The 66,884-nt window shown below is 36.1% G+C and overlaps 8 protein-coding genes across 14 annotated transcripts in view; 2 read left to right on the forward strand and 6 right to left on the reverse strand.

Moving 5' to 3' along the window:
- The first annotated feature begins 2,091 nt into the window (after positions 1 to 2,091).
- LOC109860356 (armadillo repeat-containing protein 8-like) lies at positions 2,092 to 6,633 on the forward strand. The gene is made up of 8 exons (XM_020439371.1): positions 2,092 to 2,659; positions 2,800 to 2,873; positions 3,007 to 3,457; positions 3,536 to 4,030; positions 4,569 to 4,860; positions 5,536 to 6,059; positions 6,254 to 6,423; positions 6,528 to 6,633. The coding sequence occupies exons 1-8, from the start codon at positions 2,633 to 2,635 to the stop codon at positions 6,562 to 6,564; spliced, it is 2,070 nt and encodes a 689-aa protein (XP_020294960.1). The 5' UTR covers positions 2,092 to 2,632; the 3' UTR covers positions 6,565 to 6,633.
- Positions 6,115 to 10,756, reverse strand: LOC109860357 (islet cell autoantigen 1-like protein). Of its 4 annotated transcripts, XM_020439374.1 has the most exons (7): positions 10,391 to 10,756; positions 9,797 to 10,065; positions 9,297 to 9,639; positions 8,893 to 9,168; positions 8,215 to 8,830; positions 7,870 to 7,997; positions 6,115 to 6,412 (listed from the first exon to the last, which is right to left on the reverse strand). In XM_020439374.1, the coding sequence occupies exons 1-6, from the start codon at positions 10,399 to 10,401 to the stop codon at positions 7,878 to 7,880; spliced, it is 1,635 nt and encodes a 544-aa protein (XP_020294963.1). In that variant the 5' UTR covers positions 10,402 to 10,756; the 3' UTR covers positions 6,115 to 6,412; positions 7,870 to 7,877. The 4 variants fall into 4 exon arrangements, with proteins under 4 accessions (XP_020294963.1, XP_020294962.1, XP_020294964.1 ...); XM_020439373.1 differs by lacking the exon at positions 6,115 to 6,412 and having other exon boundaries at positions 6,612 to 7,997; XM_020439375.1 differs by lacking the exon at positions 6,115 to 6,412 and having other exon boundaries at positions 6,612 to 7,997; positions 10,387 to 10,755.
- A 1,627-nt stretch (positions 10,757 to 12,383) lies between these two features.
- Positions 12,384 to 15,424, forward strand: LOC109860360 (heat shock 70 kDa protein cognate 4-like). The gene is made up of 3 exons (XM_020439380.1): positions 12,384 to 12,484; positions 12,804 to 13,044; positions 13,628 to 15,424. The coding sequence occupies exons 2-3, from the start codon at positions 12,840 to 12,842 to the stop codon at positions 15,355 to 15,357; spliced, it is 1,935 nt and encodes a 644-aa protein (XP_020294969.1). The 5' UTR covers positions 12,384 to 12,484; positions 12,804 to 12,839; the 3' UTR covers positions 15,358 to 15,424.
- A 240-nt stretch (positions 15,425 to 15,664) lies between these two features.
- On the reverse strand, positions 15,665 to 17,222 carry LOC109860349. Its single transcript, XM_020439361.1, has 3 exons — positions 16,535 to 17,222; positions 15,844 to 16,367; positions 15,665 to 15,736 (listed from the first exon to the last, which is right to left on the reverse strand). Exons 1-3 carry the CDS (start codon positions 17,220 to 17,222, stop codon positions 15,665 to 15,667), a joined length of 1,284 nt encoding a protein of 427 aa, XP_020294950.1.
- A 991-nt stretch (positions 17,223 to 18,213) lies between these two features.
- LOC109860358 lies at positions 18,214 to 31,979 on the reverse strand. Of its 2 annotated transcripts, none has more exons than XM_020439378.1 (7): positions 31,667 to 31,979; positions 27,158 to 27,301; positions 26,411 to 26,572; positions 25,968 to 26,144; positions 24,562 to 24,702; positions 21,503 to 21,753; positions 18,214 to 21,317 (listed from the first exon to the last, which is right to left on the reverse strand). In XM_020439378.1, exons 1-7 carry the CDS (start codon positions 31,950 to 31,952, stop codon positions 21,105 to 21,107), a joined length of 1,374 nt encoding a protein of 457 aa, XP_020294967.1. In that variant the 5' UTR covers positions 31,953 to 31,979; the 3' UTR covers positions 18,214 to 21,104. The 2 variants fall into 2 exon arrangements, with proteins under 2 accessions (XP_020294967.1, XP_020294966.1); XM_020439377.1 differs by having other exon boundaries at positions 18,214 to 21,320.
- Positions 31,980 to 32,967: 988 nt separating this feature from the next.
- On the reverse strand, positions 32,968 to 40,614 carry LOC109860350 (multiple epidermal growth factor-like domains protein 10). Its single transcript, XM_020439362.1, has 12 exons — positions 40,397 to 40,614; positions 40,146 to 40,224; positions 39,536 to 39,972; positions 38,241 to 39,175; positions 37,169 to 37,361; positions 36,936 to 37,035; positions 36,244 to 36,636; positions 35,431 to 35,985; positions 34,208 to 35,307; positions 33,733 to 33,899; positions 33,439 to 33,579; positions 32,968 to 33,257 (listed from the first exon to the last, which is right to left on the reverse strand). Exons 1-12 carry the CDS (start codon positions 40,558 to 40,560, stop codon positions 33,184 to 33,186), a joined length of 4,338 nt encoding a protein of 1,445 aa, XP_020294951.1. The 5' UTR covers positions 40,561 to 40,614; the 3' UTR covers positions 32,968 to 33,183.
- A 1,154-nt stretch (positions 40,615 to 41,768) lies between these two features.
- LOC109860355 lies at positions 41,769 to 55,515 on the reverse strand. 3 transcript variants are annotated; one of them, XM_020439369.1, is made up of 10 exons: positions 54,945 to 55,515; positions 54,142 to 54,268; positions 53,710 to 53,836; positions 46,808 to 46,988; positions 45,165 to 45,282; positions 44,753 to 45,006; positions 44,211 to 44,480; positions 43,863 to 44,093; positions 43,444 to 43,581; positions 41,769 to 43,276 (listed from the first exon to the last, which is right to left on the reverse strand). In XM_020439369.1, exons 2-10 carry the CDS (start codon positions 54,246 to 54,248, stop codon positions 43,140 to 43,142), a joined length of 1,563 nt encoding a protein of 520 aa, XP_020294958.1. In that variant the 5' UTR covers positions 54,249 to 54,268; positions 54,945 to 55,515; the 3' UTR covers positions 41,769 to 43,139. The 3 variants fall into 3 exon arrangements, with proteins under 3 accessions (XP_020294958.1, XP_020294957.1, XP_020294959.1); XM_020439368.1 differs by having other exon boundaries at positions 43,863 to 44,114; XM_020439370.1 differs by lacking the exon at positions 43,444 to 43,581 and having other exon boundaries at positions 43,863 to 44,114.
- Positions 55,516 to 60,955: 5,440 nt separating this feature from the next.
- LOC109860351 (angiotensin-converting enzyme) overlaps positions 60,956 to 66,884 on the reverse strand; it is a 49,259-nt gene continuing 43,330 nt past the window's right edge. Inside the window, exon 14 of the mRNA XM_020439363.1 lies at positions 60,956 to 62,950. Coding sequence (XP_020294952.1) covers positions 62,796 to 62,950 — 155 coding nt within the window. The 3' untranslated portion in view covers positions 60,956 to 62,795. The remainder of the gene's footprint in view (positions 62,951 to 66,884) is intronic.

Raw genomic sequence — 66,884 nt, forward strand, 5'->3', positions numbered from 1 at the left:
GGCTAATAGTTGTTGCGGATTCGAACGTTCGTCGCGTTTATTCATCAATAAATATCCATTGTCGTAAACTGTGAACTACAATCGCAGAAAATTTGTTCTCAGCTTACCGATTTAAGATTCTCTTCCTCTTAAAAGATCCACAGTATCACTTGAAATCAGATCATTGCACTTGTTGCACTTTTCTTCTTTCAGCCAGCTAATAGAAAAATCTACATAAATATAAACAAATAAAAACTTGATTATCAAAATAAATAAATGTAAACGTACCTTCTTCCCGGAATCAAGCTCCAATTGGAAGAAATAAGTCAGGTAAAAGCCATGGTTCACACTTTTTCAATTGCAAGTAATTCTACATTTATAATGCATTTTCTTGTTTACAAATTGTACACACTGTTTGATATGTCCTGACACTGCCTTCTAATTCTGGACTCTGTAAAATATGTAAACATATTTATTACGATTAATTCATTATGTATACATTGATATGTACATGTAACTTTTTGTTTCTCTACTATATAAAAATTATAATATACAAAACATTTACAAAAAAAGTATGAATTTTCAATATGTGAATTGAATTCATAGTCAAGACGTAATACGAATTCGTAATATTACTGACAAAAAAAATGGCCGCGCCATAATTGATTGTAATGCTTCACTATCACTTGCGATTAGGGTAGCCATCAAATGTCCGGGAAAAAAAGAGGACGGATAGCTATCCAACCTCGGAGTAACGCGAGAGAAATAAAGTAAAATATTTACCAACAAGATTCCCTAAAACACCGGACGAGCATAAATCACCGCGGACGTCTTTGGAAAATCCACCCGTCTTCGGCATTTCCAAGAAAAAGACGGTGTTCAGGGAAAAAAGAGGACGGACGGCAAGCTCTACTTGCGATACAACTTATCAATGCGTACACCCGTCACTTCGCGACATGTATTAATTTTCGCCAACTACCGATATTCGCGCGCTGGATAGCAACAAACGCGAAGAAATGACAAAACAATTAGAAAAGAAACGTACTTGAGCTGACCATTCTTGGAAATGCTCTACCGTGTTCTTGGAAGTGCTCTACCGGGTTCTTGGAAATGCTACTGCCGCAAAACACTTTGACAGCCTTGCATCGTTTTCGACGCGTGTGCGGTACTAAATAATTGTTGTTTCGAACGTCCGACACTTTGTGGTACATGCATATCACGAATAGTTATGTGAAAAATGACAAAAATAGTGAAAACTACCTGATTTGAATGCTAGAAGCTCCGTCTCGAGTTGCGCGTCGATTACAGAGAAAGCTTCGGCGTTTCTTGTCGCTCGTACCAATTGCAAGCGTAGGTCGCGTCCACATTGTCCAATCGCATTGGTTATGTTTGGTAAAGTGACCAATGCAACAGAATATTGTAAACTCGACCTAAGCTCGCGATTGTTGCGCCAAGTGGAACTTACTCGTGATTGCTCGAGTTTGAACATATTGAAATGCGCGGTAAAGCACAACATGCGATTCTCCTTTGTTCTACATGGACGAGTCCAACCCCCTGTTCCGTTATTACTGGCAGTACTGAAAATTTATAAGTTCACGTGACGTATCCTATAGATTGTTCAATACCGCCAGTAATAACGGAACAGGACCCAAGTTTCGTGGAAGATCAAAGCAACTGAGGCTAGAACTGAGAGCATATATTTTTAAGTCATCAAATTTTTATCATGTCTTGACGTAATAAAACTTAACAATTATTATTATATCTTGACAATTTTAATTCACCAAAATTTATTATGTTATTCAGCGCTGAGTTTCATTTCATGTCGTTGGACGTCACCGCACACGAACACGGTTTCGTTTGTGTGCGTGCCTCCGTCTCACCGATGCTCTCGATGGTTGGCAGTTCTACTTATTGACAGTACAGTGGACGTAGCACGGACTCTAACCGAGATACAATTGTATCGTATGCGCCTGAAAGTGGAACTCGTTTCGTAGTTCATGAGTTTCCACGCAAAGTGGAACCCGGCGCTGAAAGTAGCGGCTGGAAACCGTCGTAAAAAAAAACAACAATGGCATGGCCGCTCTCATGGTCTTCTCTCCGCTAACGTGAACATGTTCACCAACAAACCACTCGCGGGGACATGAGTGAAAAAATTGCGGGGAACTTTGCTTGTATTGGCAACACTGCTCGCTGCTGTACTTCGTGTTGTATTTGTCCGTCGCATAAACGTTTTTACTTTTACCTTGCTCTTGCAGATGTTCGCTCGTCATTGTGACTGATCACTAGATAGAGTGAATGTGATCAAACATTACAGAACAAAATTGTTTGGGAAAACACACAGTTTTCTTGTATTTCTTCTTCCGCAAAACTTTGACAACGAGAGCGCAAAAGCATTAGGAAACTTGCCGCAATATTTCAGTGCGGTTGTCCGTGACATTGGCATCATTGGCAAATCGAGCTTCTTTTAGAAGCGAGAACGCGGAGTTGCAGTTTTCCTGGCACGGTTGGGTGCGTTCATCAAATCCGAATCTCATGATTCACATGTTATAAACGTTCTATATAATTCGCGAACACGGTACTTTTTGCAATTGGAACATTTTGCGACAGTTATTGAATAATTCAATCAATTTACGAGAACACAACGAACACAACAATGGTCTCAGTGATGCAGCCGTACATGGTGAGTTCGAAGTCGGATCAAATAAAAAAAAAATTTTTGTTTTCAAGTATTGATTATCTGATGATTTTTCTTTGATTCTGTCGTGAGCATTACTTTTTACTCTGTGAAGCAAGAATTAAATGTACTTTGTGATTTTTTAGGATATTGAGAGTTCCAGGAGCTACATTGATGAACTCTATTCATCTGATCCACAGAAATGTCTGGATGCAATTATGTGAGTGAATGATTATATTTAATTATAACTTTTATATTCCAATTCAATTTCTAAAACATTTAAAAAAAAATTGTATTATCTTTTGTTTTCAATTGATAAAAATAATATATTAATATTTAAAATGAATTTCTAGATGCCTGAAGAATTCTGTGATTGGCAGTAACAGACAAAAAGGCTCAGTTATAGCTCAGGGTGTTGTTCCTCGACTGTTGCAATTGCTTGGAGATACATCTGGTGCTGTCAGTGATCATATAAGATTAGAATCAGCTGTGACATTGGGCTCTTTAGCCAAGGGTACAGATCAACATGTATTAGCGCTTATAGATTTGGGTGTAGTCCCATTGCTTCTCCAAGTTCTGCTTTCTTCATCAAATTTGGAAATATCTATGGACGGCAAGACAAAGGTACTAGATCAATTGAATGAGGCCTGTTTGCGATGTCTGCGCACACTATTCCAGCATTCTGCAGCACCAGTTCATTCCATTTACCAAGATCCTGCATTGGTGCCACGGATGTTAGCTTTGGCGAGTAGATCTGTTACCTGTCAAGTTTGTGTTGCAACAATCTTAACTACAGCATGTAAGGTAAAAACAAATTATAATTTATGAAATAAGAGATATCTGGAATGCAAGAAAATTAATATTGCAAATTATATTCATTAGACCGCAGAAGAACAAAATGCTCTATCCAAAGGTGGAGCAGTAGAAACTCTTGCAATGCAGTTGGATTCTCCTCTGGCTGATGTTCAGTTGCCAGCTCTAGCCTGCTTAGCAAATATGTGTTATCAGAATCATATGGTATCCGCCATGGTCGCTTCCGCAAGCACAAGCAATACTGTTCACGGCAGATTAGTACCTGTAGCGCTAGGCCAATTAATGGGACGCGAAAAAAGTTCATTGATACAACTTGAAGCTGCCAGGTGCATTGCGTATATGCACAGGGCTGGCGCATTACCTGCTACTGACCCGCGAGTGGTCTATCGTGCTTTACCTTGTCTTGTTAGACTATGTCATCGAGATCGACCACCACGCGAGAGAGTTGCTGCGGCTGAGACACTCGCATATCTCACTGAAGTCGATACAGATCTTCAGCGTTTAGCGTCTATCAGTAATCATTTGATACCAACACTGGCGGAACTGCTGAGACCACACCCACAAGTGAGTAATTTAACTCTAGAATATACATTCTTTTTTGGATATATATCATCTTCTCGTACTCTTCTATCTAAACAAAAATAAAAGTTGGAAGAATGGAAAGGAAGTTGAAAACGTAAGAAGTTTTAATGTAAAATTTCGCTTTGCGTGGAAACTTAAAAACTTGGGTGGAACTGTAAGCTTCGTTTATAACATTTGTTTACTAAAACAAACATACTTTTACATTGTACTACATTTCAAATGTTTGAATTGTTCAAGTGAACAATTTTTCTCTGAACTTGTCGAAACACTTCTAACTTCTTTTACTTAACTAGTTTTTGCCTAATAAATAAAAATAAATGAAAAAACTTAAAATGAATTTTACATTTAATTAGTTAAAACAAGTGTTAATGAAGGGACTGTGTTATAACTAATTTTGCCTAGTGAAATATGGTTTTGACAGAATTTTCACGGTAACATATATAATACAATAGTGTTGTTTTTAATTTGTATCGGTGTTTGAAATGTTTACAAAAACGTGCGATTTGGTTTTTTTTTACAGATACAAGATGCAACACTAACGCAAGATATGCGACAAGCCGCATTTAGAGCATTTGCATCTCTTGGTGCTAATGACGAAGATATTCGTAAGCGTATCATCGAGACAGAAAGTCTTATGGAACAAGTTGTCTCTGGTCTTCAGGATCCTGGCGGATCTCGTGTTCGTTTAGCCGCAGTTAGATGTCTGCACTCTCTCTCGAGAAGTGTGCAACAACTTCGCACTACGTTTCAAGATCATGCAGTGTGGAGACCGCTCATGCAGTTGCTGCACGGAGCAGATAAAGGGTTGGAGGGTATGATAACACATTTACAAAAATCATTATAGAAATCTTATTACAATAAATGCTAAGACACATGTATGTTGCATGCGTATATATTGCATGTAAAAAAAAAAAGAGAGATACAACATATATATAACATATATATATACATATATATATATATATATATATACATATAAAGCTTTAAATCTTGAAATAATCAATATTTGAAAAAGGAAAAGTGCAATATCCAAGACGTTATTTATTTCTGTGCATTGTGAATTATATTTTTCTTTATATATTATATAAGCCAACTGAACTGTAATTGAGACAATACACGCATTAAAAAAGTCGCTCATTGAGCTTTTGTATATTAAAGTTTGAATTTTTGCATATTAAAGCAGATATTATAATTTTACAGAAGAATAAAGAACTCTATAAAATAGACACAAAAAAGACTGGCATTAACGATATATCAATATAAAGAATGAACTTGGAACGAGACATTTTTTTCATGCGTGTAGATAAAAATATGAAATACATATATTCTTATATATACTTTTTTTCTCTCTACATTGTAAGATTGTTTCCCAAACAGGAAAAAAATAAAGAGATCAATGCTTATAATTAGTTTTTCTTATTAGTATTCAATCATACCGACTTTTATATGAGTTATTTATTAACATTATTGTCATTATTGTACTATAGGTAGAGGCGAAAGTGAAGATGATCTATTAACTGTCGCCTCCGGTACTTTATGTAATTTACTGTTGGAGTTTAGTCCAAGCAAAGAACCGATTCTCGAATCTGGCGGGGTAGAATTATTATGTTCTCTTACTAAACGCCCCGACCCCGCACTTCGACTGAACGGCATTTGGGCCCTAATGAACGTGGCTTTCCAAGCGGAGCAACGTATAAAGTCACAAATACTCTCGTGCTTGGGCACCGATCAAATCTTTCGTCTTTTGGCCGATCCAGAGTTAGGTGTTTTGATGAAAACACTGGGCCTGTTGCGAAATTTGCTCTCTACTAAAGCTCATATAGATCGTATCATGGGCGAGCACGCTGCTCATGTTATGCAAGCCGTCATTCTAGTATTGGAAGATCCAGTACACCCGGCGGACGTCAAAGAGCAAGCACTTTGCATTTTGGCGAATGTGGCGGATGGTGATCGAGCTAGAGATCACATAATGGCTAACGATGATGTGCTTAAGAAACTTAGAGATTACATGGTTTGTATGCACTGTTATAAATATTTCATCTATATTTCGAATTTTTAGATAACAAATAGAACTTTTGTGTGTGGATTTTTAAACCACACATTATCTGTATATACAGTATAGGAAAAAGAAATAGAACAATTTGTTAATTTAATACTTATCTTTTTGAACGTCTATTAATTTTATGTCTCGGTGTACATATTTAGATGCATAGCAATGTGAAGCTGCAAGTTGCGGCTACTTTCTGTATTCAGAACTTAGTATGGAAAGATGATCCTGGCTCCATACAACGGCAGGCGCGTTTGAAAGAATTAGGAGTTTATCATATCTTGCAACAACTATATAATTCGAAAGATGATTCTCAACTGTTAGAGAAGTACGAAAGACAAAGTTATATTATTATAAATTAGATAAGTTGGTTACATCGCATGTTGCAAATTCTTTGTATACGAAATTTATTTTATTTTATTTCTCTTTCAGAGTTAAGACTGCCTTAGCGCAATTTATTGATGCTTGAAAACTTGGAACGTAATGCCGACAAAGGGATTAGGTCATGATTTACAGTGTCGTTTTTTTTTTTTTTTTACATAAATACAAATTTAGCTTTAATACTGCGGTTGCTTTAGTTGACAATGTATAAGTACTCGAAAGTTATAAAAATAACATAAACAAAATGATATTTCTGAGCCTATGCCTGTAACCTGTTGTTCGTAGTATTATTTATTTTATTTAAGTATATATTAAGAAAAAGAGGAAAAGAAAGAAAGATAAAAATTACTAAAAAGCATATTAACAAATGTTTTTTTTTATGTAGACGGACTTGATTGATATGTATCAATTTCTAATATTAGTTTACAAGCAGAGGCGTCAGATATGGATTGTTGTGCAATAAGTGAAGGTATAATAATAAAAACCATAAAATATAAACTTTACAATGAATAGAAACATATAATATGCAATACACTCTTTTACACATTTCAAAATTAGAATATATGAAAGCTCGTATGAGATAATAATAATATAAAGAAAAGATTAGAGAATGATAATGCTACCTACCGCTTTGAACAAAGTCGCCGCACACTTTCGACTTGCTTGTTTTTATCTACCGCGCGCGAATGCGTATTTATTTACAAACTTCTACACTCTTTAAGTACACAGTTGGAAGTATTATCCCATTTTATCTTATTGCACCACATTTAAACTTTATTCATATTGATGATATATTAAGGACTTTTTTGGTTTAACACGAATAGAACGCTGGCAGCAAAAAGCCGATTATTAGGTTTCTGGTAAGGTTTTAAACAAAGATCGAATATGACGATCTAATTAGAAAGAATAAGGTTAAACTGAGATTATCTAATTAAACGATTTTTTAATCTTTAACGTGCACGTCTCAATCGATCAATGTATCTGATACGAGCTTTACAGACATTGGAATGTCCGTCAGAGCTACAAGGAATTCCATAATAAATTTATTTATATTGAAGATCTTGTAATATATTTGAGAGAAAAAACATATAACTAGCACATAAAAAATGTTCAATAAATATTACATTTTATATCTTTGGTATGTGTATTTCTAGCTTATATGGAAAATTATATATATATAATTTATATATATATATATAGAATTCAAATATAGATTTCTTATTCTTATGACACTCCATTAAAAATAAAATGGAATGTTAAAAGCTGAACTGGAAAATACCGATACAAATGTACGAAATGAAAGTACTGAATTACGTTCATTGTACTCGGCGACAGCAAATAAGTTTTTCTCTTGTTATAAACATCAAATAATTAGAGATCAAAGTTAAAATACCTTATGAATTAAGCTGAAGCGTTACTATCACCAGGAAAATTCTCCATTGGATTATTAGCCAATGGATCCAGCTCCGCAAATAAGTCCAACCACGAATTACCTTTTTGCTTGCCCGTTTTATTCTTTTTCTACAAAAAGAATATCGTTACATTAATCAAGCAAGATTATTGTAATGTTATTACTACTCTCTAAAAAAAAAAAAAGGGTAATAATGTTATTTTACTCGTAGCACAAATATGTCTCTTACTATCTTACTTAATCCCAATTGCAAACCTAATAAATTAGGCGTTGCAGAAAATAATACAAAATAGAGAATTACTATTGGATTTAGTTCTAGATATTTACTTTTTCATCTGTGGTTAGCGTTGTAGTCTTCTGTCCCATACCCAATGCTGCATCTCCCAGACTCTGTTTCAAGATACTTGGAGGTAGAAAAGTATCATGCGACATGCCTTCCCAGTCACTGGTCGCGCTTTGTTGCTTATCGTCCAGAATTTCGTCGAAAAGCGCTGCGCTTTCGGAGACCAATAAATTTAATGACTGTTGCTGTTGGGTCTCCAATGGTGAAGAAGGCAAATTAGTCATAAAATCTGTATTGCAATCCCCAAATATATCCATCGCTAACTTCTGTTCCTCAGAAGTTTTATTAAGTTCAGGATCGTTCTCTTTTGTTTTATTAATCGAATGTCCCTTAGTATTGGATATATCTTTTTCCAAAATTAGATTTCCGAAAAATTCTTCGAGACTTTTAGTGTTTTCTGTATCATTAGTATTATGCACAATTCCATTCTTCGAGGAATTTGTAGTGATATCCGAAGTTACTAGTATGTCCTTTGCCTCGCTTTCTATATCCACGAGTTTTTCTGCTTGTTCATTTTTATCCGATGTGTTTTCTGAACTTGCAGCAGCCTCTTGGGCCTCCTCAACGTCATCGTGGTAGTCCATGTCAAAAAATGGCAATCTATAAAAAAGAAACAAAGCAAAAATAATTGATCATTATCTTTCTTTATTCTTTAAACTCACTTGTCTTTATCTTCCGGATCATCGTCACCACCAGTTTCTTGCGCTAATTTGCTAGAGGTTTCAGCTAATTCCCGTACAACTGTGAAGTCATAACGTTGATAGCCTTTGAAGCTATTCGCTATTGTAGAATATGCTTGTGCAGATTTTTTGGTGAAATTTAAGAGTGTGGTTTGATATAAAACTAAGGCATGACTGAACATATTACATCTCGCTGCCGCTAATAAGTCAACTTTTTGAAGACAGTCAAGTGCCAAATTATCAAAAACTATTTTGCCCCTAGAAATAGTGAATATAAATTTGTTGGAATATTTTGTGTATATATATATATGTATATATACATGATTAAAATAAACTTTTATTAATAGAGTTGTTATAAATATATAAATATATAAAATAAAACGTACTGCTTAACACGTGCTTGAACTTTTTTAAATCTTTCCACTTGTTTGGATGTATCTGGATCTAAATCTTGAGAAATGTTTTTCATCCATGACAGAGCTGCTCGATACTCTGTGCGAGCTTTTTCCATAGCTTGTACATTTTGTAGTGTATCCTCAATAGCTCTTTGCCTAAATGTTTCAACCTCCTGATACAACCGACCTAGAGGAGCTCTCAATGCAAGTCTCTGCTGACCAGAATAAGATAAAGATTTTCCCACCGCTGACATCATTTTGCCAGCGCGAGTTTTATCTTGCTTCCCAGCATCTTTTAGGAAACGTCCCATTGCATTTTCTTCCTGAGCCAAATCTATATGCAAAATATTCAAATTACCATATCATAATGGTTAACATTATCTCAGAGAATATCATTACATAGATATATGTTAATAATAGAAAAAAACATATACGTTACTATTAATCATATATATGTTATTTTTATGTTAGAGAACCATGTTAGAACGCACTGCATAATCTTTCTTGATATCTGTCAATAACTCTTTGTAAGTAGGAACAGGACTCTTGGATGCTACGAAACAATTCTAACTTTGCATCCAGTTCCGCATCAGAAGAAAGAATACACTCATCTTCCTTCTTTCCTAATCTCCTAGAGAAAAACTGCTTTGTCACCCAAAATTGATGTTGCATCTTCAAGATAGCAGAATCATCATGCATGTTAGATTTCTGAACCCAGCAATCAAAGGCATTTCCTGATACACCTGATGTATTTCTGTTACTACATGTAGAATAGAAAAAGAAGTTTTGTGAGCTTCTATGTTATTAAAAATATTAGTAAAGAAATATTAGTGGTAGATAATAAATTTACACCCGGCATTTTATTAACAGCACAGAGAAATATCAAAACCATATTATTGATTGACTACACCAAATTTATTTTAGACTCTGAAAACAGTACTTACATGCTATACATACGCTTTTCGAAACCATCGGTTTTTACGTAAATCAACGCTTATCAGTTGGATAAGTGTTACTTTTTTTGTGCCACGTATTGTTTTACGAAGAGACAATAAGACTTAAATAAAAGAGGAAGAGATACTTACTAGGTATTCATTACGGAAGACCTGCTGATATTCGCGATTGTGAGAGTTAATGTTTACAATCGCGAAGAGCATGAGCTCGAAATCTTACGGTTATTTAGTTGTGTATCACATAACGCACGTATATTATTACTTGCACGCTACACGATTACTTTTTCACTGCACAAATGGTAGAGAGTTTAACAGAATGATAACAGTCGAAGTACTTCCTGCATGACAGTTTATCAAACAGACCACAAAGGCTACCTTGTCATGTCTGACAAGCAATCTACCAGCAGCTAGTCTACCAATCGGAATAAAGCCGTACAGGGATAAGCCGCTCGATATTGCACAACGAAAACAATATGTAAAATAAATTTATATATAATTATTAAAAATGTTGTTCTATTAATTATTAATTATATCGTTTCGAAAAAAAATATTTGTATGACTACTCTACTACAAAAAGAAAGAAAAGTAAATTTCCGATTAAGTGAAAAGACGTCTAAATTATTGTAGGTATTTTTTAGACATCTTTACGACGTTTTTTAGACTTTTGTGCCTTTTAAGCCCCTTGCACAATGGACGGAATAGCGATAGCGATAGAAATAACAAAAGTTTTAAAGAGTTTATATTTAAAAATAAAGGTAGGAACAGCGGAATCTAATATACAAAACTACACATGTATCAATGCAGATCAGAAAATCGGAATAAGCAATAGCGATAAAATTTCCGACGAGTTGGAATTCTGTGTTAAAAACTGTGTTATTTCTATCGCTATCGCTATTCCTTCCATTGTGCAAGGGGCTTTAGGTCATATTACAACAAACAGTACGTTTCTGTAATTACAACTGATAGAATAGCGTTCTTCATAACCTTCTGTCAATTAGTCTAAAGTTTTGTTATTTTAAGTTTTGTTATTAATAGCGATGATTATAGATAAAAAAAAAAAAAAAGAAATTCTTGTTTACTCACAACGGTTATTTTTGTCGTATATGTTTGTACGTATATGTATATATACACATGTGTATTCAGTACAAATCAATTGGACTTAAATTAGATTTGCTCGGAATATTTTACATGACAATCCTGAAATAAATATGCTTGCGCAATTCTCGTAGAATATTCGGTAGATTTAACTCGACTCTATAAATAATATACCGAATTCAATACATATACATATTTATTTAGATCAATATATATATATATACATTATTCTTTCTCTCTCTCTCTTGATTATCTGCAATATTATTTTATCAAAGTAAAATACATATAATGCGCTGCACACAACATATTGTTGCAACAATGAAAAAGACAGTTGTGATATATCATTATTTTTTTACTTGTTTAAATATTTTTTTATTGTTGTGATATATCATTACTTTTTTACTCGTTTAAATATTTTTTAATCATTATAGCAAGATAAATCATGAAACATGACCTTATCAAAAGATTGGCAGAACAATATGAACGTTCTCGGGCAAAATAATTCAAAATTTTTATTGAACTGAGCAACAAATTTTTATTGAATTTTCTTGAATGTGCTCGAACATAAGAGACTCTTCGCGTTTCTGCGCAAACGCAACGAGAATGTTGCGCACTCTGTGTCTAGAGTTTTCGCGCCTGGTTTAGAAAGTGCGCGAAAAATTACGTCATACAAGTCTGATAAATTTTTTAACACACAGATCTTTATTGTTTTATCAGCGCGCTAACAGTAACACGTCTAAATGAAACGTGATTCGCGCACAGGCTAATTATAGTCGCAGATCTTTTAGCACGCAGCTCGTTCCAGTACCTTCCTACGCGTGATTTCCTCTCTTTCTCTATCCTCTTGCAAGTGCGCGCACAACGCACATGCACATCTCTCTGTTTCTCATGTACTGGACGCGTTCGCCAATAGAAACGTCTGGATACTCCTAGTAGTTCTCAGGATTGGTCATCGCCAGAAGCTTCTAGAACGAATGATTGGTTATAAAAGCGCTGCGCCTAGAAGCGCATCGTCAGTCTTAGTACAAACGCTATAAGGTGAACAAGTGGTAAACTTGAGCGAAGCGAAAACTCTCAGTGAGCACTTGCGAAGTTTTTAAATTGTCGACGTGATAAGGAAAATTTTACGAGGTAAGTGTTAATTGTATTATATCATTTTTTGTATATATTTAATTTTAGTTTTTTTTTTTTTGGGATATAATCGTGTCTTAGCGCGAATGAAATTTTTGGAAAAGTAATCAAGCGAGTTTATGTAATAATCCATAAATGTCAATATTAAAAAAAAAATAAAATAAATTATCAATGACAAATTGTATAGATTCATGTTATTTTTATATTAGTGTATAAATTTGTGACAATTCCATTCGAGTACAAATTTCGATCGCTCGAAAAATAAATTGATACTTCGTGATAAACATATGTAACTGACGTCGCATGTTGTTTGTTTCAGTGTTTGATTATCTTGAATCAACAAGACAAAGAGACAATGTCGAAAGCACCAGCAATTGGAATTGACTTGGGCACCACGTATTCTTGCGTGGGTGTCTTCCAACATGGAAAGGTTGAGATTATCGCCAATGATCAGGGTAACAGGACAACACCGAGTTACGTTGCCTTCACCGACACCGAGAGGCTCATTGGCGATGCGGCAAAAAATCAGGTCGCTATGAATCCCAGCAACACTATTTTCGGTAAGTTAAAAGTTTTTCCACTACAATTTGCATTTTCTACGCAGTTTGTAAGTTATTGCGCATCATCTTTTTTTTGTTTGCTTTATTATTTATCTTAAACGTTATTGGCTCGTGATTAAAATCTTGCGACGTATATTGCACACGCATGTTGAATTATTTTTAAATTTTTGAGAACAAACTTTTTTGAATCATTACTTTTGAATACTTAGCTCATCTCTCTTGTATATTGCGCATATCTTTATATAGTGCTCATTCAAAGCGCATGCGATCTGTTCTCCTCCTTTTTCCACTCTCGTCTATATTTATCCCTTACATTGTAGCCAAGCGCAATCTGATATTTATACTTCGCGGTTTTATGTAATCCTAATTTGTGTCAGCTCAATGCTGTCGCGCACATTGTTGGATCGAAATCAGAATGACTCACGCGATATATTTTTTTTTTTGTTGAATATAGGAATACTTTTTTAGACTTTTAGGTAGAACATAAAGTATACGAAAACAATTATTTAAATTTTAAAAAATTTTTACGATAATGTGAAGAAAGATAGCTTATATATATTTTTTTTTCAATTTTTACTTACAGATGCAAAACGTCTAATTGGTCGTCGATTTGATGATGCAACGGTGCAAAGTGACATGAAACACTGGCCGTTTACGGTAGTGAATGATGCAGGCAAACCAAAGATCAAAGTATCATACAAGGGTGAAACAAAAACCTTTTTCCCCGAAGAAGTTTCTTCCATGGTTTTAACAAAAATGAAAGAGACAGCCGAAGCATATCTTGGCAAAAATGTAACAAATGCTGTTATTACTGTGCCTGCCTACTTCAACGACTCTCAGAGACAAGCAACAAAGGATGCTGGCGCTATTGCTGGTCTCAATGTTCTCAGGATAATAAACGAACCGACAGCGGCTGCAATAGCATATGGCCTTGATAAGAAGACTTCAGGCGAAAAGAATGTTCTGATCTTTGACTTGGGCGGAGGCACCTTTGATGTATCAATCTTGACAATCGAGGATGGCATCTTTGAAGTGAAATCCACAGCTGGCGACACGCATCTTGGCGGAGAAGACTTTGATAATCGAATGGTGAATCACTTTGTACAAGAATTCAAGAGAAAATACAAAAAGGATTTGAGCACTAACAAGAGAGCTCTGAGACGTCTGAGGACAGCCTGTGAGAGAGCAAAGAGAACATTGAGCTCATCAACGCAAGCGAGCATCGAGATTGATTCGCTGTTTGAGGGCATTGATTTCTACACGTCCATCACCAGGGCCAGATTCGAGGAACTTTGCGCCGATCTGTTCAGAAGCACTCTCGAACCCGTAGAGAAGGCACTCAGAGACGCAAAGATGGACAAGGCTCAGGTGCACAGCATCGTTCTAGTCGGCGGCTCTACCAGGATACCAAAGATTCAGAAGCTTCTTCAAGATTTCTTTAACGGCAAGGAATTGAACAAATCTATCAATCCGGATGAGGCTGTTGCTTACGGCGCAGCTGTTCAGGCGGCGATTCTGCATGGCGACAAGTCCGAAGAAGTTCAAGATCTGCTTCTGCTGGACGTGACCCCACTGTCGTTGGGAATTGAGACCGCTGGCGGTGTCATGACCACTCTGATTAAGAGGAACACCACGATACCTACAAAGCAGACGCAAACATTCACCACATATTCCGACAATCAACCGGGAGTACTTATCCAAGTCTACGAGGGAGAAAGAGCGATGACCAAAGATAACAACATTCTTGGCAAATTCGAATTAACGGGAATACCACCGGCGCCTAGAGGTGTGCCACAAATTGAAGTCACCTTCGATATTGATGCCAACGGTATACTAAACGTCTCTGCGATCGAGAAATCTACGGGTAAAGAAAACAAGATCACAATTACCAACGACAAGGGTCGATTGTCGAAAGAAGATATTGAGAGAATGGTGAACGAAGCCGAGAAATACCGATCGGAAGATGAACAGCAACGAGATAGGGTTGCCGCCAAGAACGCTCTCGAGTCGTACTGCTTTAACATGAAGAGCACGATGGAGGACGAGAAAATCAAAGACAAAGTCAATGCATCCGACAAAGAGAAAGTAATCTCCAAGTGCAACGAAGTTATCTCGTGGTTGGACGCCAATCAATTAGCTGAGAAGGAGGAGTTTGCCGACAAACAGAAGGAGTTGGAAGCCGTTTGCAATCCCATTGTCACGAAACTTTATCAAAGCGGTGGAGCGCCTGGTGGCGGCTTCCCTGGTGCTGGTGGGCCAGGAGCCAATCCTGGAGCCGGTGGCGCAGGACCAACCATTGAGGAAGTTGATTAAATTAATTGATATCCGACCTTTTTCTCTTATACAGTTTTTTTTTCAACAATGCCACACTATTTTATATTATTTATGAAAACATTGTTAAATTCCGCATACACACAAACATCATAGTCATTTTAATTTATTCTTTGCACAAACATTTATTTTTTATTTTTTAAGAGCTGTGAACAAAGTATTGTATAGTGTTAAGTTTGTTACAATATAAACATTTTATTATTAAAAACTAGATGTTTAATATTATTGCCTCCACTTCTCTTTCCTCTAAACTTTAAATGACGGCTTTTGTTAACATTCTCTATTGTATTTAAGCGTTCAGATTTTCCGGTCGATAAAATTGCACGAGAATGATCAAGTAGGTAGTAATTACGCCGACAAACTGAAAAAAAAAGTTGATTAATTATATCTTAATTGCAATCTGTGAAGAGAGAAAAAACAATCTGTGTTCAATCACAAAACGATAGATAAGAAAAGAGACGTACTTACCCCACTAAGCAGAGCATTGTTCATTTCGAAAAGATCACGAGCCGTAAATGCCACGCGATGCTGTTGAAGCTGAATCGAAAAATCATTGACTTCCTTTCTGACGCAATCTCGGTTTAAGTTTTTGCGTAATAAGTTTTCCATAACGACGTAACTTAGATTGTAGCCGCTACTTCGATTAGAATTTTGCTCGCTGTTCAGTGACAATTCTAGATTTTGTTGATACTTGACGCTATTTCGTTTTCCAAGACACGCAGATTTCCAATTTAACACAATTCCGTATATGATTATTCCGGTGTTATCGGATTCGCGACGCGCGAGTGTACAAACCCAACACATCAGGCCGAATTGCGCGGTGTACAGAATCCAAAGAATATTATTTATCAGCATAAACGCGTAGTTTTTCTCAACAACGCTCATGTAAATTCTAAACAGCGTGGCCACAACCATGGTGAAGCAGTTAGCCGAACAAAAGAGAAGATGAAAACCGTAAATATCGTTTACCATTGTGATCACGTCGCAGATTCCTGCGTAATAATTTGCAATTGGATGTTACAAATCACCTTGACAAGAATTATAATATTTTTTTAGCAGTATGTGTAACTATATAATAACACCTAACCGTAATAACAGAATAATCCTTGCTGACACTCGGAGAAGAGATACCTATAATATTACAAATAGTTTCACTCACCGATATGTAACTCCCTGATGCGTCTAAGTTTGTGCGCTATCCACGGGGCGTCGAATCTCTCGTCCAATTGTCCAATCAATTCGTTTATCGTCTCGAATCTGTGATACAACACATAGATGACAACATCAAAGACGAAGCTATTGATCAAGGACTGAGCTATCGTGTAATAAAGCAGCAAATCGGATGCGAAGATATCATCGGGACACGTGAAGTAATAATACAAAGAGTGTATAATTAGAAACAAAGGGCCGCAAGTGAGAGTCGTGAGGACGGCCAGTACTTGAACAATTTTTACGGGTCGATCGTTCAGATCCGTTTCTCTTCTGATCTTCTCATCGAGGCTCTTCAGTCTGCTCATCAACTCCGGCCACGTGTTGTAACGCCCGATGCCGTGAAGAACGTAATAATACGCGGCCACGTAACACACCACCTTGTTCGTATAGTACATGATCTTGAATATGTCGCTCTTGAAGACACTGCCGAAGGTGAAGAAATCTATCGCGCCGTACACCACGATAACGGAACACACCCCGAAGTGAAGCGTCCGTAGAATTACCGTAACGGCTTTGGGACATTTTCGCGGACATGCCACACCAACGCCTAGAAGCCAGGAGAAATACGCTATCGGACGTAAAACTTGTTCTATCGAGTGACGGTCTTGTACTTGTACGCGAATTTCTTCTTCCATTTTTTTTTTTGTCTTATTGATTTGTTTTAATCGATGTTGAGTATAACGAGATCCATTTACGGGCGCGATGTGAAGGATTTGCGGAGCGCTATTTTGTAACAAAGACTCTTTTGAAGAAAAAGCAAAGATGAAGTGTTTCTGAAACGAACGCAACACGCTCTGACAAAACAGGCTGTGTGTGTGTTTTCTAATATTTTACATAGAATAACCGTAATTACTATTGCAACTTTAATGAAGACAGATTGCGTGCTTCGAGGTGCTTGTTCTTCATAAGAGGAACGTAACGCGAGTTTTAGTGGATTAAATCGATTTTCGAGCAAAGAGTAAAACAATGTACACGATCAATAATGCACGAATGTAAGTTTGTTTTTTCGAAAGGTTTTTCTGAGCAATTTCATATTGTACTTTAATTTTTCGCAATTTTAGATATTAAGGTTTCAATTATTTATCTTGATGGTTTTTATCACAAGAGACATGAAAATTGTATTTTCGTTACACGCATGTCTACATGGAAAAAAAAAAAAAAATTAATCAGATCTGCATCGAATATATGCTTATATCGAAAAACGAGAGCTTTATTTTGGCCCAACGACTATATTACAATCTTATGTTACAGTAAACATTTAAAATTTGGATAAAACGATAACGTTGTACATTGACTTTTATAAATCAGGCGGCAAGTCAAATATGGAATATTTCGGAGCAATGCAGGCTGTGTGTGTAGTATAACTTTTCATTTTTTTTATTTTTTATTTTTTATCTTAATGATAATAGATCGATCGACTACGATCGAACCTGATAACAAGGTGCGATCGTTGCCGAACAGATACGTACGAGTATTTTATTTCTCTGTGTCACGTCTATACATGGATCTGCGTGTAAATATATATGCGTATATATGTACATATATATACACACACATATGCAGCGTTTATGCTACGCAGCAAGTGTATAAGAACGTTCTGGAATATAAACGCTCTTCGTTTTCTGGTTTTTTTTTTTTTTTGTTATTATTATTTACTCGGGAAAGGCAGCGTATATAAATTATTCGAACACGACAATGTCGACACGTTTCACTATAATAATAGATTTATAGCTTTCTGACCGGTTCATAAATCTTTGTTACGAACGTATAATCGCATATGATAGCTTCTTTGTGTATGATCGGTATATTGCTACGCTCTTTATGCGAATCTAACGACCGAAACTTATAGTTTGAAGAATCGTGAAACAATCTTGAGAGAGATCGACGAGATCGGATTGTGCTTGATTGTGTTAAATTTCGATGAGAATATGAAAAAAAATATAACAAACACAGAATGAAAAAGAGAGATTTTGTTTTAGCTTTTTTGAGTCACCATATCAAATTTTGTACACGACAAACATTTTTACATGACAAACTATCTTAAAAATAAACATTTGTTTATACGATAATTTAAGTTCATTTTTGTGACAATTTAAAAAAATAGAAAAATTTGTTATTAGATTGTTTATTTGTATAACAATCGATCTCTAGTGCGCGTTAAAAGTTACAAACAAAAAGAATTAATGTATAGCGATTTCATTTCAACAAATATATTCAACAAATGTAATATCATTATACAATATACAGTAATATCTACTAATAGATATAAGAGTTATATATTTTGCATCTGTTACCTAACGATATAAACAGAGCTTGTATGTATCACATCGTGTATGTACAGTTGACAATTAAATAAATAAATCATTGTAGTAATGTCTGAAACCAAATTGACACAGAACTGTTTCACTGACAATGAGAGAAGAAATCTTTGCTTATACTATTTCACATCATCTTATTTAGATAAGTAAAGGAAGAAAACGTCTGTACAATAAAGCAGTGGCTCAATTCATCTTTTACAATCTCATTATTATTACTTGTAAAGAGTCAACAGAAATAGATTGCGTTCCCATTTTTATTTATTCCTTAAGGCTGTAAATATAATATATTTAGCCTCGATCCGCTCGAGATTGTCTCTTCAATAGTCTTCCTCTCAAATCGTGTTTTTTTTTTATTTCGCGAAAAGTTTAACATAACGTATACAATAATTTTACTCGATCAAAATTGATTTTTTATTTTATTCGACAAATAAAACGAAACGGTGCGCTTTACGACTGTTGATATGTGATTGTATATTTTGAAAAATCGAAATGATTACGTGACGATTGATTTTACAATATGTAATCATAAAACAGATATTTTTAACATCAAAATGATTTCTCTAGTTTGAGATCAATCTGTTTAGATAATATAATATATGATTTATCTCGATATATAAATTTGAATCATTGTTATTATTGCACTTCGAAACAAGCACAATTATATTTATATGTCGTGAGAATCATAAAAAGTTTTTTTACGATACGGTTTCTATAGTGATGTTAGTTTTTAAGCGAATCAATGCTTTCATCAAATGTGTAAGTCGATTTCAATATGTAATTACGTAGTGACGAATTTTGCGTGATATGTAAATTATATATAAAATTAATTGTAATCACAAATTAACTTGGCTAAATTCTTCTTATATATAATTTGTTTCTGACAAATATTTGGTTTTTTTAAAAACTCTCTGCAACAGCTTTACAAAAGACTGTAAATATCGTATAATGAAAATTTTCGATACCAAAAGATTCAATTATTCAGACAAAATATATATATCTATGCAGAAGGTGCACACGCAGTAATCGTGGCACAACCGTGATACCACGATAACCAGACAAATCTACATATGAGTTTTACATTATTATAAAAACACTTTTATATTTTTGCAAGATACGTATCTTTCCAATACACCGTATTAGGGTAACATAAACTCTGTTTCAATGATTTCAAAGCATTGAGACGCTAACTCTTCTTTGTTCTCTGATTATATAATTCAGCATATTCCTGTTATATATCAATTTCAAATCTTCGCATAGTATGTTAAATATCTAAGCGTAAATGCACTTTTTTTTTCGCACTCAGACATAGTTATTTAAATATTTTTCAATAACTCTGTCTATGCTTGTCACAACATTCAAAAAGAACTGGCATCTTGCGCGCACATATTGATTGCCTTACGTTAATTACGCCATAAATCCTTGCTCTTTTTTGAATGTTCAGCTGCATTCGTATAAGTACTTATCTGTCTGTGCAAATACCAAGTTAAAAATATGTTTTATTACATCCGTCACCTTCTAATTCGTTTTAAGTACACTTGTGCCCAAGTATGTTCATTCAGAAAGTGCCTTGTATTTGCAATAATATTTGCAATAATATTTTGTCCACATTATGAAAAGTCAGCGATTACGTATTNTTTTTTTTTTTTTTTTTTTTAATGTTATGTGACGCGAAGAAAAAATTAAAACGTGTGTAAATTATAATCAAAGAGTTACTTGAATCAAATATGTGTCAGATATTTCTCTTTTTGTCAATCATTCTGATACCGAACACTGCATTTACATATCACAGAAATGGTACATGTGCGCACGTGTGTGTGTATACGTATATTAAGTAAAAATAATAATATATATAAATTTTTCTTTTCAAAGCACTTTTTTTCGGTAGAAAATTCGAAACAAAAATATAGTTGTAATCGTTAGATTTTGTGGTGTTATTTTTATTCAGAGAACTAATTTGATGTGGACTTTTAATGTGGACAGAATATAGTTTTAACTTATTTTCGATAATTTTGTGCATGCACACCTATATAATAGATATATTAGAGCTTTGTGTTTTATCGTGTGTTTTATCACACTTTTATTTTTTTTTTTTTACGTACGCGACTCTTCTTTGCTCTGTTGTAGTTGGTTCTTGCAAATACGGTAAAAAGTCGTTAATAAACTGCGAGTCCATTGACCATCGTCGTATCTAGACGAAGGCTACACTTGAAAAATATCATCGGAAGCCCGCGGCGCAACGCTCATGCCGAAGATCGACGTTGTTGGCGTTGCTATAGGCGTAGTCTCGCCTATTCGGGTTGTCGTCGCGTTGGAAGTGGTTGTTGCCGTGGTCGCCGTCGTCGTCGTCATCATCGACGACGTTGTCGGAGTCGTTATTGGGATTGTATTTGATATTTCAGATGTCGTCGGCACCTGCTGCAAATTATTTTTGCTTGACAAATAGCATTTGTTCAAAGATGAGATGATAGAATCAAGTAGACATCTCATTTATAATTTTAAAATTTTAAAAAGTTAACATTGAATTATATCACTAACAAAGACAGATGATGATAGATGTTGGCAGACATCTCAACTGAAGTATATATAAGTTACTTTACCTCGTTGTAAAAAACTTCTTTCCCTTCTTCGACTGAAGGTAGCAACTCGTCTGTGGAATGAGGTGTTCTAGGACTAGGCGTTGGCGCCACCTGTTGCTGTTGCATTTGTTCTCGCTGCTTTGCTAGTCGAAGTTCCTGAAGTGCTTGGCGTTGCTCCTTTTCGTTTCTTTCTTTTTCGAGTCGACGTGCGCTATAACTACGGGACGAAGACGTCGAACTATGGACCGACGCTAAACTAGGACGGCGGGAACCTGACAAAGAAAAGAGTCGTTTCATAGAGACATATCCTTTGTAAATGTGCTGTCGTCTACGCTAGAAAAATTATATGATTAACAAGAAGAAGAGAATCTATTGTAATATTGTACGTAAGTTCTAAGTTTTTTCAAGACAGAGTTTTTTTTTTATAAAGACTGTGAGTTTCTAAGTGCGAGATCATAATATGTATTCTTGCGGTACCTTTATCGGCGCGAGAAATGTTCGATGAAGCGGTAGAAGAAGCTTACGAAGAAATCTGCTATAACTTGAGTAAATAGGAACGTGAATGAACATACGAGAAAGAGAGTAAAAATAGCAAAGAATTTTTATTTATATATAAAAAATAAAACTAAAGATAAAAAGATTAATTATTAAATATTTGTTTCTTTTTTATAATATTCTTCAGAAGAAATTCTAGATATCATAGAAACATGCTGATAAGTTGATATAAAATATTTTAAATGTTGGTCATAAAAAACATTTCGGGTACGATAATGTGTACTTTGTAATAAAATTCTATATGTATATAACATTTGTAAAAAACGACTTTTGTATAATAGAAAAATGCATAAACGATTATTGTTAAACAGATAGCAAAAATGTCTAATTATAAAAAAATTATTAAAAATGCAAATAATTATTAAAAAATTTCAATAAGTATATAAAAAATTACATATTATGTAAGAGCATTAAACTTTTCAAAAGTTAACAATGTTAGAAAGCATTAAAATAAAAAAACAAAGTTTTATTACCACATACTTTAACCTTTACAGACCGAAGGTGTCAATATATTAGCGCAACAACAATTTATTAATTATAAGTACAATTTTATTATGTATTATTATTATCTTATGTAATATTATTATCTCTTCCATACAAATTAATAAAAATAATACTTTGTCAATAAGTCTATTATTATTTATTACAAAACTTAGTAGAGTCTTTGAGAACGTAGTTATAAAAAAACTTTAAAAATAAAAAATATAAATATTCTACCGTATATATTTATTTTATATCAAGTTTCAATATTTAAACTTTAAAATTGATGCGGATAATAACAACAATTTATTTTATACTTCGACTATTTTGTATTGTTATGTTATATAAACTTTGCATAATAGAATTTATTATATAAAGAAAAAATGCATGTACAAAAAATTGAAAACTAATTAAAAACTGTAAAAGTGGTCTAAAAATTCATCCGTTCTGTAAAGATTAATATTGGGCCTGCGAGTATGTAACCTGCTCGACGTATTGGCAAGTTTAGTTGGAATGCATATTTTCAGGCGCAATTTATGTTACATATAGATTACTGAAAAGCAAGAATTTGACATAAAAAAATATATAAACCAGCACAAAGCAAGCTCTACTCTCTAAAAGATATTATACACATTAATTATTTTGTCATTTGTGGAGATGTTCGTGTATATTTGTGTGTGCGTAATTGTGTATGTGTGTGCAGCGAGCTAGCTAGTGCGTAAAGATTTCGTGTTTCTCTACGTCTTACCAGAAAACATTCGTTTGTAAACGAGCAACGAAATCGGCCGCTGCCATCTTGCTATCTCGTAACACACTTGTGCTACGTTTTTTTTTTTTTTTTTTACTTTTGCAATTTCACGTTTTTTTCACATATGCAGATCTAGCGTCTATGTAGAGAGTTGTTTATATACAGTATTACACAACTACTCATTCATTAACTGTATTTCAGGAATATTAGACAAGAAAGTGTTTTGATAGCAGAGGAAAAAAGAACGTCATATAACGCGCGTCATAAATTGCACTAATCATGTAAAACTGATAGATAGAAAATCATAAAAATATGACGCGTGAGCAGAAAGTAACAATTGCGATAATGAACTGTGACAAACGACTGGCTCTTCTTGTCAAAAATGTAAAAATAAACGTTTTATAGAGATAATTAATGTAGTTATTACATAATGTATTCTAAAATGACAATTAAATACGTTCATCAGCGAATAAAACGCGTTGGGACGCGGAGAAACGATCAAGAGTCAAAAAATATTTCAAATAAAATGGCTAACGGACATCTAAAACAACTATATATCGATACAACAAGCCAGTTACCACGACCATGTAACAGCAACAGCTTGACAACAACGTGTTCTGGCAATGAAGCATCGTTGCTCTATATATCGCGGATTTCGCCAATCCAATCTCTCTCTCTCTTAACATATCACAATTAAAATCTCCCTCTTTCACAATTACCACCGACCAGCACAAGAAGCAAATTGCGGTGACGAACATATAGGTAATGTAACAGACAAATGTTTATGAAGAAGTATGAAGACAGAGCTATATATAGAGAAAAACAGATAATTACACATAGCCACGACGACGGGACACATGAATCTGTCAAGACAACAAATTTGCGTGAATGAACACAGCGGACAATTATACCCGACGTTTCTCAAACGAAGTTAGGCGTATTCTCTCTGAGTATCCTCGTTTCACACATCTGTGTATTTTTTAAAACGGTGTGAAATAGCCAAACCAAACGCGACATTCGGTGTGTATCGATAAGGTTTATCGTTTAAAAAGCAAGTTGGGAAACGGAGAGCGAGAAACATCAAGAAAGGGAAGAAAGGGTGTTTGATAACGTGTGTACGGAGAAACGTGGGACACACTCAGAGAGCGATAGAGACAGAAAGAGATCGTTGATCGTCTACCGAGGCCGTCGGACGATCCTTCGGCTACGTCACTAAGGGTACGTCGGTGCTTGTTGCCGCCTTTGGTCGCCTGCAGGTGACACGATATAAGCAAGATGGCTGCGGCCCGTGCCGCACCTGCTCTGGACGCCGGTACTAGGGGTCCTCGGCTGCCGCCGCTGCTTGGCCTCCTCGTGAACGCGCAGCTGAGGGGCCCGGCACTGCTGCTTCGCTGGCTCGATCGCGAGGACGGACGTCCGTGCAGCGTCAATGGTATGCCTGCGGAAATATATATTATTCAATAAATTATTATTTCGCGAGTTATTTCATGGAAATGTATATCTGTCCACGTCGTAAATCGCAGCCAACTCGGCTTTCAAACTTTTCGCGCTCGTAAACATAATGGATGCATCGTTTGACCTTTTGCATGTGACGATATCCCGCAAACCGAAGCCGTCTACATCTAACAATGTTCAATTCAACGAGATATTTATGATATTGATTGATTTGTTATGCAAAGTGAATATATGCTTTGGCTTTTACATCTTCGTCAAGCGAAAGAAGAAACGTGTTATACAGAAATTTAATATTCTTTCTCTTTTTTTCTTCGCGCTTATTATCACTTTTTTTTTCTAAAAAAGAAAAAAAATTTCTTTGATCAATATAAAATGTTTTAAAACTTATTTTTGTCAAAAACTTTGCGAGTGCGATGATGTTTTGAGATTTTTTATTTTCTTTCTCGAATTAGTTTCATAAAACATTTATATTTCATGTCTCGTGTGCTTGTTAGACTCTTCCCAATTATTTTTGAAGACTATAATGTTACTACATTCAATGTTTTTAAAGCACAGTTTGATGTATGACGTCGTAAGTGAGACGAAGCAAGTCAAGAATAGATGCGCTCTTCTTCGAAATATACACCTTATCGATATAAAGATATCTTCTTATTGATTTCGAAGAAGCGAAAGTAGGTTTTCCACGAAAAAGGAAGAATCATTGTTGTAAATAAGAACATGCAGGCTTACGTGCGTGCTTGATGCAAGAATACAATACGGCGCGTGCAATGAAATTTAAAAATATTGTAAAACCCAAATTAGAAATTTACTCGAAACTTTTATTAATAAACAATAAATGTGTTACAAGTATAATATAAATTAAAATGTCAATTATATATAAAGCACTTTTTATATAAAAAAAAAAGATTTACTTTTTAGGTGTAAAAAAAAGAGTCGAGTAGTACCGGCGTCCACACATATCAATCACACCACACATAACTACTACAGTTTCTGATTTTTGTTTCTTGAAACAAAGAGTATACTATTTTTTTTTTTACACACACACATCCAATTTTAGCGGAAAAACATTGGCGCGCGCGCGCGCGCGCGATTGCATAAGATAACAAAATCACTGCTCTTAACTGTGTGTCGTTATAACGATTAGAACGGTATAAGAAGATTTTTGAGCAATTATGACAATTTTCTTGAAACTCATGAGAAGAGTTTCTACTGTTTTCAGAATCTCGGAATTAATTGGTCGTTATTTACCCGTATCACTGGAAAACAGCATGGATGGCGCATGATTGGCGTTGGCGTAATGCCGCGGCCTTGAATACCTCGCCCGGCTGAATAGTTTGAGCACGAAGCATATCATCGCCGTGAAGATGGCTATCCCCGATGCTATGCAGACTAGGGTCGGAAGGTCCGTACTTATCAGCACCAGATCTATCAAGAGAGATTACGGCCTATTAAGAAGGACGCGGCTCTCGTCGCGGATCAATATCGCTATACATTTATACAAGATTCCGTATTAACAAGGAGAAATTTATTATGTTTGCTTGATGATTAATTAGAGAAATGTGTTGGATGTTAAAGCAGATGCGCGCTTGATAATTTGTATGTTAAAATTGTTGAAGGAATCTTTGATTAAAATCTGACTCGGTATAATCGAGCAGTTTTGAAGAAATATTTTGGAAATATAAAAGACATACCCTCCGCGCAGAAAACTTTTTTGTTAGGCCTAGATAGGGCAACTTTGTGATATCCCTCCTCGCAATCGCACACTGCATTGTGTTGAATCTGAGTACACGTCGAATGCTGATCCGTAAAAGTGCACGTTGCACGATAGAAGCACTGCTCTCCGAGTCTTTTGGCTAGAAGTAAGAATCGATTACTTGAAACGACTGACTTTACTACCAAGAAACGTATCTTTTATTCAATGACGAATTTATTAAAGTTCTATCCAGATAAATCTAATAAATTCAATCTCTCTTTTTTAACTCTCTCTTTCTTCTCTCTTTATCTTTTTTTTTCTCTCTCTCTCTCTCTCTTTCTCAACAAAACTTCGCTCTTTCGCTTTTCAAATTCTGAAAATTTCACCGTTATATAATTAAATAATACCGGTTTTTACTTATAGTTTTATCAATAATACATCATCAGAAAAAATATATCGATTAAGTGCTTGATGTTAATTTTTAAACATATAGTTCGAGATTATTGATTATGAGTGACGTTTTTCTTCCGATCGATACGTTTACGCGCTTACGGTTTTACGGCGCTTTACATTGAATACGTAAAAGCAATAAATTGCACGGTCTCTTCACATTGCACCGGACTTCATTCAGGCTATTAGGAGAGCGCGAACATTTATTTTCACCGACCGTTACCATGGAAGTTATGATATCGGAACGACCTACTTGTTAGGTGCGAGGGTTACTAGTCGTTTAGCTTTTACGTACGTTTGGCACATCCCTTGGTAACCCCGAGACGAACGGGGTAGAACTTTTCGCATTCACAGAAGCCAGTGATTGAATCACAGAACACGTGCTGTAGTTCGGGATTGCACTCGACGTCACAAGGCGATCCAAGGTACTTTCCTTTTTCTGCAAAAGATCCATATGAATGTTAAAAACTTTGCTCTGAGCGTAATAAGTGCGGTGTTTAATTCTCATTAAAGAATATAAAAAGTATTTGAAATTACTAAGTCTAATCAATTTCGGAGACTTCCATATACATTCATAATTTTCAGATAAGAGATATTCTTTATACAAGTTATTTATATTTTAATATGTAACTAAACTGAAAATGCATTCAATTATTGTATCTAATAGTTAATTGTATTAATAATAAATTAATGATAATATTTCTGTGTACAATAACATTCTCATGTTTCCATTAAAGCATAATTTACAAGTAAAAATTACCGCAAAAAGCTTTATTTATACATATATATATATATATGTAGGTGTGTTATATTTTTAAAACTAAATATTTACAAATATATATATACAACTATGTATATAATATATATACAAATATATTGTGTATTTATGAAATATCTAATATATTGCGTCAGAAGCTTGCTAATGTAGAAGTTAATAAATAATTGGCGATAAATCTGACTATGTGGGTGGCTTCTATTAAACATGATGGCGCTATAATTATAACTTTCTAAATTTATGTATTGTCAATACATATTTTCAATACATGCTTTTTACATATTTTTGCTTGAAATAATGTAAATTCTAAGTTTTACAATTTATAATTCAGTTGGGGAAATTTAAATACAATCAAGTGGCAGAGTGCCAACTTTGCTGCCGTGCAATTTAACACCAGACTGTATTGTAACTGTGTACCGTATATTATACTATATTCTCTACTCGTTTCATTAGTAGGCCAAGCGATAATTGTTAACTCCCTTGGCACGCTTTCAAACAGCAATATATGACAATGCAGCTCTAATATGTGAACAATTAGAAATTTTTTTCATTTTCCGAAAAAAGCAGGTAAATAAAACTTTGATTCGAATAAGTGAATTTCCTCACTGTTGTTCTACAATCGACTTTTATTACAAACGTCTCGATTAAACCACAAAAAAAATCATTACCCGTCTCGTTCTTTAAAATCAAGATTCACAAGTGGATCACATTTTGTGTAACATGTTTGAATAATTCTTTGCATGCGTATCTGTATACTTTTTGTATAATAATATTATATAGTATTTTAAATAAAATATTAATTTTTTTATATTTGTGTGTATCAGTTGCTTGTGCAGTATTTTTCTTCATAAATGTGTTTACCGTATTACGGTATTCATTTAATGATAACACAGTCCACAGCGCATGTGGACGATAAACGTTCCGCGTCATTTAAATGGCGCCATATACGTATATGTAAATGCGATTTCAATATTACAGAACTCATTGTTTTGCGAATAATAGCGTCGACGCGACATAGTTTGTGTCGATTCCTGATGAGCATATATTCCTTGAGAATTTTGCGCTTTGTTGCTTGGAAAAAAAAAAAAAAACATCTCAACTCAGATTTCTTCACGAGACATATTTAATTTCATACTGATTTGAGTTCGTTGCACGTATGCGTTACTGCCACTTTGCGTGCACTTTATCACGTCTTTATCGAGCGAAAATTTAGATTAGCATGATTTACAGAAAGTACAACGCAACTTTTTTTAGCACTTGATGGATTAGTGTGTGCAGCTATATTAATAACAAATATGATCGTTAAACAATTATATTTGAATTAATAAAAGCATTTTGAATCTTACATTTTGACTCATTGTAAGAGCAGTAAAAGATTTAAAAAATTATGTTAAACATGAAAACCTATATAGAATGACAATATACACATATATGTATATAAGAAGTTGCTTAAATTAAATTATATTATATCTTCAATCATTTGTTTCAAACATATTTGTACATATCAGTTTCATAACTTGGAAATGTGTCAGTTCTAAAGTTGTGTGTGCTATTAATCATATGAATGTTCTCACTGTGCAAGAAAAAATTTATTTCTTCGAGTACTGCTACACTAAAGTTAAATCATATGCGAACACGTATTGTAGTTTTCGTACTAATTATGAAACGAAATAAATTTTGTTTGGAAACACTTTTAAGAGAGTTTTGTACATATATACTCACCAATAAAATAACATTGTATATTTTATTTCTATTGTTACAAGTAACGTTTTTCAATATTGTAAAGAGTATAGAGCTATTCTATTTCTCTTTGTAAACTAATTATATAATTTGTGTATTAATTTTTTATTAATTCTTAATTAACGATGTTACGGTTGATTTCTGCTCTTTGTAGTAATCTGTTCCATCCGATTGCTCCTTTCTCGTTGAAAAGATGGACATGAATGAAAGGTCAGAAAGTGTGTATGAATGATACACCTTATCATTTTCATTAAGCTTTTACATAATATTCTCACCCTAAAATTCACTTTTAAAAAAGAGAACGTGCACAGTTGCCACTTTTTACTCACACACGCGGGCCCAGAGAGCGAGACTTGCAGCATCCATTAAAATCAATACCGGACGACATGCTTGGCGCGAAAATCAAGACGAACGCGTTCCTTCACGGTTAAATCGACGCGTGCGCTAAAGGCGTTCTTTAGAAATTTCTTCTGGAATATGAGAATACGAATATAAGAAAATCTAAAGAACACATTTGTATATATATGTATATATATATTTTTATTATAAAACTGAAATAAAAAAGTTCCAAAAGCAAGACGAGAGATTTGTATAACTTATATTACTACGTTAAATAGCAATAAAAAAAAAATTAAACTTCTATATAAAGAAAATTAAACCATATACGTACGATATAAAGTAATGAAAAGGTTAAAAACAAAAGTTAAATTTGAATTGTTTTAATAAAATGTAAACTAAATAATAAGTGACAAGTTTTTGAATTTGTTAAAACAAAATCACAATTCTTATATCTAACAAAAATTTTTTCTTCTTTTAGAGAAAAATATAAAAATTTGTAGAAAATATATATAATAAAAATATATATATATAATCTTGATAATACAGAAAAATTATTTTTATAAAAACAGCTACACTTATTACATATACATTTTAATTATACAATTATATTTTTTCCGTTTTCTTTTTATATATAAACTGCACAAATTAATATTTCTGTTATATATTAAAATAATATTGAATACAATAAATTCAAATAGTCATTGTCTCGAAAATGTATTCCAAAACAAGATGTGTGTACTTTGGCGGATGAACATTCTCGACGAAAGTGTTTGAACATTGTGGAGCAGGCGCGAGCATGAACCTTGAGATATATCGTCTTCGATCGTTGTTGTGAAAATGGAGCATTATATAGCATCTAAATCGAACGTTCTTTGATTGCAAATTAAATGCGGCATCAATAAGCTTTGTGTAAGATTACTTGTATCTCTTATTATTTTACTTGTATTTGTTTCAGATGTGGTTTTTAACTTTGAGAAGAATTTTATCTTCTTTCTCTTTCTTCCTTTAATATATATATATTATTTTATTTGTGTGTCTAAAGATAAATTTTCTTATTTAGAGAGAGTTTTCTTTACTATGTGCAAAAGAACACATTATTTTCTCAGTTCTTTATAAAATAAATTACTCAAGTGTTTTTATAAAGATAAATAACTTGTAATTAATTACGTAATTAATTTATCTTTTAATATATAAAATTGTTCATTTTATTTAATATATAAATGCATTGTTTGTATGTCACTGATATTCTTTGTTTTCACTCAAAATTTGAAAATCACAATTTTTTGATAACTACAATAGATTTTGTTTCAAACAATAATTGATCAAATTTTCACTAAAATTTATATAGTATGTATACACAAAAAGTAAGAAAAATTTATCAATCCTATTTCTTTCTACGTTTATCTTAGACTTTTATTGAAATTATATAATTACAATTTAAAGTTAAAAAATGAATTAAAATGAGAGTATAAAAATCAGAGTTTTTAAACGAACTTTAAACGAATTGTATTACGAAAACGTCGTATTTCGTACAACCAAAGTTTTTGATTTTGTCACTGATAGTGCACTTGTGTCAAAAATTGTCAGAAACCTATTAAAACTACTCGTCGATAATGTTTAATAATTTAAAACGACTCTCTTCACCAAGTAACGGTTTGTCATCACAATAAGTAGACATTGAGCTTTTTTATTCAGGTATTTGACTTCTAAGTTTTCTTTCTTTAGAATATCTCTATTATTATTAATAACTTCTTTTTGACTTTAAAAATATTCACACACTATAATTGTCGAAATTTCGGAAAACAAATTTAATCGACGATCTGATCAGAAAATTTAAATTCGAGTTGATTTCTATACACACTCACAAATCTCTCTCTCTCTCAATTCACATTTAAGAAACCACAAATATACACTCGTTCTGAATGTGATCGCCATCGTGTGAACACTCACCCGCAGTGATGTTTCTCTCGGATTCCTCGTCTTCGAAGTCGTCGCCATTGTCGTCGTTGGATATTCGCTCGTAAGTCTCAACGCCTTCATCGTCGTCAAGGTAGCTGGACCAACCGTGCAACGCCGCCGCATCATCATCACCTCCTGGCCAATCTCGGGCACGGCGTGACACCCGCTGCGGTGTGTCGCTGGTACAGGGCGCGGGTATCAGGAAGACGACGACGAGGCAGGTCAGCAAAAGCCAGCAGCAGCAGGTCAGTCTCAGGGCGGAGGGAAATGCGCTCATCGCCCCCGCGGCGCGAGTCAACCCCCGAAACCGACCACCGACGGCGCATCGACATCCTTCCCCGTCGCCTGCTCCCCCTCCCCCCTCCCGCCCCCCCGGCGCGCCCACACGCCTACGATGCCCCAGAGAAGCTTCCTATGTTGCGTTCGTACGTTCCGTATACGTACGTTCGTATGTATATCTGTATTTCGCGTATACGGTGATGAATAAAACGTCAGAAATGTGTGTTATACTTTGGTTCACACAGAATCAAAAACCGCTTCAACGTATGCGAGCGCTCGATGGCTCGCGGTAGTCTTCGAGACACTCCCGAAATGTCTCGCAGTTTCGAGCACTGTTTTAAATAAAGGAGATGCGAATCAGGATGCCCGCACGAAACCGTGCCGCCTCGTTCACTGAACGTCGCGGGCAGGTCCTTCTCTTGCAGGGAGAACGACGACGCAGCTGCAGCTGCGCGCCGAGGCCGCTACTCCGACGCGCTACTCCGTCTCGTCCTTCGTCTCACCTCCCTCGTCGCGTCGACTCCGAGAGCCACGTCGATCGAGACAGAACAGGGTTAGTTACCGTGAGTCTTTCTCCCCGGAGATCAGAGAATGGCGAATGCATGTAGTTTTTATCGAATTGAGACTGATCGAGACGAGATACACCAATTTCTCACCCGTTCGAGAGAAAAGAGAAAGAAAGAAAAAAGAGACATTGAGGAAAGTTGCCAAAATAGCTTGGCCCTTTGTGTGACCGTATTCGTGTTTAACACGCGATAGCGTGCTTAATCTATCACAAATATCAAAAAGAAGAAGTTTTATTGCGGGTAATTTATTTTTTTCAGAATATATATAGACCTGCGATAATGTTTCAAAACAATTATGTGAAATATTTTGTTTTCTGCTGATATGAGATACAATGAGACAAACAGCATTGTGTAAACAATGCGTGATAAGTACTACACAATATACATCTTTTTTTTATTTAATCTTTTATTATATATAACTTGCAACATACATAGTATAAAATAATTATAAAATATTTTTTTCAGGTACACTAATAAACACTTGCAAGTATCATTTTCTGTCAAACCTTTATTATCTGAAAATTCCTATGACGATGGCAAAATTCAAAAAATACAAGATCAAAAATTTTCCAAACTACGTTTCCACAGTAAAAAGACTTTTGCATTAAAAAATTCTCTTTCATCAGTTTAGTTTTATTAATTTATTACAGTAAATTTTTTCTATTACAAAGTGTTTGTGTTCCCTTCGAGCAGTCCTTGCATTGATGTACTATGTTGATCAGTAATCTGCTCATTACCTAAAACAATATAATGTAGTTACCAGTGTGTATTATTTTGTTAGTGACTTGTTAGTGATTTGTATGTGTCATTGTGTTCAAAATCAAGAGACAATATATGAAACAAAAAGAAAAAGAGTATATTATAAACACAATACAATATATCTACAATTTGTGATACTATAAAAGTCTATAACAATACCCATTTCTCTATTTCGACGTTTTTGTAGTAATATATATGTTGTTATTGCCGTTCCAAGTAGAAGTAATATTCCTACACCTGCGATTCCACTTAGTTTGGCAATTTTCTTGTGATCTGTATATTGACTTAATACAAGACATTCTAAATAATATCAAAAATAAAATAAAATTCGCACATGTACATAGTTTTTTTGTAAATAATGTAAAAAACCTTAATAATACGATTTTTTCAATTGGTAAAATAAGATATGTCTTCTTTTCTATAAATATCGTAAAAAAAATGTGCTTTACAAACCTGCATTTATTAAACAACCAATTCGTGTGTCATCTTCTGTGTCATTGGTATACATTTTAAAACACAGTGTCTCATTATTTATTTTATCACTGCATTGGGAACATGTTGGGTTATTTATAAATATTTGTCCGATCGTGACATTGTATTGTTCCTCGACAATAGTTAATCTGCAAGAAAATAAAAACATAAAAATGATTCGCAGATTATTCATATATTAACAATACTCATTTTCCAAATACGTCACGGTAACAAATTAATCGTTCCTGTGCATATATTTAACATTTTTATTTTTCTAGTTTATTTATTCACTTTGGAGACGTATTCTTACTTAAGTATTGCATTCTAATATTTAAATACGTAATTACAGAAGCTTTGTAATTATTGTTATATATCGTTTTGATTTAAGTATACACAATTACAGTAAAAATATAAAATATAGAAAATATTTTATATTGAATTCATATATTGTACTTACTGATCAGTACGATTTTCTACGTTGTGTAAAATTGATACGCATATGGTCGGTTGATCGCAACGCGCACCGGTCCATCCGTAATCACAATCACAAATCCTGCGTTCGTCGATGCATTTACCATGAGTACCGCAACCACTTCGGCACGCGCGCACGCAAGTGCCTTCGATCTTCACGAAACCGGCGTGACATCGACATTCTCCCGGCGCTACGCATTCGCCGTTATCACAGCTCTCGCAATACGGTATACATTTGCTTCCATTGCCCTGTCTGTCTTTGAATTCAGATAATTCGATGTCAGATACCTCGATGTCAACTTTCGCTTCTTCAAGAACAAACCCGTCGTCGCATTCGCAGATATCAGGTGCGATGCACGTGCCGTTGTTGCACATCGAACAGACGGGCTCGCATCTGCCCGTTTCTGCATTCTGATAACCGTCGAAGCATGCACAAAGATCCGGCGCTGCGCATGTGCCGTTGCCGCAGTTGATATTACAAATCGGTGCGCACACGAACGAAGTGTCGTTCTTGTCGTCGTAGTAAACCATACGATATCCGTTTTCGCAAACACATCGATCAGGCTCTTCACAAATTCCATGTGTTCCACAGGCCGGGTGACAGACAGGTTCGCACTCATTCGTAGAGTGCGTCGATTGATTGTAACCCGGATTGCACTCGCACACATTAGGTCGTATACAAATACCATTTTTGCAACTGGGATCACAAATGGGTTCGCAGAGATTTGTACGATTGCCTTCGGTAGGTCGATAGTTGGCGTTGCAGGTGCAGTTGTTCGGTGCGCTGCAGTATCCATTGATGCAATCGCTTTCGCAGAAAGGTTCGCATATGTTCAAAGAAGTGTTCTTCGAAGGACGATAGCCCTCGTTGCATGTGCAATTTTCAGGTGAGCTGCAGAAGCCGTTAACGCAATTCTGGCTACATGTGGGATCGCAGATATTGGCATTATCGTCTGACGGATGATATCCGTAATAGCAATTGCACGTATTGGGAGCGCTACAGAATCCATTAAGGCATTCTGCGTCGCACACAGGTTTGCATATCGAGTTATCCGGAAGTGCATACCGAGCGAAATATTGTATATCCTGTGAAAAGTATTTTTTCTGAGTAATATTGCATTATTAAAATAATGTGAGGGAAAACATATACAAATTTGGAAACAAAACTTGATCTTGTAATCCAAAAGTTCGAACTTTAAATTTACTTACAGATTCATTAGTTTGCGCTTTATCAGCCAGACGATATCCGTCAAAGCAGGTGCAAACATTCGGCGCAGTACACACGCCAAATGGTTCGCACGAAATCTCACATTGAGGCTGGCAAATATGCTTCTCCAACTCGTCGTCGCTTGATCGGAATCCCTTGTTGCATGTGCATACATCCGGTGCGGTACATTTGCCATTGAGACAAATTTTTTCGCAGATCGGCACGCAAGTGTACTTCGAATTCTCAAGTAGACCATAGCCATTGAAGCAATCGCAACTTTCCGGAGCTATGCAAGTACCCATGACACAAGCCTCGCTGCAAATTGGTTCACACACACTCGGACTTTTTAAAGTGTAGCCGTGATCGCAAGTGCATACATTGGGCGCCGTGCATTTGCCGAAGTTGCAACCGTGGTCGCACTCGGGCATGCACACAAATGAATCAAATAAATCAAATTTGTAATAACCACTATTGCAAGTGCAATTATTAGGCGCGGTGCATTTGCCGTTGACACATTCTTTCTCGCAAACAGGTGTACATAAGCTACGATCAAGTTCCTAAGGAAGAGAAAAAGATTATTATTTTAATTATACTGCTGCCGTATTGTTTTTTTCCACAATCGTATCTTTTGCTATCAACTTTTTGTAATTGAGACAAAACTTAGTTTTGCGTTACATTCAATTAACGTAATTTTTCAACTTTTATCAATATTTTTATTAGAGTCGTAACATCAAGTAAGATTCCCACGTAAAAGATTCAACACAAAATAACGATTCAGAATATTAACCCAGATTATTCTTTCTTCTTATAATTACCTGGGTTACATCAGCATCTGCGCGAACATATCCATCTAAACAATCGCAATAATTTGGTTTCAAACAATACGATCCTTCGGGACATGAACAAACGGGTTCGCAAGTGTGAGTAACAGAGTTCATTGAATATCCGGGATCGCACAAGCAAACTTCAGGTGCTATACATTTGCCGTGAACGCAAGTATGAGTGCACACAGGAACACAGAGAGAATCCATTACTAGATCTCCTGGATAACTATATCCTTCGTTGCAAGTGCATTCGTTTGGTCTGCTGCAGCTGCCATGTTTGCAAGTGCTTGGACAGTCTGGTTCACACAGTATATAATTAAGGAAACGAGTTTTCATCCAGTATCCCTTACAGCATATGAATTCTTTGCGATATTGCGTAGCGTACTAAGAATAAAAACAGAGTTTTTCAAATTAGTGAAATCTTTTACGAAAACTTTTTTTTTATAATTATATCTTCTTTATAAAAATCCACTCTTCAATATTTTTTTCTTACAGAAGAAAAATTGTCTTATATGTTTTGTATTGTTTTATTATATTTCAAAAATTTATATTGTTATGTACACACTAAGCACATTTATTTATTTACATCTGTGCGTTTCAAGACACATATAGTATTTATGTATATTATCTTATTTCATCGCACATGTTGCGCAAAATGCAAAAATTTCACGCTGAAATATTACCTCAATCCTGTAATTCCACCGAGTGTTTGTTTTATAAAATATACCAAGTACTCTTTCTTTAAATGTTTCGAAATACGGAACATTTCGGGACACTCGATAACTGCAAGCAACGCGCAATTGTATCAATATGATTATTTTACTTTTAATTTTTATATCACATCAAATAAAAAGTGTGCGTAACTAATGAGCATTGTCTTATACTGAGATTCACGGGAAACATAATAAAATTTTACCTGACTATTTTGGAACATTTGCCTTCTGGATGTTTCTCTTCTATTTGTTCTGAAAATACAAGCAATATTGCAATGTTTAAAAAAAAAAGAACAAATAAAATATGCAAAAATTTCATTGCTAAGTTTATAAAACTGCGTTCTCGAGCAAACAATTGATGAAAACGTATTAATGCGTGTAGCGCATATCGCGTCGCTCATTAGACTGAGGCGTACTTTCCTCTTTATAGTTCATTATCAAGATCCAACAGGATGTTGTCAAGCTGTTGTCAATCAGCAACAATTAAATTCATATGAGTGAGAATGCTTTACTTTTATAATGATAAATATTTTATTTGAGAAAAAATATATTATTTACATAATATATATTTATTTAATACAAAATTAAATAAAGTTTTACATTTCTTGGTATCAAAGTTATTAAGCAATCTTTTATTACACACACACACATCAAAAATATCATAAATATATTTAAATTGATTTACAAGAATTGTCTGGTTCCTGTTCTGCTTTAAATTTTGTAAAAATTGCATACAGTTTATATTTATATATTGCATACAATGTTTATGTGTGTGTGTGTGTTTGTGTGTGTGTGTGTGTTATGAAATACTTTGCACATATCGTTAGAAAGATGTATCGCAGTTGTACTGTTAAAAATGCATAATTGTTTTATGTCGTAAACAAATTGAATTTGCATGTTTAACGGTGCATAAATGGAATGTTTGCATTTTCTTCAGCAAACCTCGGAAACTTGAATTGACTTACTAGGCCAAGGATGCAAAATTCTTGTTGACAATTTATTATTAATGTGGTTTATTATTAATGTTATTATTAATGTGGTGCGTAGCAACCAGTTTATTTATTCAAAGCAATTTCAATTGCAAAATATTATTAATAAGGGAACCAAAATTATATGCAAATATGCAATGGATGGTTTTTGTTTTATAATTTATTATCAAGTTGTGTAGATACATATATTCTTCAGTGAGAATGTAACAAATCTTATTTATCTGAAACCAGTCATCTTTTTCTGAACTAATCTAAATATCATCGATGTGTTATTATCAGCGTGTTTATTCTTGCGGGACACATCTTTGCCGGCCTTTGACGCCGGCTTCCTTACGGTATCCTGGATTGCATATGCAATAGTTTGGCAAAGTGCACACACCGTTTGGACACCCGCCTACGCACACTGGCACGCATGTGGAACGCGTGACGTCTCGATCTTCGTGCTTGTATCCGCGATTGCAGGTGCACTCATTCGGACCGGTACACTGACCATTTAGACATTGATGCTGGCATAAATTGGGATCCGTATTGTCTCCTCCCGGTAGTTGCGGAACGCATCTACCGGTATCAGGATCGTTACGAAATCCTGGATCGCACATGCATCGGTTTGGCGCAACGCATCGCCCGTTTGCTCCGCAACCGTATCTACATTGCAAGGTCGAGTTGGAGGTCGGCGAGGGGATGCATCTGCCGGTGGCGGAATCGATGGAAAATCCCGACTGACAGGCGCAGAGATTGTGTCCAACGCAGATGCTGTTCGGACCGCAACCGTATCTGCAATCATCGACCTGCGTCGGCACGGTAGAAGTGGGTGCAAGTACGCATCTGCCGGTATCGGGATCGAGTCTGTATCCGTATCCGCATTGCGACGAGCCTGAGGTAGACGGGACGCATCTGCCGCTGTAACGCGTGTAACCGGGTCTGCAGTCGCAGACACCAGGTGCGACGCACTCGCCTCCGTCGCAACCGTCCGGACAATCTGGCGCGCAGTTGCCGGTGTGATCGCGCGTGTAACCGGGACTGCATCTGCAAACGTTCGGCGCGACGCATTCGCCGCCGTTGCAGTTCGGCGAACATACCGGATTACATTTGCCGCTGTGCGGATCACGATTGTAACCGGGTTTGCAGCGACAAACTCCGGGAGAAACGCAGTCGCCACCGTTGCAACCGTCAGGACAGTGAGGAACGCAGGACTCGCGATCACCAGTAGGATTGGTGTATCTTGAAAAAAACAATATAACATAAATTAGTCACGTCTAATACACACATGTTTAACGCCAATCCGCGCAAAAGTTTGCGCAAAAATGAAAGTTACGAAACGGCTAATTTATATGCAAGCAAGGTGTATAATTAATTCTAACGTAACGTAACATCACACATATAACGCAATATTACACGTTTAATAAACATACACTTCAATACTTTATCAATGATATCGTAAGCATCACGCCTTAAAAATACGTTGCAAATATACATTGAGTGTCGGATCGTTTAATTATTACGCGGAATATCGCTGATGCGAGAAATATTGCGAAGTTATGTCGCGATGTTTATTCGAAAGTACGGATAGACGTTAATTACCCCTCGTTACAGGTGCATACACCCGGCCCGCTGCATGTGCCATGTGGACAGCCGCCCTCGCAAGCGGCTACGCACTCCTTGCGTTCGTTCTGAACGAATCCAGGTCTGCATCTGCAGACACGTGGTGCCACGCATTCTCCGTTTCTGCATCCGTCGGGACAGATCGGTCGGCACTGACCGTTTACTTCGTCGTAGCCCAATTTGCAGACGCACACCTCGGGAGAGAAACAGTAGGCGTTCTCTTGACACTGATAATTGCAGACGGGCATACAAACGCCCTCCTCGGGACGCCATCCTGGCTCGCAGCTGCAGACGTTTGGTCCTGTACAGCGACCGCCGAAACAGCCGCGATCGCAGTGCGGCTCGCACAGACCGCTCGTCGTATTACGCTCGTAGCCGTCACAACAGTCCAAGATTGTGATCCAACCATTGTCACGCTGACAAAACAAAATGTATCTATATTTGACACTTCACACACAAAGAAAATTATTCAAGTGACACGAGTTTTTCCAATTTAATTTGTTTGACTGTTTAAAATTAATATTCGACGACAGTTTTGTTACAACGTTTATACAAAGCGTGCTGCGAAAGAGAGAGCTGATATATTTACAGAATGACTGCCTCCGAGTGGGTGAGGAATGGTATTGTAAGGTAATCCACTGGAATTCAGAGCCAAGACATGATTGTATCTAAAATAAACACAGATGTTTTCTCGCTTACTATAGTATATTATATTTTTTATTTAATGTGTGTTTAACAAACTTATATACAAAATAAGCAAACACGCAAAAACATTGCATTAAATTGTAAGACTGTATTTGTTTTTTTTTTTTGTCTTGAATTAAAAAGTTGTTTACTTACGGCAATGTTTTATAGCAAAGTCCGTTTTGTGAGGAATTAGTAGTGGGATAATGAGTTCCATTCGCAGGACGTGGTCGGTGTCCACCCTTTACGCCTTGTTGCGCCCAGATGCTAGCACTCAGGCACGTAAAAACGATCGACAGACAAATCAACGATCTCTGCATGTTGCATGAACGATCACAAATTTCCTACTGGGGACTTATTTTCGGTTTCAGAGAATGGAAATCGCAAAGCGATAAGAATGTCGCAGGGGTCAAACAGCGAGTTTCATCTTCTCTTGATTAAACTACGCAACACTCGTTCACGGAAACGGTTATCGGTTATGCGTATCGATATGTCAAAGAGTCTTAATGAGGCTAAAGCGTACATGCGCGCCAGTTTAATTCTACTTTTACTCTTATCTATAATTACCGATTATGTTATTGCTATTAACTGGGCCATAATTGACACTCATTAGACACAGGTTTAGTCGAGTGAATAGATTATTGATCGCGTATGCATAAAAGTAAAAGCAGATGAGATAATGCAACAAAGTTAAATCTCAAGTTAAAAGTTTTTTTTTTTTTTAGGAAATAATATACAATTTTGATGCAAGATTTGTCTTGATTTTGTCAAACACGAAAACTTGTAGAAAATAGTCTTTTGAAAGTAAGTTACATGTAAATAAATTAGATAAAATACGTACGTACGAAACTATCGTACGCGAGAGAAAGCTATTAATTAAAATGATTTTATTATCTGCTTTATCTGAATGAGGTTATCCATAAGAGAAGAGAAAGAGAGAGAAAAGGTTACCGTAGTAAAAAATATGTACACAATATGATATTAAAATCTCTTTGATTTTTCAAAATAATAATTTTAAGACACATGTGTGAATTTTTGAAAAATCAGTATTATAAAATTAGTATTATTAGTATTAAAATTAGTATTAGTATTTCAGTATTATAAATTATTTTACGAAGATCATATGTATGTATCTTACTTTAATATTGTACATATGTATTGTATATACATTCGCGTGTTTACTGCGAATTGGATATATAACATTCTCGTCTTTTTTTTTTTATTTAATCTGAGCTATCTTTTGCGAGAACGAATGCGAAGAGCGATAATGAGACGGCGCGCGTGAATATGTTAAATGCGATAAATGTGCGGACAACGCGTTTTATTTACTTACTAGCTACGATAAGTTAAAGCTGACTACAAATTTCCTTGAACCGAATTGCACGTACTTACTGCACAAAATATATTTCTCTTTTTTACTTAATTGAACGGATACGCATAAGATTGAGATTGTAATGACGTAAGGATGGAAAGTTTTCTCTTTTTCTCTGTGATCGGAGACGTATGTGTAAAATGTCTTTATTTGTTATTTGAGATTACAACGTAGTTTGATATTAATTATTTCTCTTTTTTGACGATACTTGGGTTACATAAACAAATTGTAGTTCATGAAATTACATTAACTTTCTCACATAAAATAATGTGAATGTAACATCACATTATGTTTTTGGTTTTACAATTAACTTGATTTTTAAATTATTATATAATAGATAACTTATATAGAGTTTCTCACACACACACACACACTGTAATTCCTATCAACATATTTTCTAAATATATTACATGCATTTTAAATAGAGAAAAGTTCTTTGGTTTAATATTTACTGTTTCACTTACATACATACATATCCACGCACAAACATACATACACACACACACACATAAACAATACATGAAAATAATTAAGGTAAGTATACTTTCTCTTTCATGAGAAATTTATGTAATTGAGTAAATTATTACCTACTTCATATTATTGTTGACATACGCGTATGCGTTTGAAAAAAAACATAGTATTATCTCGGATAGGCGCGAATAGAGCGCTATTTCTTCATGACAAAAGTACTGTCTGTTGTAAATTAATTAGAGACATTAAAAATTTCTTTAACATTCAAAATATGTTGTTAGAAAATCTCAATATGTTATTATAAAAGAGACAATGTAAGATTTTCCACAATTACGTGTGTATATGACTTATATGACAAATGGGAATATATGCAAAGTAATTGCTCAAATCGCGAAATGTTAACTGAACACAGAAATGAACAATGAGTTTATACGCGTAACGCAGTTATACCGTAAGTTACACCGACATTAAACGAAACTGACAGATTTGCCAGACAATTTATTTTCACATCTGTTCACTCGCCAAGCAGGTAGCTTACGCGTCGGCGATATAAACGTTTAGTATCATTTGGATAATGACAGTCAGAATGCTCGTATTTTTCCTCGCTCGTTACGCGAGACTCTATTATTTTGCGCTTTCCACCTAATTGCGCATTTGCGCACGATCGTAATCAGATGTATTTTCGCTCTTGACGTCATTCCGTCGAAACTACAATATAGTTGATTCAGAAAGTTTCCACGCTTCACCGGTTAAATTCTGCTGGCGATTATTGACGGTACCATTAAACGAGTTGTACATTTCTTATTTCACTCCCGATTACAGTCTCGTTCAACCTTGCTAGTTTAATAGCTTTGCGTAATGGAAACCAGTTTTCTCGTGTGTTTTTCTCCGGAATTGTGTGACTGACTTTTCATTGATTGTTTGTTTTTACAAGATCCATGATGATTTTTTGTCAAAAAACGTATCTCGCGTATTTTCACGCAATATTATCAACTGCTAGATGTAAATTTGTAATTATTTATGAAAGTAACAAATATGATAAATATTTTTTTTTTATCACAAATCTTTGCGATTGGATAACGGAGTGGTTTGCGACGGTATTTCGTCGTACAGATGTTCCGTATTATGATCGAAGTTTGGCTGCAAACGTATCAGAGTCGCTGACGGCCGATCGTAATGGCCATCTAATAGATCTGCAAAAACAAAAAAAAACAATTTTTTCTATGTTAAGAAAAAGTAAGATCTTTTTTTCTATTATTAATTCAGATCTTATCGTTTTTTTTTTTAATAATCTTTACAATTGTTTTTATTATATAAATATATTTGCGCGCACGACACAATATAGGGTGAAACTACTCACCGCGAAGATTGCCGGAAATTCGCAGACCAATCGTAGCGGAGCCGTTAGCGTAAGTGTTCAGCGATTCGATACCGTCGACCGTCAGTATTGTATCCGATTCTGCGTTGGTGTATATGGGATTCGCGCGAATCGGAGGTGCTGAAATTACGATAAGTAAAAAAAAAAAAAAAACTACGTGAGTATATACATACACCAAAAATTGATTCACGAAAGCTGATTAGTGATCACACAATGGACTTGATATCGTTCGATCACTATTTCGCTGGTTATGGCGGTCATCGAGATTACGGTTACGTTACGTGGTTACAAGACATTGGAGTCAAGGACGCGCAGATTTCACCGCGACGTTCAAAGGAAAGAAGCGAGAAGAAGAAAGCAGATGCGTCGCGCATCAGGTGAACGTAATCTTTGTTACTCACGTGGCAGACTGGCGCTCATCACTGCGGACATCCTTTTGCCGTTCGCGCCTTCGCATTCTTGACCCTTGTTTTTCTCGTCGTCGTAGATCGCAAGATGAACCGTCTCAAGTAACTTGGAACGCATGTGAAGAAACATAACAACCGCCAGCGAGGTAAGACCGAGAGAGACGATTGTGGCAACGACGATCAGCGTGACATCCAGCGGGATCGACGCCGGTGTCTGAATGTCGTCTGTCGTGGCAATGAGAACATCTACTCATCTTTATTCTAACATTTTTAGTTCTGACGAGGCAATATATCAAGACGTGTGTCAACGTGAAGTTTTAAAAATTTCTCGCGAAATGATACCTTTGCGAACGGTTTTCACGTAATCCAGTTTCGGAACACCGACACCTTCGTCGTTCTGAACGTGTCTGAGAAAGGCGTCCTTGATCACGAACTTGTCTCTCTCAACGTCTCTTCTGCGTTCGGGAACAGAAACCGAAACGATTTGAGTGATCATTGGAGGATCCCTTATCCGCATCTCGTTCGTTGTCGCTCTCGGAACCGCGATTGAAGCTGTTGCCGGACTCGTCGTTTCCGGAATATAATTTGTATCGTATCGATTGTCACTGTTATCTGCACACGAAACTAAATTTTATCTACAATCTTTGATTCTACGTACATTATAAATCAATTAATGAGATAAATAATGCGGCCGGAGTGTGTCATGTACGATTAATATATATTTGTTATATAATTTAATTATTATATAATTATTATACTGTAAAAGGTAATTTGTTTAAGCTTTAATTAGCACATGTTTTTTTTTGACAAGTGTCAAAAGAGTTAAAAAGCGTCAAAAAGTAATGTCCATATTTTCGATTGCGCAATCAAATTTATTATTTCACCTTTCGCTTGGTGTTCAGTAACGTCGCGCGGCTCAGAGGAAACATCTGTATATTCCGTATTACTAATTCCGGGTGTTTGCATACGCTCAGTAGTAGAGCTTAGCAAATAAACGGACGACGTTTGTTGGACTGAAGAGGCGTCGTCGTCGGTGCATCTTCCGGTTACTGCATCGCAGTCGTTATTTTGGTTTTGACACGTGCATTTGTTTACACAACCCGATCCCCATCGGCCAATTGCGCAATGCTCTTTGCATCTGCGGAATCAAAGCGTGCGTTATGTGTAATTTTGTTTGATTTAATATTTAATCTTTCTGTATATACTATTAATTATTCGATTTAATAATAATGTCGCGTTTGTTCAAGTTATTCGTCACTTTGCGAACTTTGCTTATGACGAATCTTCAATGCTTACTGGGGTCCTTGTAGTCCCGGAGAACAATGACAAGTGCCGTTTACGCGATCGCAGTCGTATCTCTCATCGCAGTCGCATACTTCCATACACTGTATACCCCAAAATCCGGGCGGACATTCTGCGTGATAAAATTTTTTCTTAGTAATATGTATATTGACATAAAATTACAGTTAAAAAAAAAAAATATGTTTGTCACGCAATGCAAATTTTCATTGGGAAAACACGCGTGTGCAGAATAAATTTTTATGTAAATTATGAACACAATTTAAAATTCTCTTCTATCTCTCTCTCTCTCCCTCTCTCCTCACGAATTGTTGAATTGAGTACTAAATTGTATTTGTAAGACAGATAATTATCATACATCGCGAGCGTTTTTTTTTTTATAAATTATTGATGTCGCGATTGTATTATGTGATGTGACATGTGTCGTATCTGATCGACTGCTCGTTGTCCACGACCTTCCCGAGCGGGAAAGTAAGCGACTTCGTAACTTCCGGGCTTCCGCAACTTTCGAAGCGATCATATTGACGCAACAATTGAGTGCAATCTGCGAGATTTTTGCTTGTTTAATAATAATTTTGTTTGTTTAATGATGTATTATTACGGAATAACATCACGGTCGCATAACAACAACCTCAATAGACTGATAAACAAAATTTTATTAAGATATAATGTAAGAGAAAGGTTAGAGTGTGTTTACGTAATAAGTACTAAATATTAATAAGCACTAAAGAAATTTAAATGCTGTAAAAAAGAACGAAATTAATCCAAATTATTGCTACGAATAAAGATTTAATTAATTGTTTGTGATAATGTTTTACAGAAATCGTGAACGCGCCGTTTTGCAACGATATGTAAGATTTTAACAAGATATATTGTGCAAAACTGAAAAATCATGCTCGCTGAGATCGTGTGAAAATAGTATTTATTAGAAAGAGGCATTTCATATATGTGCGTCTTCGCGATTTATGGAAGGTCAGTCTGTTTCATCGAGCGTAACATTTCTTGTAAAAACGCTGCTATTTTTTCAGTTTTTCATTTTCGATTTATATTTGTTTATGCCGTTTTATTATCGTCGAGCAAAGCATCTCTTTTTTTTCTGTAACCTGAATACTATATTCGATCGAGAATTGTTTCGAAACTAATTTTTAATTAATTATTCCGACCTCCAAATTTTTTCTCTAAAGTGTTAATTTATGTTACACATATATGTAACAGTTACCTGTATAAGCAACAGTTGCATGTATATTCGCCGTGGTTTAAATTTTTTTTAAATGTCAAGAATTCATTAGCGTCTAATTAGCCTTGAAAATGTTGTTCCTTTGGTCTGATAAATACTGGTCTGTTGCAAATATCCGTGAAATTCACTTTAATGACGTTCTAAATATAAGCGCCTTTCTCTTTTTTTTTTTTTTTCACTATATCATTGTCGAGATGTGTTTTTATAAGTGTCAAAAATGATGTTAAAAAGAAAACTGACTTATTTTTTGTTCAAAAATAACCGTATCTGTCGAGCAATGAAAACGTAATATTCTACATTGATATTATTTCTTTATAATAAATTCTTTATAATAAACTATCTTTTGTAGCAGTAATATCTCAACAAAACAATAATTAAGAATCTGATTTTACTATTGACTCACCGAGACTGCAATTATCATCGTAATATCCAGGATCACATTGGCACGTATTCGGCGCGACACACGTTCCTGCTAGACATTTCTCGCAAATCGGTATACATGTCGCATTCATCTCTGGATCATCGTGAATCTGTATTTTGTATCCTTCGCAACATTCCTTTACAGTTCTCGATTTCTGTTCTGTCTGAAATTTGCGACATAGTATATTTATTACATGCTTACGTCTCGTTTAAGAGGCCTATAAAAGAAGTTCGACTGCGCAAACTTCGATAAACTTCGACTTGTTAATTCAGACTTAAAGAAGTTGAATAATTTTTAGAAATGGCAAAAATGTAAACAACTTAAAAAATATTTTTTTTATTTTTTTTGTCAATTAATTTTTATAAATTTTAATTTTGTTTAGTTTGGTAGATGATTGGATTACTTACATGATTTATTAATGTATGAATTATATTATTTTAAAATGTTTTCATCGTCGATAATAATATAATTAGAATATATTAAATAGGTCGACACACATATTTGCATTATTAAGACAAAAATATATAACCAAATATTACATAAATATGATATGTATAATATATATATATATACATATCAGAGATGCCTAGTTTAGTCCTGATATTTTCTACCTTGAAGACGATTTCACCAACGACTCCAATTTCAAGAAGGAATTCCGGAGATAAGATGATCATTATTTCACTCTCCAAAGCATGAGATTCCGATCAGTGGCGAGAGTAAAAGTGAGAACACTGGCGCGGAATGCGGTGAGGGAAACGAAAGAGGCTTTGCACGACACTACTAAAAAAGTTGAAGAACTGACGCACGTCAGTGTGTTGTGCACAAGTTCTCTCCTTCTATATTTCCTGCATGTGTACATCTAATGTTTTTTTAGTTGCTATTTTACAAACGAGTTCTTACATAAGTAATGAGGACAACTATTACGAAACTTGAGAGTATCAAAGAAACTTGAATGTAATATATAAGTTACACGCTGTTTATAAGATCGCGAAGAGATACACGTGCGTAAAAATCACCATCTACGATCATAAAGTAAGCGTCGATATCATTCCTTTTACTTCTCTATGCAAACGTTATTACATTTCGCCGCCGTTCACCGCATCCACGGCTGCGAAGCGATCGTTTCACGCAAATTTCGTCTAAACTTATTTGCGGTAGCCCCGAATAATTGCGTTTCCTCACTATATTTAATTAATTACCAGAGATAGTAAAATCCTGTACGCATTTTTAACACATGTTATTACGCAGAATTTTTACGCTCTAATTTTTTCACTCGGACATTCAACGCGCCGTAAACTAAGATAATAACTTTATAGCGTACGTTTAAAAGCGCGAAAATAAGATATCTAATATGCGTAAAAACCGAATTATATGCAAATTGATTGATATACTTCGTCGTCGTGAAATTCGAACGCTTTCTTCCACTTTCACTGTGATACAACGTGAATGCTTCATTCTGATGACATGATATAATGTTATATAGACAATTATTGTCAATTTTTTCTTTTAGTTTTAAATATTTTCAACAACATTACGAAATCTAATTTACATACGGAAAGTTTTTTTGAGTGGATGACATATAAATTGCAAAACTGTATAAGAAAAAAAAACAAGATTTGCTAAAATAGCAAGAAATAAATTATACGGCCAGCAAAAAAAGTTTGCCAAACTTATTGACAATTTTTGTGTTGCCAACAAAACGTTTCGTCGATGAAACAAAAACTTCAATAGCTATAATAGCAAATCTTTTTTTTTCGTGTAAAGTTTTGCACGGTGAACTTTTGATATCGAATTATTAATTGAAGTTCACCCATAAAAACCTGACCACACAGTTACACTTGGTTATTAATAAGTATCTCCGAGCGTGTTATTATTTATTGCGTTTTGAGTGTTATTATTATTTACTGTAATTTCGTTTTATCTTTCTGCCCGCATGTAACTTCACTTGTAAATTAAGGTAAACGATGATGAGACACAACATATTCCGTGAGCATCGCGCGCGCGTGTGTGCGCGCATGTGTGTTTTCTCATATATCATTTCTCATATTTACAACGAATAGGTCTTCAGCGAGCTACCAGATGCTTCACTGGAAGCTGAGGGCAACAAGAGTTTTTTGTTCCCGTTAAATGCCGTAACTGGCGTGATTAATAATTCTCAGAACGAACCTTTCGCTTGCGCATTAAGATCCTCTTACGCGCGCGAGAGTTATATTAATTACATTGCACCGGACCTGTGCAGTTGTTTCGTTATACCGTGTGCACTTTGATCGATTTTATCGACTTCAAAAATCTCGCGATGTCAGATAATGTCACTTCGACGATACATCTACGCGCGAATCCGCGTTGGATAATAACAAAGTTCAACAATTTAATTTCGATTTACATCAAAAGCATGAATGATTCAAAAGTTTTTTTTTTATTTACAAGCGTCTAATGTACGCGCGTTATTACTCAAAAGTTGAGTAATTCAGTCGTTTTCTAACGTAGCGTAGAAAATGCCGAGTGACCTCGACTTGTCCAGCGGCAATTTTCGCTCATTACATGTTGTTCTGCTCTCATTTTTTTCTCAAACACTTTCTGTTTAATTTGAGACGACATTGCAGTGATAAATCTGCAATCAACCGTGCCATTATGCCAAGAGATATCTCTCTGAGGAATATCGCATTAACACCGATCCTTTCTATCTCGATTGCAAACGAACGCGTTAATCATAAATTTTTCCCACATTTTTTTTCAAAAATTTACGACTTGTTGCTTCACACTTTTTGCAAATTTTTCTGCGCAATTTCCAGCGATCGGGGGTAATTAGCAGCGCGTTATTTTCGCGAGTTTATTCTTCATTCTTCTCGGATCGGTAATTGCGGTCGTCTGCTGCGTGCGAAGTAGCTGCTTATTTTTTCTCAATGAAGAGAATTGGAAAAATAATTCGCGCGATTCTTCACGCTGGCGACGTTATTTCATTGCTTACGTAATAACTGCTACACTTTTGTGTTACAAGGTTCGCACGTTCATTAACGTCCAGAAAGAATACGTCCGATGCGAAACCATAAGCAAGCGTTACTTTCGCACCTACACTCAGCAGTCCGCACTGTCTTTTAAAAGAGACCAGTTTCTTACAATGTACGCGTTTTCACGATGACGGTGTAACACCTGCACTTATACCGTATGCTAATAAATCGAAACCTTCGATCACTCAGGTGAAATCATAAAAAATGATGATTCAGTAAGTTGAGATCCGCGAGTTCGATAAATAGATTGGCAACAACAGTTGGCGATAAAAAGCTATTGCGTGTGATATTCTTGTATCGTAACAACTGTGTATAAGGAGCGATGAAAATCAAAAAGTTCCAAGTATAATAGGTCAATATAAGTAATAAATAGCAATAGTAAGCAAATTGATTCTATTAGCATTACTGATCTCGATTAATTAAAGCTAAGAGCTGTCGAGATTACAGCAGCGTTTGCTGATTACGCGAGCACGTTATGCAAATAAGTTTTCAAATATCTCTTGAGAGAAAGCGGAAGTAATTAAACAAGTTTGGTTGGCCCTTTCTTTTCTCTCTCTTTCTCTCTCTCTCTCTCTCTCTTTTTCTCTTTCTCTCTGTCTCTTTTTCTAATTTTAATACATGATTTTATACTCTCGCGATTTATTTGTAAAGAATTATATTAAATGCAAAAAATGTTAAATTACAAAATTATTCTTGTTGATGTTAGACAGGTGAAACTTTTATGCAATAATAAATAAAGAAAAACGAGGTTTTCTTTATAAGATATTTAATTTACTCGTGATTGCTAATTATATTTGGAAGTTATTAATTGCGTCATATAGACCATTATATTAGTTCCTGACTTCGTGATAGACATTTTAATTTATTTGCAAGTTGAGTCGATCAAAACACGTGCGAAATTATGTTATTACATTTTCTACCGAGATAATTAATTGTTTATTCGCTTTACACAACCAATAAAAGAAGAGAAAACATTTGCCTAACAACTGGATATGTGATAATTAGATATATAGTATGACGCACTTTCGGTAACGATGAGATTTTCCCTTTTCTCAGATGTTCCGTGAAATAAGTTTATTGTCCGCGTAGTAAGTCGCGCGCAAATGTCTCACCGTATGTACATATACACGAACATACGCCTACGTTCCACTTAGCACGTACCTATTCGTATGCGCGCGGGAATGAATCTCGCACGATACACTATTTTCCATTTTAGGCTAATCGTTCTCTTTCGACTTTGCTGTTATACACAACGGTATTGTACATACGTCGATTACGTAACGCGTGTGCAATATGAGCTCGAGAGATCATTTCACTTCCGGCTGAGTCCTCGATTCGCGAACGTAAACGTGGCAGTATGCACAAATTTTAAAAAGCCGAACGAGATTCTGAGACCTCATTAATCTAATTGGCAGAGAGGAGCGATTTGTTCGACTGTCATAGGAATCCTATGAGAAAGCGCGAGTTTCTCCCATGCACAACTCGACTGTTACGAATCAAAAAACGTAAAGTTGTGGAAGAAAATTCGACTGTAAACACTATATAATTTTTCGCTACCAATTCATTATGTGATTTTGTGTAAATTTATTACATGAAGATATATATCTCGACACGTAGATTTAAGTAAGTCTCAAGGACTCGTGCCATTTACAAATGGAAATTTTTCAATCTCACTCCAAATTTATTACAATACACGCTTCTTCTTGTAAATTTATGTAAAACACATGTATCAATAAATTGCTTTTTCTAAATAATATTCTTCAAAAAATAGAACTCCATCTCTTTTATTTTTCGTTTCTCGAATACTTTGTCAAAAAAAAAAAAAAAAACACGCAATAATTTTGACACGCATTTTGCAACAATAATAAATGCGATATAATTAACATAAACTTTCTTTGACAGAAAAACAAAATTAAATCCGCAATCTAAATTAACAATTTTAATGTATTCTATGATGATGTTCCCCAAAATTTACAAAAGTAACTTATTAGGTCCGGTGACACGTGATACTTTTTACACATCAATTAAGAGTTTCTCGGTTGCTTGAGATCCTGTTTACAAGACGTATACGTCACGTCTCATCATCGTTAAACGTCACACTCGCTTTCGTACGGCGCGTTATCGAGCGCCCGGCGGGAGTGTAAATCAACGCGAGATTTCGCATTGACTTTATTACGTCCGCGCCTCGGATAATTTATGCCTTAATTGAAGCGATATCGCGATTCGATGTCGATCTCTCGTTAAATTGCCGAGCGCAAGATCTGACCGCGCGCACACTCGTCTCGCAATCGCAGCGAGATACAATCGATCGCGCAAACAAAATTTCTCAAATGCTCGTTCGTCTGTCCCGCTACTATTTATGACGCGATTAAGCACGTATTCGTTGAAAAAAAAAAAATACTAGTATTTATTGCACAAGGAGTATATATGGGGGGTTTTTTTTTTTGCAGAGGAACTGTCTCATTATCGCGCGAAAATCGACAATACGAGCGTCGACAACCTCGCGATGCAACGTGTGTGTCGAGCGTTTCACAAATTGCCGACTTCCGGGCGTTTCCTTTCTCGAGGTGCCGAGATGCCGTGCAAAGTCGTGCGAGGTCTTATTCAGCTAATGGCCCGCTTCTGGATTGCGTTTCGTAATCGCGCGAGAGACGGGACAGGTTCCTCCTTCTCTTCTTTCGGCGCGCGATTCGTCAATTCCGCATTTCACAGCGCGTAATTGCGACCGCGACTGCGACTGCAACCGTTCTTTCTTTCCTCGCACCAACGCACTCTCGTGTGTACGCGCGCATACTTTTTATTTATTTGCTTACTTAATCAGACGGGATCTGTTAATGCGGACTTTCCCCGCAATTAGCTCGGATCGGCGCAGCTTCTGAGAGTTCGAGAGAGATAAAAAAGAAAGAAAGAACAAGGACAAAGAAGCAAGAAGCAAAAACGGAAGAATAGGTTGTTTTATTGCGTTCTTTATATGTGTGTATAGGGCGTTGAGCGCGATTTATCGCCTAGGATATACCTCGCCGTGTGCGAGGTGTATCTTGTTATGTGTCTGCTAGTCGATCGGCGTTTCCATTCGCGCCGCATGGGAAACGACACTTTTCCATAACGAGGCGTGGAAATGAGAGTTTATGTAACCTGTCTATGCGATGCAATCGCATGGCATTCGAATAAATTACGGATCTATTGTCCCGCGAGTGTGTATATCTTTTCTTCAACAACTTTTTGTAAAGTGTATTTTTTTTTTTTTTACTTTAATCGATATATCTTAATGATAAATATTGTTTTGTTATTATTGAGAACTCTACACGTATGTCTTGTACATACTACCAACTTATCATAGCGTGCGATTGTATCTATGCATTATGTTTGCTGAATAAATGATTTATGATACACGACGTCTATAGGTAGGATAGTTTTAAACAGGCACTTTATCGAATAAAAAAGTTGTTAATTTTTCGACACAAAGAATACACTCGTTCGTTCGTTACGAGACTTCCGCGTAACTGATCTTACGCACTTACTACGCAAACTTCTTTGTTGTGCAAGATTGGCGTGTTTTCTTTCCCTTCGAGCAGTCTGGGAAAAACGTTCCTTTCCACGGCGTGTGCGAGAACTTGCGAAACTTCGGCAACGGTAGCGCTGCCGCAAAATTCGCTGATGATGGATAGGCAATAAAATTAACGAGATTGCGTGCGTAGATAATTCGCGTATGTAAGTGAACACAAAGTTGCCGGAGAAATCAAACTCTCTCGACGCCGAGAGTTCTGTTCTGTGAGACATATTGTTTCACATCTCGTCGAATGCGAAAGCCGAGTTTTATAAACTGTAAGGAAAAAAAAAAAAAAAAGTAAGCAACAAGTAGTCTATGAAACGTACCTTCACACGATGACGTTGTCGCAGTTCGGTTCGTGTCTTGAGGCATCTTGGGGGAATTTGTAAACACCAAGTGAACGTGTTGACCACGACCGGCTCGTGGTAAATCTCGTACAACGTAACCGTGTAACTGTAATGTACGATCAATTAGCTATCGCGGGACCAGACTCGCGCGATTCCCTTATCGAGTTTACCGCGGCATGCCGAGGTGGCAAGGTGCGAGCATAATAATGATATATGTGACGGTATTACGCGTGCCACTTTGCGCATTGTCAAGGTCTATAGGTAAAGGTCTCTCTTCGAGTATATGTCACAGATTACATAATATATACATATAACACGGCAGAGAAAATGTTATCCAAGTTATCGCTTTTAATGGCATCAGAAGTTATTACGTATCAATTATATATAATTGTTTTTGCGTGGAATACTAACTTTTCTATTCTTGAACACACATTATCTCCGGTCAGTGAGATAGAAAATGACATCATTTCAAAGGCCGTCACCAGGAAGAAGATCCGCGAGATCTTCGAGACACTCATTTCAAAAAGAGTTTTGGGATCTAAAACAAATATTCTTTTCTTATTTTTCTTACAACTGGTAAAATCGGCAAAATGTAAAATAAGAGAAATTTTTACATTTAATATGCTAATGTAGTACACAAAGATGATTGTGCGACGAAGCAAGATATTGTGAGTTAAATTTAATGTTTTTGAAACAATTTTTATTAAAAAGAAGAAACTATTACTTCAATTGTCTAAAGGTTCGAGTTCAATATCTTCTGTGCAACATCTGCATTGCCACTGCGTGTATCAGACATATATTTAATATCTACACTTGACGCGTATTCAATATTAAATGTCGCACTTGTAGCGCGGATCACGATTGACCAATTGAAATCAGTTAATACTTCCTTTAGAGAATATTACTTTGAGGGGACATTTGTGTATCTTGCATCGAGTATTTCCGGCTATGTACTGTACAAACTACATCCAATAGTCATTTCAACTTGTTATTTTTCTTGTACACAAGTTTCTTCGAAAATAAAATTTTAATACATAAGAAAAAAAGAGAGTGTTATTTTGCAAAAAGATAAAGGCTATATAGATAATAAATTATCGTACTTTAGTTTGCAATTTAATTACATTCAGTGAGCATGTCATGCGGGCTGCTACACAAGTGTGTATCAATGTGTGAAAAAAAGGGGTGAACAAAAAGAAAAATGTTGTCAACTTTACCTGCAAAATAATTCACATAATCTGACAAATGAATGTCCTGAAATATAAGCAATTTCACAGCTCCTGGCGCCTTATACTTGCGTATTACACTTTCACGCTAATTCTCAATCGCCATCGGTTTCTTTGCGAATCTCATTGAAAATCACACAGAATACGACACTTGAACAATGAAAACCAGTTTTTTGTTATTGTGCAAAAACAGTATTTTTTATCGCACATAACGACGCAATGGTGATATTAAAACGTCGAAAACACATGTTGCTTTTTCATTCAAGTCCGGAGATTTGCACTTTTGTTCGCGTCATATGTCTTTCTTAGAAAGAAAAAAAAACCAAAAAAGTAGACAATGAGAGTGTAGCTTATAAACTGCTCCTACTCTAACATAGAATGTCGTATCATCTCTCTTGGATACACACAGAGAGATACGTGCACGATTCTGTGTCGTTTTTACTACTCGAGACTGTATTGCAAGGGCCAAGCCCTCGCTCCGGGAAATGTCACTGTCGCTTTCACAGAGCGATTCGCAACTGGCCTCAGGTTCGTAACGAGCAATTGGCGTTGCCGGCACTCAGTATGCACTTGTGGCACAATGAACTCCGACCCTCCGACAACGACGGCAACCAAGCTGTGAGGAGAGGTCGGGGGGATGTGTTCGTCTAGAGGGGACGGAAGTTGTACGGAGGGTTCTCTCGTTGTTCGAAGAGAGACAGTTGCGGTATCATCATGCTGGCACTTCAGATATCCGCGGATATCCTGCGGAGACATTGACATTGCGAGCCGGCCAAGCGTCATTGCGAGTTGACACCAGCGGAGCATAACAACATAGTTCGACACTGCCCGACTCTATATTGCGCGCAGAAAAACTGAATGCGACGTCTCTTGAAAGAGCACGAGATGTGCGAAGCGACGAGAGATGACGAAACGATTGGCGTTCTTGAAAAAGTAGGCTGTTGAAACAGAAATCTGATTCTCCTGCGTTCTTATTTGGTCTAACAAAAAAAAGTAAAAACTTTCTGTCTCTTGCGCGAACAAATGTGCTAATTTTTTTTCACCTGCTTTTTTGTGACGCAACAATAGATCGATCAGATTTTGGTACTTCGAGAACTTAATGGCTGCACAAACCCAAAGCGAAACGTTGAAATATCTTATTTTGCATTATTATAATTTACATTTAGAAACAATTTGTGTAATCGCATATTATTGTTGTGTTATCGCATATTGCATCGTCTCATTTTTCTCTTTCCCGCAGTTGAAATTGACGTTCATTCTCGTTTTCGCTAGATGTGTCGGATGCGGATACGACTGATGGCATCGCACGTAAAGAAAGGAATGGATAGATAGGCGAAAGCCGGAGTTTAGAACTGTCTGTCGGAATAGTCGAGAGCAGGCAGACTCTCGTGTAATGAGATGATTGGGAGGGCAATTCACAGCGTTCCCTCTTGTTCTCGCGGCACGCAATAGATACAAGCTTACAGTTGGATCGTCGTTCGAAGCACATCGACCGCTTAATCCAGCACAACGCTGAACAACATCCTACTAAATAGAGTAATTAGTAATTATAGAGAAGAAAGAGAGAGCGCGCTCCTCTTCTCTCTCGTTGCAGCAAACGCTCCATTCGTGTATTTCATCCGAGTGCTTGGAAAGAAACTTGGTTCAATCTTGACATAATTACATGTGTGTCACGTATCACGAAAATTTTCGTAAGTTTGATTAAACTACATTCTTATGCACAGTAGCTTGTATTTGTCATCGCATTAATTTAAGGATATTTCCGTCAACTCCGATATAAATAGCGCATAAATATGCATGATAATCCAATTAAATTTCGTTTTATTTGATAGAAACCGAAACAAGTTAATTAATGTGAATGTTTTAATGGCGACGGGGAGTCAGCTGAGATACGCGTCGCGGAGGATCGCGATTACATGTCGATTGACGTCGCAATTTTGAAATCACGCAAGAAATCGCGCGTCGTTGCTCGCTAATACACCGCCGAGAGAATCAAATATCCGGGTTTTAAAAATATTTTCAATTTACGGAACACAACGAAGCGGCGTATATCGTATATAGGAATTAATTACCGTCTATTTGCATTGCGAAATCAATTGTAAACACACGGATCGACACCGTATCGCGACTCTTCAATTTCGTACAACCAACAAGACAGAAATAAAACAAAAAGTTTTCACTCGATAAAACAGAGTCAAATAAATTAAAAAGTGAAAATAATAATATTGTGTTTCTTCTAAAAAAAAAAAAAAAAAAACAATTACAACACTACGAGTACGCGATCTGTCGAAGCCAATCGTGTACATCGACGAGAATTTGTTTTTTTTTTTATTGGCCGGTTATTATTGGCGAACGAGATGAGATTGTCGAGCCTCTTCTCGCGCGATATTATAATTAAGCACAGCGATTGGCCGAGTAATCGGAGAAAGAAAACGAGGCCGAGAACTACGGGGCTCTCGCCCGTGGCATTTAGATCAACTTCTCCTCGTCCTTGCCACGAAATGAATAAACAAGCTGCCGCCGAAAGGAGAAGCGGCTGTGTTAGAAATAACATCTGTTCCGTTTTTTCTCTTGGATTTTTGTTCTTTAAAGAGTTCTTTTACGAACTAGCGACTTTTTGCGCCACAAACAACGATGTGACCGATCATCGGAAACGGATTGCTCAACAATAATTACACCGAGAATATCTCCGCGCAATTGTAATTGAAAATGTTCGCTGATGCGCACCTCGGAAAGAGATGGTTGACTGATAATTTGTTTTACAAATAATACACAATCGATGAGATTGTTACCTGGGAGAGACGTCGAACAGACCTCGCTTCGACGAATTTGTGCAATTCTGCATCCGTTTCTACGACAGATTTCGATTGCGAATCGATAGGAAGTAAACGAAACAACGGAATTGCATAATGATTACGTATAATATTTTGCGTTGTTTATTACCGTGCCCGGACTGAAAACTTTGATCAGAAAACGCTCAATTTCGTAAGTCGTACCGTTGCGTGATACGAGATTTGGGTATGGAAAATAGAAAGCAGTGGGATTGCAAAAATTTTGCATGCTCATCAAACACCGTAACGTGGTAGAATAACGGAAGGCATCGCGCAGTTAAAACAATCAGAAAAGAAGCAGAAGAATATTGTGTAAAATTAAAAAAAAAAAGAGACAACTCGTAAAAATAAATATTATGTAATTTAGTATTCGAATAAAATTTCTATAAAAAAGTTGACACGAAAAAAAAAAAAGAAAACTAAATTAAATGGCGTTGTCGATTTGGCATCAACACGCCGCATCAACTAAGTTGATGTTGTATAAATCGGCGACCTGATCGCGCGAGACAGTGACATTGGTGCCGCTCTATGTCTCGCGTTGCATAAGACCCACGGCATTGTTTCACTGAAACAACACTAATCATAATTACCCTCATTACCAGCCAGAGTAATGCCAGATATTATTCTAGAAGATATCGTTGACCCCGAGTTTATTTCGCCGACGTAATAGTCTTCGCGATCGTTGTAACGATCGCGCCGCCGCGGCGTGTTTCTCAAAAGCGCACCTTTCAAAACGCAGAAAACCTTCATTATATCTCTTCGTATACTTCCCGCTATTTGTCATGCTGTTAACTGCGATGCGGCGCTTTCCCAGACAATGTAAATGTTTTGACAAGTGAAACCGAACAATTGCGGTGTTCGTGACGTTACGAGCATTTGATGTCGAATTTGTTATTAATTGGTAAACTCACGTATATACTGAAATTTTTTCCAACTTTTTTGCGAGATACGCGGTTTACGTGTGAAATGCAAATGGATTAAAAGACACATTTCGATCACGTTTGCGCTCATTTGGAGAATCTAAAATTTTCAAATACCTTCAGCGAAAAGCAAACAAAAAAACATAAATAAATAAATTGCTAAATATCTAATAAAAATTCAATGTTCCGAACCTGTTTGATAATGTATTCCGTCTTGCTACTAAGATATCATGTTATGCAAATATGAGAAAACGCTCGAAAGATAGATGTGCCCAAATTCTCTTAATTTATAATCGCTCGCTTCATCTCTTTGTGTATTTGATCACTTTCACCGATAGTCTCGAAACAAAATCCCACAAAGTCGCTCTACACGCGCGCTCCGAAAGTACACGCACGATCGATTTCCATTGATATCCGATACGTCTTGTGTCATCTGTCTCGCGCGAGCTCTCGATGCATGTATAATTCCGCACGATCGATACGTGACGTAATTCGATTCTCTCTCTGGCTTCGTCATCGCCCGTGCTTCACGCAAATTGCTCAACTTCTGCGTAATACAATGTGCTGATTTTTTTGTGATCTATAAAACATTAACCGTATCAATATCGACACATCGCCGAGTCTCGATCTACTTTCCGGATCGCTTTCACGCATAAATTTCGTAACAGATGATTTCGGCCGGTACAACAAGATCGTCTGGCAAAGCTGCTTCTTTTCTTTTTTTGAAAGGAAGCTTCAATTATATCCGATTATATCCGATTTCGAGCAACCAACCAAGATATTGCGCATATTTTTCTCCTCTTCTCTCTCCCTTCTTTTTTCTTTTTCTCGCTCATTTCCGATCGGTAATATTATATTCCAATGGTTTATCGCGCTGGCTAAAACCCGACGCAAAATCACCGCGCGCGACTGACGGTGAAAGTGGACGAGAGTAGCGTCCAGTCAGTCGGACTCTTATTGTGCGTCTTTTTGTGGAAAGGCACGACTTCTCGGTCTTCCGATTACGCAACTGGTTGGACCAGTTTTGGGGCAGATCGCCAAACCATATATCTCATGAGAGCCGGCTATGTTATTCCGGTTCGTTACCGGACAAGTTTCCGATCCGAGAGATTTATCTCCCTCTCGTTAATTCAATCCATCTCAACGGTGATTAATTCGACCGTTATCAATGTAAGAAAAATCTCTTTCAATGTTATTTTTTATTTGTTATTAATGATATAAACTTCATTATTCTGTTACAAAGAAAAAGAAAACGGACCAGACAATATGTATTATTAATACATGCTACATATATTAATCTTCACAATAAATTAAATCGTTACAAATTGCGTTACAAATTTTGTAATTATATTTCTTGTAATGGTATACGTTTAAAGATAACATTTTGTTTTATTTTGTGGACGTTCAGTGAAGACACTTTAAGATCATTAAAAGGTTCATTTAAATACCTGATCAGATTCTCGGTCGGAGAAAACGAGAATGAAATGAGCTCGAATATTTGACAACTGGCGCCTGTGTCTCGTTACGCATTCTTGAGAATCAATTTCTTGTTTCCGAGATTATAATACCGGCACATCGGACTATATATATATGCGCCAGATGAAATACGAATAGCGTTTTTTCGGATGTAATGTTACCGTAAGTAACGATCTCGTTCACGTGAGGAATTTTCGTGATATCTATGTTTAAGTAAGAATTTCGAGATAGAATTCATAGAAAACGTAAAATAACATGATGCTATTCAATTGCGAGTCTACGATTTCGTCGTATAAAGTAGATCAATCTAAATTGAATTCCGTACATTCTGTGACTTCTTTACAAACGCGCTCGTCAATTTCCGTATTTTCGAGGTCTGGCGTATGTACGTGGTCGGAACGAATTAAACTCATCGATCGAGGTCCGTCGCAAATGGAATCACGAATATCGTTCTGCTACGAGAAATAACTCCTACTACTGATTAGTTTTCGATTATGATGGTTTCAATTATTCCCGTGAAAAAATAGAATAAATGATATCAGAAAATTATATAAAAGTAATTATAGCGCTCTTGCGTCAAATTTGATCAAAATTAAATCACATCCGTGATCTGTGTTTTTTGCGTTGTTTTTAAAACAAAAGAGATGTCTGTATATGCATAATAATAATAATAATAATAATAATAATAATAATAATAATAATAATAATAATAATAATAATAATAATAGTAACAATAAGGTATAAATTTCCTCAGACAATTTATCTAAAATTATCAGGAATTTAGAAACGCTGCTTGATTGCAAAAACACATTGCAAACTTACATAATGAAGAAATACAGTTGTTATACGTAAAGTGGGATCGTCAAGTTTACGGTTACGTTTGGTATTACAATCAAATATTCCACTTTCGTCGTCGCGGTGAATACGTGCGTAAGGTGATTACGTGTCTCTCTCGCCGAAAAGTGATAAGATCAGAAATATTTCCGGTCGCGTGCGATAAAATGCCAGGTTGCACATTGTGATGGCGCAAACATTTCTTTTTCCCCCGCCGCGGTTTCGATTTCCGCGTCTTCGCGTTACGCAAGACGCGGGCGGACCAGTTTCTGGACACCACCGAGACCACCTTTGTGCAATTACGTTTCAGTGACGTGCCTTCGCAAACAATAATGGAATCTCTTGTCACCGCTTGTGAAAGCTATATGAGTCTTACGTGCGTTGACGCACGTTGCAGCAAAAAAAAAAAAAAAAAAAAATCAGAATTAAGAAATATAAAATTAAATTAATTGTGAAATAGATTCTAAAGTATTAAACTCAAAGAATTACATAAGACCAATTAAAGAGCAGAAGTTAGGCAATAGAAAATAAATATATTTATATTTTTCATAATAATTTGTAAATAAGAAAACTTTGATCAAACAAAGAAATTACAAGTGTAATTGCATGTGTATCAATAGAAACGTATATAATTAGCTCGAAAATTGGTATTCGCATTAACGACCCGCTAATGTCGAAACCACTAGAAAGGCATTGTATGATACGCGAAGAATGGCTGTTAAAAAAGAATACGAGCGATCTAATGGCGGCGGTAAAGGATGCAATAAAATGGCAAGGGATAAAGCGCGCGGTCCGATTGAGTTTGCTGGTAATTTGACAGCAAAAGCACGATTTCACCTGGTACGATTTCGCCGGCTTACAATTACGCAAGATAAGGGAGTTGTTCAGTGTAGCTTTTGTCGTCGAATAACTTTGGCGCGTTCCATTGAGAAATCTTCTTTCTCTATCGAATAAAAAAACAATCTCCCTCTCTTCCGACAACGGATGCGAAAATAAAGTCTCCGGGTAACGAGTTTCTTTTGTGCGATAGCTTAGATAAAAAAATAAATAAATACAGGCTCGCGTGTCGACTATTGAAAAAAAAAGTAGCGCGCGCTATTGGATGCCTGACCCACGCGAGATTAAACCTTGATTTTGTAATCCCGAAAGAATTGAGGCGTTCACAAGATTGAAGTCACGCAGATGTGCAAAAAAAAACAAAAAAAAACAAAAATGAATAAATAAAACGTTCATGACGTAATACGCGAACACTTCGAAGAAAATTCAACCAACAAAGTTTACAACAAAGGCATATATTTATTTTATTTACCAACGGTGAAGTAATAATAACTTACATCAAAAGTGTAAATTATGAGCTGCTGAAATATAAAGAAAGATATAAAATTAGAAAGAAATTGATTTATGATAATTATTATCACTCACACGACATATACAACATGTTTTCACGTACACGATTTTTTAATATATTCTTATTTATTACGTCTAATACTTCGTAAAACTCACAACAGTGCGAATATATTTAGGAAGAAATGCGTATTGTTTCGGTAATAGAAAGTATAGGTACACTATACAACAATGCCCGTTAGCATCGATATTTGTTTGGCAGTAGTAATGAGTATAGATTTGCCATGAACAGACCTGATGGATATAATTTGACTATTATCGTTCTGTATTTTTGTAGGAATTTAATAGCGCGATTTGGTATATATTTTGGCAGAGCAATAACGTTAACGTCATTCCTAGTACATCATCAGATAACAATGATGCGTCAGCGACATGAATTATTGCACTAGATAGAACATCGACAGTGTGCCAAGTATCATCATGATTCCCGTCGTGATCCAAGATGCGTAGATAGATGCACCGTTGTTGTAAAAGCCACTACCGTAAACTTGCAGGCCTGCGGTCTCTATACTTCTTTTGCAAAAGTCACCATCTGTAACAAAATAAAACGTAATATAACAAAAAAATAAAAATGAAAACTACGATCCAGTGTCGACAAATTTTAAGGGAAGATCGGAGCAGATCGACAAGATGTTTAATTTCATATATTTATTGTAAAAACAAAAATTAAAGAAAAACGCAAGAAACAAGATAATGAATTTTTTTTTTTTAAAGCATTGTTTTGTATTTTTTTTCTTTCTCTATGTTTGTCACAACGAAGAAAACACATTGCCAATCTGGATACCGATCTTCGCTAAGTGTCACGAGCGATTTAGTCGAAAACCGCTAACAAACAATTGGTAACAAGTAACAGACCGATACATTTAAATACCGATCGTGATATTCTTTCATTGACTTAAAGAGAGCGTGCTATGGAGATCGAGCGATCGTTCGCTGCAGGGCGAAAGAGAGGAAACGAGCCACTCTGTAATCGAGATCGACAGAAACAAAAAAAAAAAAAAAAAAAAAAGAGTGTCTCGAGTAAAGGGAACTTTACCAGAGATCGATCTCCCTTTCCTTTCGTAACTTTTGTTTCTCTCCCGTTTCGCGGATATACGTATATTCGTAAAATTCATCGACACCACACTTTGTTCGGAGTGCGCGTTGTACCTATCGTCGTCGTTCCGCTTGACTCGCGTTCGTATATTAAAAGGGCTCGGGATCGATCTCGGCTGATAGCGCGGCGCGGTTTCTTGCGCGTACGGTTTAATTTCATTCGTGGTCGCGGCGCGATTGAAGGCACGAAACTAATATTACTTAATAGCAACACGTTCCCTCGTTATCTCCCATAGAAATATATAATGCGCAACGTGTATTATGCATTACCCTCATTCAGATCGTGCGATCGCGTTTATTAGATTTTCGACGCGTTCGAGAAATTATAACAATTGCTATTCTAATCAAATATACTACTGGAAAAACGTGATATCGCACTCGATCTCTTCGAGTGAAATATGATATGATAATTCCAATATACATGTAACAACACGATATTGAGAAGAACCTTGAAATAGACATTTCTCAACGTCTCTCAATAATCCGTCTCGTAATTATTTCTTCGAACGTCTAGATTTTCTATTAGCACAACTCGCACATTGTAAAGAATGAAAGTTTTTTTCAAAGAAAATCATATTTTCTTAATCGATGATGTGCGAGTCTTGGTAGAAGCAAAGTATCAAACGGTACGCATTTAAATGTTTTTTTTTCACGTTTTCAAAGATAAAAAAGTCGTTTGTATTCCGTCAAGAATGTAATTCCGATGACTCACGTTTGGTTCTTTAACTTTCTGTTATATTCGCTTTCGTGTGTTATTATGCGTTATACGATGGTGAGCCGTAAACGAAGAGAAGTTACGAGCAAAAAAAGCGAACGAAGATCGGACTGAAAGTGAAATTCTACGACGGCACATTCCACGATTGCTTTTCGTCGTGTTGTGCGTTACGTATGAATGCCGCGCGCACGCATCTGTTCTTCCCATTAGAATCGCTTTTTCTTTTTTTTTTTTTTTTTTTGCGCGGAGAAGGCAAGCACGCGCATTTGAAATAATCATTGCTCAGAGTAAACGCAGAAATTTACGTGTAATTTCGTCCGCTGTTCATTACGTCGGCGAGTTGTTTTGGTCGCTTTAAAACATTAACATTATGTACGAGCACGCGTATGTTTGTTACGTAAAAAAAACGGCGGAGTATGTGCGCCGCTCAAATTCAGGTTAAGCTAACGATATTAACGTTGCCTGCGTAAGCGTGGCAATCGAGTAAAACGAATTTTTGCAATGTAAATTGGTTATTCGAAGTAACTATCTGTATAACATTGCACCGCGTCTTTACGTCTCTCGTCGCGACTGAAAACGACGCGAAATACACACCGTGACTAATTTGCTTTTCTATCGATCATACGATCAAGCATTTCTTCTCGAACATATGTAATGCATAAAACGGTTAATCACTTTCTTCTGAAACAGATCTAACGTATATATATATATATATATATAAATATAAAGAAATTTCGACAACTTGTTTTTTTTTTTTTCATCCCCGTCGTGTCTTTCGCCAAGCATAATCGCTTCCTGCTAAAATAATCTCGCGCGATTGGACTTTAACCACGCGGAGCTACCGATCTCATTACATAATAGATGTATTGCGCACACACGGAGCATATAACGATCAAATGCTTTCCAGTCCGATCGCTCCTGATTGACCGCGTGAACGATATTCGCTCTCACGCGAGAAGCGACGAAGCGTGTGCAGCTTGTTCGACAGTTCGTACGTCTAATGCCAACGATGTGAATGCGCTTGTGCAAAATCTTAACGTTATCCTTTGCGAACGGACGTAGAGAGAAGACTTTTTTTTACAAGACGACGGCGCGGCGTGTGTGCGATTGAAACGAGAGTCGTCGAACGTGTCTCACGACTCTCCTTTTCACCCGATCTTTCTTCCCTGCTGTGTATTTTCTACCTCTTTTCTACCTCTCTCTCTCTCTCTTTTTACTTTCCTAACGGCCTCTTCTCGCGCTCCGCACAGTTTATAATCTTTCGCAATTTTCCAGTCCCACGGGGCCGGGACTTTACAATCAGGCTTCGATGGCGCGCGAACCGCGTCATCTCTCTTCACGCTTTATCACGGAAATGACGTTACAGGTGTATACCGATGGGAGAAACAACGCGAGAAAAATTTCTCGAATAAAATTGCACGCATACGAGTAGTTTCTTCTCACTGATTATAAAAATGATTTTTCTTTTTTTTTTTTTTTTTTTTAACAAGTTCTGCTATTATATACTTGGTAAAAGGGAATTTCGTTTTCGTTATATGTCTCGCTTCAGTGTTCATCGCGATTCTTGCACAATTTTTCAATTTATTATCGCATACACGAGTTTATTTTATTTAAGAGAATTTATAATTTATTCCGCTCCAAGTAATTCGCTTGTGGGTGTATATGTGTATATATACTTTCGAAACGCAGCGGCATTAATTTATAAGGTAAGCGTCGACGATCAGCGCGCGCATTGTATTACATACGTATATCCGCGAGTTTCGTCTCTCGCGATGTAACCATTTTTATGTAACAAGCGGCGACTGCGACGAATTAAGAATTTGGCATGATATATGCTAGGTGCAAGCCGTTAATCTGAATAATTTTCACCGTACACACACACACACACACACACACACCGGATCGTAATTCACCAGGTCGAATGTCGTCATACAATGAGACATTTGTAGCGCTTGCTCTACGGGTAAGTAGCACGTGGGAACTGCAACCTTCAATCTGTTACGGTAGGAAATTGCATAATTTGTAGCAAGTTACGCCAAAAGGCGTACCGCGACGACGTTTCTACGACGTCACGTGAATCAATGTTTGGTCCGACTTTTGATCATTACCCTTGTAGGAATTGACGAACGGCCCAGTATTGGCAACGAGGCTCGATATTGGTACGACAGTAGTAGCCAGTACTGGGCGAATATGCTTAATGATTAGATCGGGCCAACGCTGGCTCTTAAGCTCGGCACGATACTTACTTCCGAGATTGGTCAGATATGGATTTCAAGTATTGGCAGAATGTTGCAATTTTATATTTTATATGATGCCAACATTGTGGCGCCAATATATTGATCGCAAGAATGATTTTCGATAAAATTAAAGTTTGAACATTGGCTCATCCGTGGTGCCAGTATCGGGCCAGTCGTTTCGCCGGTACATGAACGACTCTTGGCGAAACTGTAAGTTAGACATTGGACCATCCGTGGCACCAGTATCGGACCTGTTGTTTTACCAGTACAAGAACGATGCTTGGCAAGACAACAGTTTCAATATTGGTCCTGTCTTCTTGCCAATACTGGCCCAATATGAATGCCGAACACTGGTGAACAAACGGGCCAATATTGGTCCTGTCTTTTTGCCAGTACTGGCCCGATATCGGCCCGGTCTT

Source organism: Pseudomyrmex gracilis, unplaced genomic scaffold (assembly GCF_002006095.1).
Source record: "Pseudomyrmex gracilis isolate BER0280 unplaced genomic scaffold, ASM200609v1 scaffold_370, whole genome shotgun sequence".
Taxonomy (NCBI): Eukaryota; Metazoa; Arthropoda; class Insecta; order Hymenoptera; family Formicidae; genus Pseudomyrmex; species Pseudomyrmex gracilis.

Bases quoted from the DNA above. Each gene is read 5' to 3' on its own strand.
- LOC109860356 (XM_020439371.1), top strand. From the start codon at position 2,633: ATGGTCTCAGTGATGCAGCCGTACATG. The intron at 2,660-2,799 runs GTGAGTTCGAAG...GTGATTTTTTAG, and splicing joins CAGTGATGCAGCCGTACATG to GATATTGAGAGTTCCAGGAG. The intron at 4,031-4,568 runs GTGAGTAATTTA...TTTTTTTTACAG, and splicing joins TGCTGAGACCACACCCACAA to ATACAAGATGCAACACTAAC.
- LOC109860357 (XM_020439374.1), bottom strand. The intron at 8,831-8,892 runs GTGAGTTTAAAG...TCTTTTTTATAG, and splicing joins GATCCGGAAGATAAAGACAA to ATTGCCATTTTTTGACATGG. The intron at 7,998-8,214 runs GTAAATATCTAG...TTCTTTTTGTAG, and splicing joins CGCTAACCACAGATGAAAAA to AAAAAGAATAAAACGGGCAA.
- LOC109860360 (XM_020439380.1), top strand. From the start codon at position 12,840: ATGTCGAAAGCACCAGCAATTGGAATTGACTTGGGCACCACGTATTCT. The intron at 13,045-13,627 runs GTAAGTTAAAAG...TTTTACTTACAG, and splicing joins TCCCAGCAACACTATTTTCG to ATGCAAAACGTCTAATTGGT.
- LOC109860349 (XM_020439361.1), bottom strand. From the start codon at position 17,222: ATGGAAGAAGAAATTCGCGTACAAGTACAAGACCGTCACTCGATAGAA. The intron at 16,368-16,534 runs GTGAGTGAAACT...ATTATTACGCAG, and splicing joins CATCAGGGAGTTACATATCG to GAATCTGCGACGTGATCACA. The intron at 15,737-15,843 runs GTAAGTACGTCT...TTTTTTTTTCAG, and splicing joins ACAATGCTCTGCTTAGTGGG to TTTGTCGGCGTAATTACTAC.
- LOC109860358 (XM_020439377.1), bottom strand. From the start codon at position 31,952: ATGAGCGCATTTCCCTCCGCCCTGAGACTGACCTGCTGCTGCTGGCTT. The intron at 26,573-27,157 runs GTACGTAAAAGC...TCTTACTTCTAG, and splicing joins TACCAAGGGATGTGCCAAAC to CCAAAAGACTCGGAGAGCAG. The intron at 26,145-26,410 runs GTATGTCTTTTA...CTCTCTTGATAG, and splicing joins AAAAGTTTTCTGCGCGGAGG to ATCTGGTGCTGATAAGTACG.
- LOC109860350 (XM_020439362.1), bottom strand. From the start codon at position 40,560: ATGCAGAGATCGTTGATTTGTCTGTCGATCGTTTTTACGTGCCTGAGT. The intron at 40,225-40,396 runs GTAAGTAAACAA...TGTTTATTTTAG, and splicing joins CTTTGCTATAAAACATTGCC to ATACAATCATGTCTTGGCTC. The intron at 35,986-36,243 runs GTAATTATAAGA...TCTCTTCCTTAG, and splicing joins CAGATGCTGATGTAACCCAG to GAACTTGATCGTAGCTTATG.
- LOC109860355 (XM_020439368.1), bottom strand. From the start codon at position 54,248: ATGAGTGTCTCGAAGATCTCGCGGATCTTCTTCCTGGTGACGGCCTTT. The intron at 44,481-44,752 runs GTGAAATAATAA...TTTCGTGTGCAG, and splicing joins TACTGAACACCAAGCGAAAG to ATAACAGTGACAATCGATAC. The intron at 43,582-43,862 runs GTGAGTAACAAA...TCGTAATTTCAG, and splicing joins GATGAGCGCCAGTCTGCCAC to CACCTCCGATTCGCGCGAAT.